Here is a 72089-nt window from a genome sequence, read left to right as displayed (position 1 = left end):
CATCTACGCTTGGCGGTACGTGGACCGGGTGCACGCTTCCAGCGAGGAGGAGTACCTGTTGGCGCCGGATCACCACACCGGTGAGATCGCGCTCGCCCGCCGGCAAGCCACCAATCAGCACCTCGCGAGTTGTGAGGCTGAGGAAGAGGTGTTGTGTCGGCGCGCTAGGAAACGGCCGCGCACCGGGGCACTCGTGGCGCGCCGCAAGCGCTCCTGCGAGCGCCGTGGCTTTTAGGAGGAGTATAATTTTTGTTTCGTAAGGCGATCTCATTAGTTTTGGGACGCAAATGATAAATCCCGAACGTTCAGGAATTTTTAGCGTCCTTATAAGTATGTAAAAGGGAAAGTTTGGAAACCTTGTTTATTCGTACGCATTTTGCAAGTACGTGCATATAGCATAAACTTTACTATATACTATCGCACTACACGTCTCTCTCGATATATGCTTGCAGACTGTGCTACTCCCTCCGTCCAGGTCAATAAGTCATCTTTGGTTGTGCACCGTGACCAAGAAGGAGGGAAGACTTATACACCTAGATGGAGGGAGTACTACTATTACTTATGTACGTGCAAATGCATGTTTTAACATTACGATGCGGTTTTTGTAAAAGTATAAAAACAGCACTAGTCAAGCTTGTGAAACGATTCAATGCAAAACAAATGCAAAAATGCTCATTTGATTGTTTACTTTTAGCTTCCTTCTCTATGGTTATTTCTCTGTCGTACTTTGTACGGAGTATCTCACTGGTTGGAAAGGCATGCAAATTCCCAAACCTCTTCCTACACCCTGTATCGAATTTTTTGCCTAACAAGTTGTGCCGTGCAATTGGAATTCCAACTTGAGTACTACTACTAGTAGGAGTACTAGGGCCAGTTCTTTTAGGCTTCTAGATTAGTAATCCCATAAGAGCAAGTACAATAGAGCTGAGTCAGCGGGCTATAAGAAATAAACTAGTATATTTCTGCTTAGTTGGAGGAAAGAGAAGAGGAGAGAGAAGGTAAGCGGGCTCTTCGTGAAGAGCCAGCTCTAGCACGTGCTCCTAGGCACTTTGTGAGAATGAGAAGTGGGCCACATAATAAAAAAGTAGTACACTCTTTTGATCTATTATTGTACATGTTGGCTATAAGATGGGCTGTAGATGACATGGCACTGGCTTATAGCCAGCAGCTGGCTATACTATTAACCATGCTCTAACTACTACCTCCGTCCTGGTTTATTGGTCCCCATTGTAATCTGTGTCAAATTTTGATCATAAATTTAACTAATGAAATGTTAGTGCATGTCACATGCACTACTCCATCCGTCTAGGTGACTAAGTCATCTTAGGCTGTGCACCGTGACCAAGGAGGAGGAGAAAACGAGAAACGTTAATGTTTATTTGCTAATTAATTGTATTGCATGCAATGAACTAACCACTGCATGTCGTGTTTGATATCTCAAGTCATTAAAAGCATGCACACTCTTTATCTCTTATTGGTTGATATGTCAAGAAACATGAAATGAGGTAGAAGTTAATGCACCGCGCCTAAGTGTTTTGGGATTATTTGGTTTTCGTAAGATGACTTACACACCTAGATGGAGGGATTACAATGGTGAGGAATAAACCAGTTAAATCTTTGGTCAAAATTTAGCACAAATTACAATGGTGAGGAATAAACCAGGACGGAGTAGTAGTTTAGAAGCCCAAATAAATGAGTGCGACGCCTTATTGTTACTCTCCACTGTGACTAGTCTTGTGGGAAAAGCTGGGGAAGCCGCCAAAAGAATTGGGCCTAGGAGTAGTAGCTAGGGATCGAGTGTGCGAGATGAACCGGAGAAAGTAAATGCAGAGAGATGAAATGCAAAAAAGACGGAGGGATGTGATGGTTGCTTGTCCGTTTATTTTACCAGGCCACTTATTACTGGGAGTGGTCGGGTTTTGTGATATGACGGCTTTACTGCCGCGCCACGAGCGGGGTGAGAGGTGAGACTCCCGTGCAGCGCCGCCCTCTACACTTGTACTACATCGGTCGTGGGTTATTAGTCCCCCATTGAATTTGACTGAAGATTTAACTGACAAAATGTTAGTGCATGTCACCAAAAACTATATCGTTGGATTCGTATTTGAACATAGTTTTGAATGATATAATTTTAGCTGACATGCATCAGCATTTATCGTACTATATATAATGTTAGTTAAATTTTTGGTCGTACTAATCTATAGTAGTAAGGTGCCCGTGCGTTGCACCGAAGAGTGAAATGCATTGATCGGGGAGTTGTTTATTTTGACAAAGGATGTGGGCGTCATCTCATGTGTAACGGGTATCGATAGGTTTCTTCGGATATTATTTCATCTCTAGAGCTCACAAACATCCGGGTGAAATAGATAAAAAGGTATCTTTTGCAAACAAAAGCGTTCAACTGTTCAACCTGCATCCAAAACTTGTGAAGAAATAACACTTATTGTGCTTTGCAAGAAATGATCTTTAAGAATTAGTTTTTGAGTATCGATTGTTATACATGTTGGCTACAGATGACATGGCACTTTCTTATAGTCAACAGTTGGCTATAGTATTAAGTAATATTAACCATGCCCTTATACACCTAGACGGGGGGATTAAATCAGGATGACTTGCAAGCGGGCAGAGGAGATGTAAGAAATGGTTCATCGTAAGTCTTTCACCAGTACTGTAGTAGAAATTCATACATGGAAGATTCTAGACTAAACCATAAACGGATACACTTTTATTCATGCGCGATACTCCAATAGAGCAAGATCATGCATGGAAGTCTCCACATGCTTAGACAGCGGATTACATTGAGCGAAGACTAATGATCAACATTTAACTTAATAATGCAGATGTCCAGGTGAACCTCCTTGGAGTCCCCGTGCACATTGTTGGGGGCCAAATAATACCATGCGTCTTCCATGTCCACATCGGCGGGAAGGTCCCAGCTCGGCAGAGTCCAAGTCAGCTTGACGTAGCCAGTGTCGCCGCCCACGTACCTCCGAGGGGTAGTAATAGTGAGCACGCACGCGTACATCAGCCTCGTGTCAGCGTCAGCGGCATCGCCCCTGACGCACACTACAGAGATGTGGCGGCGGCCTGCGCGGGCCTTGCCGGTGGCCACGATCAAGAGGAAGACGCTGTCGTCCTCCTCTGAGACTAGCAGGCGGCGCTGATCCTCCAGCGACTCCGGCACGGTGAACGGGTAGCACGTCTCGTACTTGATGTTCTTCGCCAAGGGCCAGTAGTGATTGCCGCACGCCTGCGTCAGGTGATGCACGATGTCCGCCGGCGAGCCCCAAAACGGCACCGGGCACTCATAGCAGTAGACGAAGGGCTCCTTGGAGGCATCAACCAGGCCGTCCATGAAACGGGAGTGGCTGTAGGGGACGTTCCGCCAGTTGAATACATGAGCAAGTTACTACGAGATTTTGTCCGAATAAGCACAAAATAAATCATGACGGCTATAACAGAGATTAAACTAATCATGCGGACTAGCATAGTAGATGAACAGATCGAATCTAGGACACAGACTAGAAACATGAATTCTACCACGATTTTGAACAGGAAGGACAGAAACACATACGGTGCAACGGGAGCAGCACCATTGGCGTTGAGGTTGTCGCCCATGTCGTTGAGGAAGACGTTGCCGAGGTCGGGGAAGAAGTCGTCATCGGTGAAGTCGTCGCTGCTAGCAGCCGCGAGAGTGCGCTCCCCAAATTTCAACAGCGCCCGCTGAATGGAGCGCAGGAGGGAGTGGCTATAGGGGATGTTGCAGCCGCCGAATGGAGCGCAGGAGTAGCCCACGAAGCAGTAGATGGTGCTCCTCCCTAGTCTCTATTCTTATCTCTATCTCTACTACTCTTCATTGTTTTTTTATAATATACTAGTTGTAGTTGTCAAATCGAATAGTACTGCGCCGTCAACTGCACGCCCGGCTGAATACGCCTCCTCGCCTCCATCAAACCCCTCCGTTAAACCCGCATGCAAACCGAGAAACCTACTCCGGCTCGCGGGAGGAAATTTGCTGGTTGCCGTTGGAGAATAATAGAGTCACGTCCAATTCATTTGAGTTAATTGCGTGTATGATTCTCCCTCTATAAAAAGTTAATTGCATCCTTAATCTTGTATTCTAAGTACTATGTGGGTTCCACTGTCAGTACAGTGTACATGACTTGCAGGCTGGCTACAGATTCGTACAGAAAGTTAAAAAGAAACAAATACATGACTTGCAGGATTGGAGTTAGCACCGATGGCGGTTCGTAGTCGTTCCATGCTCGGGCATTGAAGTTTGTAACTATTTTAGATTAGAACATACTACTCCTCCGGTGCTAGTAGTAGAGTAGAGTCCTACTCCACTACAAAAGGAAGTCTCTGGAACAATCTGGCATGGTGGCCGCTACCGGCGCCATCCATCCCCATGCCTCCGCCTAGTCCGACCACCAGTCACCACCACGCCCCACTCCTCCTCACCTCTATCATCTTTCTCGACATATCATTTTTTCGATGAAATGGTCGACATACTATTTTCTGGTAAAATTCTCAGGATATCATTAGTTTTAACACATGGGATTACTCCTGCCCACGATCAAGAGGAAGACACTGCCGTCCTCCTCCGAGACTAGCAGGCGGCGGTGATCCTCCAGCGACTCCGGCATGGTGAACGGGTAGCACGTCTCGTACTTGATGTTCTCCGCCAAAGGCCAGCAGTGACCGCTGCACGCATCCGTGAGGTGATGCACCATGTCCGCCGGCATGCCACAAAACGGCATCGGGCACTCATAGCAGTGGACGAAGGGCTCCTTGGAGGCATCAACCAGGCCGTCCATGAAACGGGAGTGGCTGTAGGGGACGTTGCGCCAGTTGAATATATGAGCAATTTACTACGAGATTTAATCCGAATAAGCACAAAATAAATCATGACGGCTATAACAGAGATGAAACTAATCATGTGGACTAGCATAGTAGTAGGATACAGAGTAGAAACATGAATTCTACCATGATTTCGAACAGGAAGGACAGAAACACATACGGTGCAACGGGAGCAGCACCGTTGGCGTTGAGGTTGTCGCCCCTGTCCAAACACCACATAGACACAGTCTTTGGGCACGGGTCGTAGTCGTTCCACGCTCGGGCATTGAAGTTTGTAACTATTTTAGATTAGAATATACTACTCCTCCGGTGCTAGTAGTAGAGCAGAGTCCTACTCTACTACTCTACTCAAGCAAGTTAGGGCATAGCACTGTAGGGAGTACCAGTACTGTGATCACTCAAGCAAGTTGTCTGGCATCGACATGACCCTACGCTGCTGGTATGTGTCTCGTAAGTCAAGCAGCGTGCTGTAGTCATCATCACCTGTCCACTTCCCGCAGCACATATTCGCTTCTCCATCTTTGTCCGCACATAATCTCGTCCAATCTTCCATCCCCGCTAACAATGGCAGAACTGAGCAGCGTCCGCCGAAAGAGTGGCTGGAATTCGCTCCCCACAGAGGTAATCAAGCTCATTGTTTCGCGTGTGGACAATCTCAGTACCATGACGCTCGCCGCGTGCTCGTCGGGGCTGTACCGTTTACTCAAAGCCCTCAGGCCGGAGCTTTTTAAGCCAGCTCCTTGCTTGCTGATGCCGCCTGATCTTCAGAAACCGCGTGTCACGCAGCATACCGATCGTAGGGTGGCGAGCATCAACCCCCTTGACTGCGATCCGATCCCCGTCAGCCTCAACTGCATTAACGGTATGTACTGGGTCGGCATGAACACGTCTTGGATGGTGCTCGTCGACGGTCGCGGCAGCTGGATGCTCTTGGAGGTCTACACCCGGCGATTGATCCCCCTTCCTTTGATTAACACTGCACTGCTTTGGCACCGTGGCCCAGAATACTCGGAATCTTACAGTAGCCAACATGATACCAAGTTTGATTTGCTCTAGGTTGTAATCTGCCAAGTGCCCACAAGACCTGCGAATTATAAAGACTTCAGGATAATTGCGTTCTTCAACCACGGTCTCGCCTATCTGACATGTCACTGCGGTAAGTGGATAAATCTGCACATCCATCGCAGGATCATACATCCTCCATGGTTCTCTGATGCCATTGAACACAAGGGCTTCATTTACGCTGTCGACTCCTTCTATGGCTGGACGTATTGCTGGCCTACTCCAGTCATCGCTATAAACGGCTGTTACAGCAGTATGTTACTTTCCTATGATATCATGATGGCTTGCTTATATTACTGTCAACATTTGCTGAAAAATATTCATGCTCATAACATGCTGTTCTTAAGATTGACTAAATCAAGAGCACTTATTTATTTGACTCCAACTTGATATGATGTTGTAGGCCGCCTGGTGTCCCTACCCTTCCTAATCCCAGAACCTTTCAAAGAAAAGCGGCATGGCAGTTGCAGGTGGTTCCTGGCTCGATCAGACGACGGCGAAAGATTGATGATCGTTCGCACGTACCGGACGTGTTGTTTCGCGGAATACAATCACAGTCACTGCAAGGTCTTTGAGCAGGATCCCAGCTTCTCTGGGCCTTCAGGAATTTTTGACTAGAGGCTGGTAAGTAGCCTTGGTACACGCTCTCTGTTTGTCGTACTGAATTATCTGATTAACCAAGAGATAACCGACGGCAAGGATCATGATGGCAGCGCGGTTTCGTTCATCAGGCAAAACTGTGTGTACACAGCGTACCATGCGTCTCTGCATGCACCATACCCTGATATGTGCCACCACGCTCTGCAGCCCAAAATAGGAGAGAGGGTCGCAAGTATCAGACATCGACCTGCTGGCTGGAGTTTCCCCCGTCAGGCACCCATCTGGTTGAAGCCGTCAGCCAATCTCCATAGCTTAATAAATAGTAACGTCTAACTGAGCCAGTTAGTTAGATGCGTACACTTGGTGTAGTAGGATCTTTATTTAGTTTGATGCATACACTTGTTCTTTTTTGGTAGCCCTTTTGTAATGATGGCTGATGTTTGGTTTGGAAGAGAGAGCTACGTCTTCACTCTTCTGGCCTGCTTACTGCTTCTGTTGCACCCCCAGCCCTGGTTGCTACTGCTGCTGTTTTCAATGTACAATCAGTAGTATATTTCGTCTGTTGGTTGAATAAATGTGTTGTTAGAACGGCAAACACAATGTTTTGGAAGTCGTTGCACAGTTCGATCCTTTAGTGCCCCGTACCGTACGTAGCGCATACTATTTTTCGTACGGAACACATTTTCCACTTGTTGATAACATGTAGCCCACTGATGAAGGCCCAATAGAGAAGCCCATAATTAACTGGAAGGGAGGCTCTCACATGAATCCGGACCAGGTACATGCTCATGGTCCCCTAAACATAAATAAGTAAGTAAATAAATAAATAAATAAAGTTAAATGCTCATGCACCAGTTCTTTGGGAAAATAGGTAGCCCAGTATTTCTTTTTGAAGAATACCCAAGCTAGGCCTATTTGTTTTCTCCGAATTACTGGGCTGCAAATCTTTCAAGACGAGGAGGGATGCATTCCGGCCTGTCTTAAGAGTATGGTCAATGTCTGTTAAAAGTAATATCAAAAGGGGTTGAAAATTCCAAAAAAATTATAGCAAATGGGATATAAGTTTCTTTTTTTTGTTTTTGTTCTTCACTGATATCTTATACGTATTTCATTGGATTTAACATGACATAGTACTAATTTATTTTTAAATTTGTTTTAGTATGGCTATTAATTTTTGGATTAAGAATATTTCGTTCCCCAGCAAAAATTTGCGAATTTTCAAAATTTCCCACATATTTAGTTAATTTTTTGACCCTGGTACTGACCAGAAAATGGCCAGGAATTCTAAAAATGGAAAACGGGCTGCAATAAATTCCATATGAATTAGAAAATGAGTAAAAATTATAAAAATAATAGCAAATGGGCTGTACACGCCACAGATTTTGAGGCTGACTTGTTTACGCAAGGCTTTGTCAGTGAACACACGATTCTAGCAGCAGTGACTGTTGGATGTCCATCCAACGACCGACGTGCTTCTTCAATCTCTGATCTTCCTGCTCCAGCCGCCTAAACTAGCGCCGGCGGGACTGCCTGCTCCCTCCTCTTGTGGCCCGCTATGATGCCGCGCAGGCTTCCCCGGCTCACCCAACTCCCTCCGCTGGCCTGGCCGCACGCAATCAACTGCCTCCTTATTATGCAAAAAAAAATGATTCCTCCCACTGACATCTGGGGCGCACCGGTTGGGAGGCTGACCTGTGGGCCTACTAAGTTGACGCGTACGCAGGGCTTGTCAACTTAGTCAGCAAACAATTCTAGCAGCAGTAACCGTTGGATTTGAATCGAACGGTCCTCCTGCTTCTTCAATCGCTGCTCTTCTTGCACCAGCCGCCCAAACCAGCGCCGGGGAGACCGCCTGCTCCTGCCTCCAGTGGCCGGCTGTGCTGCCGTTGAGGCCTCATCGCCCCCTACTACTCCCACCGCTAGCCAGGCTCTGCGGCGACGACAACCTCACACCGCAGCCGAACCAATGAACCCTCGTACTCCTCTCTGTGTGGGCATCCACTGCCGCGTCTTCCCCTACTCCGCGTCGTCCCCTTCCTAGGCCTCGCCGTCGTCCACCGCCTTGGTGCTCTCGGCGCGGCATGGTCAATGTGGTCAACGACATTCCATCGGAAGAGTACTGTACGTGGAGAGGCTGACAGCTGGGTCCACGGCCACAGCCCAGTTTTTTTGTGATTTGCCAAGTAAGTCGCTTTGTCAGGCCTGTTGGGCTGCAAATCTTTCAAGACGAGGAGAGCTTTCATTCGGCTGGCCGAGAAAATGGCCCATCAGTAATGAGAAATGGGATGTACATTTTAAAACACATCAAACCGGCAATTAGTTTCAATTTTTTTTCATTTCGAGATTTTAAATTATATTAATTTTTATGCGTGGAGAATTTGTTGGATTTTATATTGATATACATTTATTTTTAAAATCAGTTTGAATGTGAGTCGAAATTTCGGGATTAAAAACAGTTCGGACCGCACCGAAATATGCAAAATTTCGTATAATTTTTTAACCGTGGCCACAATATGGCCTATAATGCTAACAAAAAGAATATGGGCTCCAAAAAAACCTTAATAATTAGCAAATGGGCTGTAAATTATTAGAAATAATGGCAGATGGGCTGTATGTTGTCTTCCATAGATTTGAGGCTTTCCTAAAAAAAAGGTTGACGCACAAACACTGACTGTTGGATGTCCATCCAACGGCTGTCGTGCTTCTTCAATCTCTGCTCTTCTTGCTCCAGCCGCTCAAACAAGCGCCGACGGGACTGGCTGCTCCCTCCTCCCCGCGGCCGTCTCTGCTGCCGCGCAGGCCTCACCGCCCCACCATACTCCCATCGCTGGCCTACCCATCCCTCTACTCCCCCACACCTGCTGTTATTCTCCGGCGACGGCAGACGAACCAGTAAACCCTCGTACAGTCGTACTCCCCTCCGCGTGGGAAACAACTGCCGAGTCTTCCCTGCCTCCGTGTCGTTCCCTTCCTAGGCCTCGCCGTCGTCCACCGCCCTGGTGCTCTCGGCGCGGCCTGGTCAACGTGGTCAATGACCGACATGCATCTGAAGTGGACTGTACGTGGAGAGGCCGACAGCTGGGTCCACGGCCGCACGCAAGGAAATGCCTCCTTATTACGCGCAAAATAATGATTCCTCCACCTGACATCAGGGACCCACCGAAAGGGCCTCTGTATTTCGCGAAAAAAACGTTACCGCCGCTGACAGCTCGGACCCACCAGCTATATCTTCGCACGCAAGGAAGTGCCTCCTTATTACGCACAAAAAAAAATGAATACTCCCCCTGCTAGCTGGGACCCACCATGCTGGGAGGCTGACTTGTGGGCCTACTAAGTTGACTGGGACGGGGGCCTTTGTCAACTTTAGTCAATATGAACGATTCTAGCTCCAGTGACCGTATGATGTCCATCCAACGGCCGTAGTGCTTCTTCAACCTCTGGTCTTCTTGATCCAGCCGCCAAAGAAGCGCCGGTCGTGCCACATGCTCCTGCCTCCCGTGGCCGGCTGTGCTGCTGTGGAGGCCTCACCGCCCCTACTATTCCCACCGCTGGCCAAGCCCTGCGGCGACGTCAGCCTCACACCGCAGCCGAACCAGTGAACCCTCGTACTGCTCTCCGCGCGGGCTTCCACTGCTGCGTCTTCCCTGGCTCCCCATCGTCCCCTTCCTAGGCCTCGCCGTCGTCCACCGCCCTGGTGCTCTCGGCGCGGCGTGGTCAACGTGGTCAAGGAACGACTTCCATCGGACGTGGACTGTACGTGGAGAGGCTGACATCTGGGTCCACGGCCGCAGCAAGGAAGTGCCTCCTTATTACGCGGAAAATAATGATTCCTCCACCTGACAGCTGGGACCCACCGGACGGGCCACTGTATTTCGCGAAAAAAACGTCTCCCCCTGACTGCTGGGACCCACCAGCTACATCTTCGCACGCAAGGAAGTGCGTCCGGGCAAAAAAAACAATTCGCCCCCTGACTGCTGGGACCCACCAGCTACATCTTCGCAGGCAAGGAAGTGCCTGACAGTCGGGACCCACCTGGTCGAAGCGTACGTAGTGTTGTCATTCTGGTCGCGAACGTGTACATACATATATACTGGTGGATGTAGAGGCGCGCACGTGTCGTAGCAGAGGCGCGCACGTAGCATGTACACGTACGTACAACGGCCAGTGTGCAAGAAAGAAAATACGGCCACGTACGTACATACGGGCAGGGTCTCGAATGCCTACTCGCGCATATGTATGGCCCAGGCTCGTGTACATGGCTGGGTCGGAACGGAGAAACAGCGCCGTCGTCGTGTTCATGGGGAGCCAACCGGTTGGGTCGGAACGCAATGCGTCGTCGTGTTCATCAGGACGGCTTGGACGGAACAGCCGATGGAAACGAGGCCTGGCGTACCGTAGAACGAAGGAAATGACCTTGTGTTCGACCGGCCACGTTTGAAACGGGATCCTCTTCATCGGGAGGGGTCTGGCGTACCGCAAAACGGAGGAAACGGACCTCCTACGATCGAAATGGGGGTCCTGTTGATCGGGAGGGGTGTGGCGTACCGCAAAACGAAGGAAACGGACTTGTGTTGGAGTGCTACGGTCGAAACGGGGGTCCTGTTCATCGGGAGGGGTGTGGCGTACCGCAAAACGGGACTCCACGGGATACTGTTCATCTCCACCGTCGACCCCTCCTGCCTCCACGGGCTACTATTCATCCACCGTCGACCTCCTCCAGCCTCCACCTGCGACTGTTCATCCACGGGCTCCTGTTCATCCAGCCTCCACCACGCGCTACTCCACCAGCTACTGTTCAACCAGCCCTCTCCACGGGCTCCTGTTCAACCACCCCTCCACGGGCTACTGTTCATCCAGCCCTCCACCGTCTACTGTTCATCCTGCCCTCCACGGGGTCCTGTTCATCCAGCCCCAACCGGCTCGATCGATCGGGGTCCTGTTCATCCAGAGGCAACACCACGGGGTTCTGTTCATCCATCCCCACCGGGAACTGTTCATCCAAATCCCCCAGCAACGCTCACTGTTCATCCAGAGGAAGCATCGATCGGCTTCAGTTAGCAGCAGTAGCGAAGGAATCGCTCGATCGGGTTCAGTTAACAGCCATCGATCGATCGCTCGGGTTCAGTAACGCGTAGCCTGCAGTGCAATCGCTCGGGTTAAGTTAGAGCCCAACGCCTCGCTCGGGTTCAGTTAGAGCCAACGCCTCGCACACACGCACATACGTGTACAAGAGAAACGCGCATCGCTCGGCCCCCGACCTCCCACCGTAACCGGGAACTCCCCGAAATTTTCCTCGCCCTCGCTTCTACCACGGTTTTTTCCGTCATGGACGGCCCAAAGAATGTCATGCAGCTGCGTCTCCGGCCCGCCCAGGACAAAAAGCCCATTTTCTGTCATGATTTTTTGTCATACAAGTAGGATCCCACCACATCTATGATGATACCAGGTTTTGTCACAATTATCGTCATAGAAGTGTCATATGTATGACATAATTTTTTTTCGTTCGGCCCAAAATGTCAAGGATGTGTCTTTTTTGTAGTGAAAGTTTGGGTCCAAGTAAGCAAGAGGGTGAGAAAATTTTATTTTCCGGTTTGCTTGACGGATTTTTGATGTTGGCAGAGGATCTGAATCGGAGGAAAGAATGGTTACCTCTACGTCTTCAGCGTGACTGCCTACAGCGTTGTCCGGATAATAATCATTGTCAATGAGATGTATGAAAAATGAACCAAGAGAGTCAAGTTCTACCTCTGGTTCCGGATTACGCACATCGTCATTAGCTGGTAGATCGGAGGATGCAGTGGTCCTTCTCTTGGCAGGTTTCTTAACAACCTTGGTCTTTGGATGAACTGGCTTGACCGGTTTGTCTTGCGGCTTCGCCGGTTTGTCTTGTGATGGTTTCTTGTTCCAGAATGGATCATCACCCTGTCAGAAAAATAATTACACTTTCAAAAAATATTTGGACAGAAGCAAATTCAGAAACAAAGGATTGTATGATTCTTACAGCTGGTGGTTTGTTGAAGGTGCAGAAAGGGAGTAGTCCGGTTTGGGCACAGACGGCCTCCGGTTCGTTCAATATTTTCCTTACAGCCTCAGTGACTTCTTCGTCTATAAGTTGAATGTCAATGTGCCGCTGAGCATCCTTCAAACTCCCCGTGTACTCACACATCAAACCGGGGTGCCGGCTTAAGGGCAGAATGCTCCAGCTTATCCAGCAACGAGCAAGATCAACTCCTGTCAAACCGTTAGCCATGAAGGCTCTAAGCTTTGATAATTGGGGAGCATAGTTGGCCCGTTCTCTTGCTGTCAACCTCTGAGGAAAAGGATGTGTGCTGCTAAGGCATTCAGGGCGGTAACCCGACAAAGGATTTTCATCAGATGGAGATGTATCCATGCAGTAAAACCAAGTCTGGTTCCACTCTTTGGGGTGACTGTGGAGTTTGGGATGAGGGAAGGTGACTTCCTTCCTTTTCTGAACCGCCATTCCGCCCAGTTCCGTATTGGGTCCATCTGAGAACTCTGTGCGACGTTTAAGTGAAAGAAATCCCGAAACAGTTCGACTGAAGGTTCCTCTTGCAGATAAACCTCACAAAAGACTTCGAAGTGGCAGATGTTGGTTACAGAGTTAGGACCAATATCTTGAGGGTGCAGTTGAAAACTAGCCAGTACATCCCGGAATTTTTTTGAACCGGGAGGGCTAAAACCTCGTCCGAGATGATCAGCGAACACGACTACCTCTCCATCCTTGGGTGTAGGAGGATTTTCCGGGCCAGGGACCCTCCAGTGGATGACATCTTTCTTGGCTAAAGCGCCCGTTTTAACAAGGTTGTTTAACTGCTCCTCGGTTACTCAAGAGGGAGCCAAATTGCACTCATATACTTGCTTAGCCATGACAAAGGAAAATCTGAAACATGATTATTACTGGTTTAAGATTTACAGTGGACAACTATACAGCGGTATGAAGATACAAGCATATTGGTAAACCGGATTTGGTTATTCGTAAACCGGAGTCTGACAATGGAACGGTGTAATGCATTGACGGTTCAACAGGGGGCTAATGGTATCTACCGGGTCATCATTTTATCTGTGAAGTTAAACCAGCCAATCTGGTATTCAAAGTGTGTAAGTGAAGGAAGAAACAAGTTTCACATCTTGCCATGGTAATTTCAGATCTACCGCGCGTAGGAAAAACAAAATATATTCTGACCTAAATTCCAGTGTACTAAAAGTTCACCAAGTTGAGATGAGTTGGATATCAAAACAGGTGCTGAATAAACTACCGCGCGAGATCTATGTGGTTTAAACTACTACCGCGAGAGATCTATGTGGTTTTTGGATCTAATCCATGGATATAAATAAGGAAAAAGAAGGGCGGCGACAAACACTGATGAACGACAGAAACCCTAAGTGCAGATCTATGGTAAGAGAAAGGGGAGACTTACAGAGGCTGTTGAGCAGCGGCGACGCGCGGAGGAGCTCTGGTACGTTCAGGTCGATGCAGCGGCCACAGTTGGTTCAGCAGTCGAAGGTTGACGGCGGCGGCCGAGGTCGAAGGGTCGGGCGTCGCGAGGATGACGATGAAGCGAAGAGGCACGAGGGGGAAAATGGAAAGACCCCCTGGCCCTATTTATAAGGGAGATAAATGACAGACGCGAAAATCGAGGAGCCAAATTTTTGGATATGAAGCGATGCTGTCGCCTCAATTGTCGGAGGCTCGTTAATGACAGGTGACGTCACGGCAGTTTACCATGATCCTAGAAGATGATGTCACGGCGGTTACAAGATTGTGTGAAGATGTTGAAGAAGAAATTTTCTTAAGTATTGAGGATTGACATGAACCAGTTCAAATCAATCTGGGGCCTAATGTTGGGGATATTACGACTGGGCGTAAACCGGCCAGGAGTGGCCGGGTTAACCTCATAAGTAGTTCATCTGTATCTGAAGCCCATGAAGACAGACGGTGACGATTCATGAAGGCCCAGGGCCCAAAGCCGGTTTAAGGCCTGTAGACACAAACCGGCATTGATATGTAAACTTGTGTTATAAGATAGAAGTAGCAGAGACCGAGCCAAACACGATTATGAGCCGGCCTCGGAGTCTGTAAACTGACGGGCGTCAACCCATGTATATAAGGGGACGACCCGGCGGCGGTTCAGGATCAACAGACAACAACTCAAGACTCAGGCAAAGCGTATTCGCTCCCTGGTCATTGAAACCCCATCAATTCCATCACAACTAGACGTAGGCTTTTACCTTCATCGTAAGGGGCCGAACTAGTATAAAACTCTCTTGCGTCCCTTGTCCGCTTTAACCCCTTTAAGCTAACCCATAGCGATGGCTCCACGACTAAGTCCTTTCTCTAGGACATCTGCCGTGGCAAAACCACGACATCCCCGTGACAGAAGAGGCCACCCACCGGCCTGAACGGCTGGACCCGGACATGATTGGGGCTGGTGGTGATTGGAACCCGAGGGCTGGAACTCGAGGTGGCTGGGGTTGAGGAAGAAGCAAGCACAAAACAGAAAAGACAAGTCTGGCTCCCTATATAAAGGCCCAGAATATTGAGCGTCCCCTCCTGGGTCTCGAAACTTACCTGTCCTCAAAGAGTTGTACCCGGGGGACGGTTAGGTTACCCACGCCTACATTATTGAAAATCCCGTGAATAAGGGCATGATCCCTACTTTGGCAAGACGTGTCGATAAAACCGCGCCCCGATACGTGGGGTGAGGGGCTAGCCAACGGTTGGAAATAATAACCGAGCAGGCGTAATGCAATGTCATAAACAGTGGTCAGCGGATGGGACTCGTGAAATATTATATCCTCTACAATTGTGTATACAGGTCCGGATACAATCATCGCATCCGAAGACTATCTTGGAGTTCGGAAGAAAGGGAACCCGCCTTGCAATGCCGAAGACAATCTGCGTGCCGGACTCCTCGTCATTGAAGCCAGGTTCAGGGGCTACTGAGGGAGTCCTGGACTAAGGGGTCCTCGGGCGTCCGGCCTGTTATCCGTGGGCCGGACTGATGGGCTGTGAAGATATGAAGGCCGAAGACTATATTCGTGTCCGGATTGGACTCTCCTTGGCGTGGAAGGCAAGCTTGGCGATCAACTATGAAGATTCCTTCCTATGTAACCGACTCTATGTAAACCCTAGATCCCTCCGGTCTCTATATAAACCGGAGGGAGTAGTCCGGATAGACGAATACTCATTACCATATTCACATAGGCTAGACTTTTAGGGTTTAGCCATTACGATCTCGTGGTAGATCAACTCTTGTAATACTCATATTCATCAAGATCAATCAAGCAGGAAGTAGGGTATTACCTCCATAGAGAGGGCCCAAACCTGGGTAAACATCATGTCCCCCGTCTCCTGTTACCATCAATCCTAGACGCACAGTTCGGGACCCCCTACCCGAGATCCGCCGGTTTTGACACCGACAATAGCCCCAAGGGACGGCTCATCTTTTTGAGATGAGTCGGACCTTTCCAAATTCTCCATTTGGAAAAGATAACTTGCAGCCCCCAAGGGCCGACTCATTTTTATGAACTGAGTCGGGTCTTTTTATATACTTAAAGAAGAAAAATGACATGCATTAGACCCCAAGTGCGAAGCATATTGCTCGCAATCCGCTTGGGACTTTAACAATAACAAGATGAATTTGCTTGTCATAGCCCCCAAGTACCGGGTTATGCATTGTTACCGGCTTAGGATCAGTAAAATGGCATGAAAATAAATTATCTCCTTGTCTTGCAGGAAGCTCTGAGTACAGCCGAGTCAAATTTGACCGGATTGAGAAAAGAACTTGAATCTGAACAATCTCTGCGAGCCAAGGCTGAATCAAGCTTGCAATCTTCTCTGGAGGAGTTGGAGAAAATCAAAGTGGGCTTTGAAACAGAGAAGAAGTCCTTTGAAACTGAAAAAGCCACCCTGATCCGACATGCAGAAACTGCCAAAAGCCAATTGGCACCGGTTACTGAGGAGCTGGCCGGGTTGAAGCGCCGCATCTCAAATGACCCAAGCCATACTTGGTAAGCAAAACTTTAAGCTGTTTTTTTTGCCTATTCAAGATGTAGATAAGTAGTAACTTGCCTGGCAAGTCAGGCATATGCAATAACCCGCATGGCGGATCACACATTGCTACTTTTGCAGGTGATAGAACTCGCAACCTCCAAGACAATATAATGAACACTACTGCAGGATGCTGCTAACGCGACACTACGATCAGAGACCCTTTGACAAAACTGTGTGCGATGCATTAATCGCAAACGGTGATGTAAAAAAAACCATCAAAAAAGATGCAAAACGTTTGCGATGAAGGATACATCAAACACGGTTTAAATTTTAGTTGTGTGTGCAATGCAGGGCATACGGTTCAGTTCAATGAACTATTTGCGATGAGGCAGAACAAAAGAAACAGGTAGCCAGATGAAGGCGTGTGCGATATTGATACGTCCATTTTGCATTATGTTTTCTTACTGTTATTTATAATATTTTCATCCATAATAATGCTTTTTGGAGTAATTCTAATGCCTTTTCTCTCATAATTTGCAAGGTACACACCAAGAGGGAGAATTCCGGCAGCTGGAAATCTGGACCTAAAAAAGCTACATCAGGCCACCTATTCTGCACAACTCCAAACAAGCTGAAACTTCATGAAGATTTTTTATGGAATATTTAAGAAATACCTGACCAAATAACTACCAGAGGGGCCCCACCAGGTGGGCACAACCCACCTGGGCGCGCCAGGGAGCCCAAGCGCGCCCTGGTGGGTTGTGCCCTCCTCGGCCCACCTCCGGTGCCCATCTTCTGGTATATTGGTCATTTTGACCTAGAAAAAATAAGGAGAAGATGTAACGCCCCGAATCCGATGCGCCAGGTGTCTTCCAGTTTTTCGCCGTCATTGCCATGTCATTTGCTTGCGTGTTGCACTTTGCCATGTCATCATGCGCATTGCATCCTCATATTTTCAAAACTTGCATCCGGTCATTTTCCCCGTTGTTCGTTTTGCGTTCCGACACTCTCACACGCACCCGTTGCACCTCTCAGACCTCTTTTCGTGAGTGGCATAAAGATGTTCTCGAAATGGGATGAAACTTGGCGTGCAGTCTTTTTATAGTGTAGGTGGACCGCCTGTCAGTTTTCGTCGCTTTCGGAGTCTGTTTGATTGTCCAACCGCCATCCGTAGAGGCACCATTGCCGGTTTAATCGCCGGGCGTTTTCGGTCTCCGGAAACCGTTGCCGGGCTGCCTTCTCTTCTCTCCTCTCAGCCCAACCCACTCTCCACAACCCACCTAGGCCTGCCTAACCCCCCTCCCGATCGGATCCGTCAGATCGCGATCGAAGGGCTTCGAAACGGCCTCAAAACCCCTAACCCTAGCCCCCTTCCTTATATAAACACCTCCCCTTGCCAATTTCGGCCTTCTCCCACCTTCATCCTTGTTTTCTGCGCCCCCCAATCATCTGCGCTGCCGCCCACCTCCATTTCCGCACCTCCCAAGCCGCCGGCCGCCACTTGTCGCCACCAGGTTGGCTGCGCCGCCAGCCAGCCACCCTCCAGCCAGTGGCAAAGCACCACGTCGCCCCGCGCCTGAGCCCCTGGCTCCCCACTCCGCCACCAGCCCGCCAAGCCCAGATCAGGGCCCGCCGAGCCCGAGCAGCGGCCGCCGCTCCCGCAGGAGTTCCTCCCGTTCCCGAGCAACCCGCGCCGCCGATGTACGTCGCCTACGTCCACCGCCGGAGACGCACGCCGGCGCCGAAGCCAGCAGGCCAGTGCCGCCCTCGCCTTCCTCTCTCTTCCTCTCTCTCTCCCCCTCGCTAACCGCCCCGTCGGCCTCTTCCTTCGCAGGGAGCCGCCGCGGCCCATGTTGCTCCGCCCATCGCCGGTGGCCCCGCCGACGCCGGGAACGAGATCCTCGGGGCCGGATCCCCCGGATCCACCGCCCCCTCGGCCTCCTCCGACCTCGCCACTCCAGTCGGACCCCGCCGCCGCCGCCATGCCGACCTCGCCATGGATCGAGGACGATCAGCTCGTCCCGCTCGCCCGCGTTGACCCCTACGTGGGCCCCGTCCGGCCATCCGCGTCACGGTCCAGCACCGGCCCATCTCCACCGGCCCGCCTGGCCTCCTCTTCGCGTTCTGGGCCTCGGCCCATGGTGAGGACCCGCAAAAAACCCGCGCCCTGTGCATCGTTTAGTATCCATCGCCTGACTCTGTTTTTTTGCAGTAAGTCCCTACAAATCCATGTCATATATGCATGTTTGAGGTGCCATAAGGATGCGCATCTTGGTCCGGTTGAGATGTTCTTCATATGCAAATTCTTCATCTCAGAGTGCTCTTCATATTAGTGTACTGTTGCATGCTTGATTGAGTTCATCTGGATGCCCTAATCATCATTGCAAGAGTGCTAAGTGATGTTAACCGCTGGAAACTGTTATAACTTGCTGTTTTGTCATTTTCGTTGCATTTTGTGTGTGCATCCTTTGAGCATGATGTCTACATGTTTTAGGAGCATATTCATGCGATATTTACAGTGGTGCAATCCATGTACTTTTGTGTGCCTTGTGGTGAGTGAAATAAGCTTGTGAAGTAGGCTCCATGATGTTGCTGTTTTCAGACACTTGGTACTAGTCATTTTATGGATAATCTGGAGATGTTCACTAAGGATGTTTTGTTATACATGTTATGATGAATTGATCCATGCCTTGTTTTGCATTTATATCATGCCGTAGCTTGTTCTTATCATGCTACAAACTTGCTAAATAATGTTGCTGTCAGCCTGTTAACATTAAGTTTAGTTTTTGCCATGTGAATAACTAGTGATCCATGTACCCTATGGACTTGATCTTGCCATGCTCAGCTTCACATTTATTCCATATTACTGTTGGTTTGCTTCACATGCCATGAAATGCTCTTTAGTGAGTTGTACAAGCTCACCAACATGTCTACTTATCGTTGTTCCTGCCATGTGCTGTTATTTTCATCAAGTCTGAATCTATCATATCACTTGCCATGCTTGCTTGGATGATTCCGTCTTTTCTGTTGATCTTTGGAATAAGTTCAGTAAAGGAGTTTTGTTCTTTGTCTCTAGTACTAGCATGCCATGCTCATGTTTGCCATGTTAGCTTGATTTAACATGTTCTTTGATAGATCTAAACATTGCAACCTGATGTTATTTCTGCCATGTCTAGTGAATTTCTGCTAAGTCTATGAACTATTATTATTTGCAATCTTTCCATGTCCGTTTGAGCATGTTCTAGTGATTTCTGGAGATAGCTCAGTGTTCATATTTTGTTATGCTTTACCTGTACATCACGCCCATGCCAATTGTTTTCATGTTGGGGTGCTGTAGAATATTGTTTTGATGCTTGCAAGATGCCTAGTCGCTGTTTTGGACAGCTTGTCCTTTAAACTTGTTTTGTGTGTATGTGTTGAACCGTTGCTCCGTTTTGAGTGTGCTCTATATGAAACTTGTTTAGCTTTGCATGTAGTTTCATGTTACCTTGTTGCATCCATGTTTGGAGTGTGTTTGCTTGATATTTGAATGCATTTTGCCTTAATGCCATGCTTAACTTGTTTTGCTCATATCTTCTAGGCCATAGCTCCGAATTAAATGAACTTTATATGTAACTTGACTAGAATTTCGTGTAGATCATCTTGGTGCATCTTAAATTGCTGTTTAACAACTTGAACATAAGGTTTATTCAGATCTGGACCAATTTCGAAATTTGCATATGAGGACTTACCGGAATTGTTATATGTTGTTTCCGGCCTCATTTAAACTTGCTTTGATGTGTTGCTATTGTATGCATCATCTCTTGCCATGAGTAACTTCATGTAGCCTTGTCATGCATCATACTTGGTTGAGCATCATGTCTCTTTATGTGTTGTGTGTTTACCATGTTGTTTGCTTCTTTCCGGTTGTGCTTCTTCTCGATAGTTCCCGTTTCATTGCGATCGTGAGGATTCGTTCGACTACGCTTGGTTCGTCTTCGTGGCTTCATATTCTTCATGGACTCGTTCTTCTTCCTAGCGGGATTTCAGGCAAGATGACCGTCACCTTGGATCTCATTACTATCATTGCTATGCTAGTTGCCTCGATGCTATCGCTATGCCGCGTTACCTACCACTTGCTTATAAAGCCTCCCAAATTGCCATGAACCTCTAACCTTTGTCACCCTTCCTAGCAAACCGTTGTTTGGCTATGTTACCGCTTTTACTCAGCCCCTCTTATAGCGTTGCTAGTTGCAGGTAAAGATGAAGATTGCTCCATGTTGGATTATGTTTATGTTGGGATATCACAATATCTCTTATATTTAATTAATGCATCTATATACTTGGTAAAGGGTGGAAGGCTCGGCCTTATGCCTGGTGTTTTGTTCCACTCTTGCCGCCCTAGTTTCCGTCATACCGGTGTTATGTTCCTTGATTTTGTGTTCCTTACGCAGTTGGGAGTTATGGGAACCCCTTGACAGTTCGCTTTGAATAAGACTCCTCCAGTAAGGCCCAACCTTGGTTTTACATTTTCCTAACAACCTATTACCCTTCCCTTGGGTCGGCCGACCCGAGGGTCATCTTTATTTTAACCCCCCCCCCCGGCCAGTGCTTCTCTAAGTGTTGGTCCGAACCGGGCAGCCTGCGGGGCCACCTCGGGGCAACTTGAGGGCTGGTTTTACTCGTAGCTTGACCTATCCGGCGTGTCCTGAGAACAAGATACGTGCGACTCCTATCGGGATTGTCGACACATCGGGCGGGTTTGCTGGTCTTGTTTAACATTGTCGAAATGTCTTGTAACCGGGATTCCGAGACTGATCTGGTCTTCCCGGGAGAAGGAATATCCTTCGTAGACCGTGAGAGCTTGTGATGGGCTAAGTTGGGACACCCCTGCAGGGTTTGAACTTTCGAAAGCCGTGCCCACGGTTATGTGGTAGATGGGAATTTGTTAATATCCGGTTGTAGTAAACTTGAAGTAAACTCTTCTAAAATACACCAACCGCGTGCGTAACCGTGATTGTCCCTTTTCGGGGTTGTTCGAGAGGAGCACATGGTTTTCGGGTTATGTTTGACGTAAGTAGGAGTTCAGGATCGCTTCTTGATCATTACTAGTTGACGACCGCTTGTTAAGCTCCTCTTCTCGCTCTTGTTTCGTAAGTTAGCCACCATACTTTGCTTAGCCGCTGCTGCAACCTCACCACTTTACCCTTTCCTTACCCATTAAGCTTTGCTAGTCTTGATACCCATGGTAATGGGATTGCTGAGTCCTCGTGGCTCACAGATTACTACAACACTAGTTGCAGGTACAGGACATGCGATGATCATGACGCGAGAGCGATGTTTGCTCGTGTTGGAGTTCTTCTTCTTCGTTGATCTTGGGTTAGGTTCCGGGTCGGCAACCTGGGCTAGCAGGGTGGATGCCGTTTGAGTTTCTGTTTGTTTTTCATCCATAGTCGGATGTTGTTCTCATGTATGAGGTTGATGTATTCTTGGGGCGTTTGTGCCTTATGTATGTATCCCCAACTATTATGCAATGGTATGATGTAATGATATCCACCTTGCAAAAGCGTTTCAATATGCGGGTCTATACTTGGTGGGACCTTCGAGTTCCTCTCCGATAGGGTCGCATATTGGGCGTGACAGAAGACTTTCGGGATGGAGCGCCGCCGTCTTGAGGCGAAAATTGGGCAGGAGCACTTTTGCCCTTTGGCGGAGCGATTCTGCCGGGGGAACTTCCCTCTCGGAGGGGGAAATCATCGTCATCATCATCAACAACAACTCTCCCATCTTGGGGAGGGAAATCTCCATCAACATCTTCACCAGCACCATCTCATCTCTAACCCTAGTTCATCTCTTGTATTCAGTCTTGTTACCGGAACTATAGATTGGTGCTAGGGGGTGACTAGTAGTGTTGATTACATCTTGTAGTTGATTACTATATGGTTTATTTGGTGGAAGATTATATGTTCAGATCCATTATGCTTATTAATACCCCTCTGATCTTGAGAATGTTTATCACTTGTGAGTAGTTACTTTTGTTCTTGAGGTCACAGGAGAAATCATGTTGCAAGTAATCATGTGAACTTGATATGTGTTCGATATTTTGGTCCTAAGGGAATGCATTGTGGAGTAGTAAATAGATGGTGGGTTGCGAGAGTGACAGAAACTTAAACCCCAGTTTATGCACTATTCTGTAAGGGACCGATTGGATCCTAGAGTTTAATGCTATGGTTAGAATTTATTCTTAATACTTTTTTCGTAGTTGCGGATGCTTGCGGGAGGGTTAATCATAAGTAGGAGGTTTGTTCAAGTAAGAACAACATCTAAGCACCGGTTCACCCACATATCAAATTATCAAAGTAGCGAACACAAATCAAACCAACATGATGAAACTGACTAGATGAAATTCCCGTGTACCCTCAAGAACGCTTTGCTTATCATAAGAGACCGTTTTGGCCTGTCCTTTGCCTCAAAAGGATTGGGCTACCTTGATGCACTTTTGTTACTACTATCGTTACTTGCTCGTTACAAATTATCTTGCTATCGAACTACTACGCTACTTACAATTTCAGCACTTGTAGACATTACCTTACTGAAAACTACTTGTCATTTCCTTTTGCTCCTCGTTGGGTACGACACTCTTACTTATCGAAAAGAGCTACAATTGATCCCCTATACTTGTGGGTCATCAGATATACGGCATATAGTTCACTCAGATAAGCTGTTTGTGATGAGGCGGAACAACAGAAACGGGCAGCCATATGAAGGTGTATGCGATATACGACATACAGTTCACTCGGATGAACTGTTTGCGTTGAGTCAAGAGAACAGAAATGGTTCAACTTAACAAGATGTGTGTGGTACGCGACAAACAGGTATGTAATCGGAAATGTGTGAGAAGACCGATAACAACACAGAATATTCCTGTTAACAAGCCGTGTGTGTTGTGAGCAAACGATTGCTGGTATACAATTGTCAGTGATTGATGAAATCATCACCGACGGGTTCCATTGTTTAGTCCGTGTGCGATGTGATTTGCTCTATCTACAGAGCATCAACATATATACTTAAAAAGATAACATTGCATAACCAAATTAAGTTGCTTAGGATTACTCTGGTATCCTGATTGATTATTCTGCCGCTGATTACCTTGACCAGACTCCTGATAAAGTTTGAGCTGCCACCACCAAAGCCGGCTCCCTGGAAACCTCCAAAGCCTGACCCGCCTGGCGGCCCATTACCATTGACATGATGTTGAAATGACTGGTTCCTGTACTCCTGCATGATACTTTCAAGCATGACTAGACGGCTTGTTAGGATAACTGTGGTTTAGACATGACTCATTAAGGGCTTCCTCATAATTCTCAGGCTTTCCCCCATTATAAGGCTACTTTCCATTACGACGTTGATTTTTGAACCCTGCGTTAGTGTTAGCCACAAAATCTGACCTGCCATCAGGGTGTTTGCGCTTTCCACCATTGCCATGGTTATTGTGATTACCATTCTGCACCGAGGCATTGTGTTGTTGACCCTTGCCACCACCGTTTTTATTGCCCTTGTCAGATTTATCATCATCAGAATTGGGATCCTTCGTACCATGAGAGTCGGCATATCTGGTAAGTACGCCCATGAGATTGCCCATATCAGTGCACTTGCATTTAAGCCGCCTGAGCTTCCGCACAAGAGGCTGAAAATGACAATTCTTCTCCAAGATCAACAGAGCTTGAGCCGTCTGGATGCATTCTGAAGAATGTATGATGCTCGCAACCTGGCGAGCCCAATGATGGGCCGACTCATCCTCACGCTGCACACAATGCTACAAATCAACAATTGTCATCGGCTGCTTGCAAGTTCCTTGAAAATTCTTGATAAAGCGCTCCTTCAACTCCGCCCAAGTGTTGATAAAATTGGGGGCATGTTTTTCAACCATGTGCGAGCCGTCCCCTCCAACATCATAGTGAAATACTTGGCACATACTGCATCACTGACGTCCAACATATCCATGGCCAACTCATAGCTCTCAATCCAAGCCTCTGGAGGGAGGTCCGCCGTGTAGTTAGATACCTTGCGGGGACCCTTAAAGTCTTTAGGCATGCGCTCGTTACGTAAAGCCGACACTAGGCACGACACTCTGATAGTTCTGGCACTCGACCCGGCTCATATCGAAGTTGAAGGAGTAACCGGGGCGGCTGATAAGCCCCCTAGTTTCCTGCCTCTGCTTCACGACGTGCCCTTACATTGTCAACAATTGCTTGAGCATCAGTCTGTGGAAGATGGGCCGGGTTATCCTGGGGCGGGTTACGGCGTCGTTCTATGCTAGAAACCGCCGGCGAATCAGCATGCTGGCTGTAGCTTCGACTCGGCAGCGGGCTCGAATGTACACGATGCCGACTGTAAGAATAGTTAGCCTGCTGAGAAATCACCGTCTGTAAAAGTTCAATGGCGTTCCGGGTTTCAACTGCGTCCAGCGACTCGCCGGTAACGGGAATTGCGGTAAGCCGGGTTGCTGTTGCCACCATGTTGTCCACCGGGTTGGAGAAGTGTCCCGACGGTGTCAGAAAATGTAGCTGTTGCCACCATGTTGTCCCGATGGTGATGGGTGAACAGTAACTAGCTAGTAGCCAGGTATATATATACACAAGGCACGGTAGGGAGAAAATGTAGGATATCACTTCTCTTTTCTTTTTCATGGCCGTAGTGTAATCCTATGGCAGGAACATTTTTTAAATTTTTTGTTGGTGCCCTTTCTTGGGTTGTAGAAAGATTACAAGATGATAGTATGAATGTGTGCTTCTATTCTATTTCAATCCAGGGACAGAAATTTGCATTCAACATGCGAGTAGAACTTTGCTTAGTGAGAACACTAACTAATTGCGGTCCCTAAATATTTTTCTTTGCGAAAAAATTAGGTGACTAAGTCAAAGGGTATAAATGGACAGTCAAGGTAAATGTAGGATCGTATCCTATTTGATGGGACTAGATTCACGTCACACAAATCTACAATAATTTTAAAAATGTGTCCTTTTCTTTATCCGCGCCTTTGGAGTTTTCAAATACGTAATCATGTACAATTTTGATATATGTATAGGTTGCCTAAATTTTCATTTGAAGTCGGTCGAATATGTGGTCCGGCCCTTGGCCCGGACATCCGGCGCAGGAGGCTGCAACCACAACAGCACCCCAGCAACCGAAGAGCTACATGGCCCGGAGGCGGTGACCCTATCAATGTTGCAACCATGGCGACTGTGCCCTCATAGGGGATCTTTTTGCTGCATTTGTTTTGGTCCGTGCGCACTTATCTGTACTGGGTCATGGATGGGCTCGGAGGCCATCTTTTCATCCGTGTGCACTTTTTAGTGCTGGTTCACGGGTTGGGCTCAGTGGCCTCTTTTATTTATGCGCTTTGGCATTTTTCGCAGCTGACAGCCGTGCATTATCCCCGTGTTGGCAATGTAGTAGGCAGACTACGTCTAATAAACTGGTCACGTCCTAATTAAACTTCCGGTACGGTACTAATCTGCGCAGGGATGGATTTCACGACCCGCACCAGCCACGTGAAAAACTCGGTTGAGGCCCAATTGGGCCCTCGATCCCCTTCCATCGTTGTTCCACCCTGAAAAATTGGGTAGGCACCACGGCGTTCCGCTGACGCCGCCTTACACCACCGCGTCCGGCGGCTGCTGCAGCGCACCACCGCTTTCTGCCGCGGCCTCTCACCATTGCGTCGTCACGCGACACCCAGGTCGCCGCTGCACCCAAGCAGCTTGCCGCGGATGCCGTCTCCTACCAGCAGCTCCCCGCCCCCCTTGTACCTCCTGCTTGCCACCCTCGTCAGGGCCGGCTAAGGACACCAGCATGACGCCCTCGACCCCCTGGCTCTTTCTTTCCCCTTGCCCGTGACTATCCCGTCCTCCTCTGCTCTCTTCCCCGAACGCACCGGCAGCACGCCGCCGTGAACCACCGCGCCCACTGTCGTCGCATCGCGTCTTGAAGTTGTCTAAGAGCTCTGGCGAGCCACACTGCATCTCCTCACCGATGAACACGAGCCCGGGAGCACCGCAGCGAGCCTTTGAGCTCGTCACCGCTGCCTCTGTCCGCCGATCGCCGGCGTCGATTCGCCACCGTCAACGCTTCCCCGAGCTCGCCGACGACGCCATCGGATGCGCCGTGAGCCCCTCTCCGTTTTCCTCCTGTTCCCCTTCTCGCGCTCGAGCCCTAGCTAGCTATTCCGCCATGGACGAGATCTCGCTGCCACCGCCATGTAGCTCGCCATCGCTAACCATCCCTGCTGCTCAAACCGAGCGCGAAGCCGAACTTTTGAAGCTCCCAGGAGGACTCTAAGCCCATTAGCCAGCCTTCCAGCGCTTCGTAGCACTGGCACCATTGAAGCCATAGCGCGTCGCCGTCCTTGTTCCCAGCCATCCCTCGACCCACCACCGGGTCCAGTGGATGCGCGCGGGCATGGGCTTTCCCATAGTGCCTCCAGCACATCAAGCTGTCTCGATGGTGTAGACGGGATATACGATGGTTGTATTGATTGGGTGCTGGTGCACATATTAAAAAACAGTATAACACAGTTAGCTATGACTCTTCACAGTGTTTTCAGCCTCTCAGCCATCGGATCACCTTAACGTGAGATATAGATCAGCTCTGGATCGTCTCCAGGTCATTTCGCGGGCTGCTGCTCCGCAGAACGAGCGTCCATTTCTGTACGTAATCGGGCCGCCAAAGGCCCAGGTCCAGTCGAAATACTTCCACGGGCATGGGCCACAAGTCGTCCAGCGGCATTCTCCGACTGCTCATTTTCCGTTCCTTCCTCTGTGCCACTGCCCTTCCTTCTTCCGCGATGTGCCGCCACCATTCCCTGCCCCGTCGCAAGCTTCTGCTGTGTGTCTGCCTCCACATCGGTGCCCTCCACTCACCCTGTACTCTTCCTCCGCATGCCACTTTTTTTTGATATTTAATGGCGTGTCTTGCAGTGTTCGTACATGGCGGCTGCTGCGGCCGCTCACGACGTCGGCATCCATCGCCGGTTATCCTCCTCTTGCATCTGCCCTCAATGCCCTTGCCGTTGTACAGTGCGTCCCTCCCCATTAGGTAATTGAAGCTGAAACTGTTGTGTAATTATCCTGATAAAGGTCCAGTATCTACCTGTATGCCTCTATCTATTTTGTGAATCCCCCTGACACCGATCACTGAAAGACACATGGAGATGTAGAAATTAATCGGGTAGGCTGTTATGTGTGTTCATTTATTAGACTGGTATTGGCACTTTACTGTCTAAGAAAGCTAATTGAAACTAAGCTTGTTTAGGTTGCAAGATAATTACCGATTGAAATCACTTTCCTAGGCAATCCTTAATAGATGTACGACATTGATCAAACAAATGAGAAGCAAGCCAGCAACGACCCAATACTTGAGTAGAGATTTTGATATGCTTGATTGGGCATACGGTTCAGTTCAATGAGCTATTTGCGATGAGGCAGAACAAAAGAAACAGGTAGCCAGATGAAGGCGTGTGCGATATTGATATGTCCATTTTGCATTATGTTTTCTTACTGTTATTTATAATGTTTTCATCCATAATAATGCTTTTTGGAGTAATTCTAATGCCTTTTCTCTCATAATTTGCAAGGTACACACCAAGAGGGAGAATTCCGGCAGCTGGAAATCTGGACCTGAAAAAGCTACATCAGGCCACCTATTCTGCACAACTCCAAACAAGCTGAAACTTCACGAAGATTTTTGATGGAATATTTAAGAAATACTTGAGCAAATAACTACCAGAGGGGGCCCACCAGGTGGGCACAACCCACCTGGGCGCGCCAGGGAGCCCAGGCGCGCCAGGGAGCCCAGGCGCGCCCTGGTGGGTTGTGCCCTCCTCGGCCCACCTCCGGTGCCCATCTTCTGGTATATTGGTCATTTTGACCTAGAAAAATAAGGAGAAGACTTTCGGGATGGAGTGCCGCCGTCTCGAGGCAGAACTTAGGCACGAGCACTTTTGCCCTTCGGCAGAGCGATTCTGCCGGGGGAACTTCCCTCTCGGAGGGGGAAATCATTGTCATCATCATCACCAATAACTCTCCCATCTTGGGGAGGGCAATCTCCATCAACATCTTCACCAACATCGTCTCATCTCAAACCCTAGTTCATCTCTTGTATTCAATCTTGTTACCGGAACTATAGATTGGTGCTAGGGGGTGACTAGTAGTGTTGATTACATCTTGTAGTTGATTACTATATGGTTTATTTGGTGGAAGATTATATGTTCAGATCCATTATTCTTATTAATACCCCTCTGATCTTGAGAATGTTTATCACTTGTGAGTAGTTACTTTTGTTCTTGAGGTCACGGGAGAAATCATGTTAAAAGTAATCATGTGAACTTGATATGTGTTCGATATTTTGGTAGTATGTATGTTGTGATTCCCTTAGTGGTGTCATATGAACGTCGACTACATGACACTTCACCATATTTGGGCCTAAGGGAATGCATTGTGGAGTAGTAAATAGATGGTGGGTTGCGAGAGTGACAGAAACTTAAGCCCCAGTTTATGCACTATTCTGTAAGGGACCGATTGGATCCTAGGGTTTAATGCTATGGTTAGAATTTATTCTTAATACTTTTCTCATAGTTGCGGATGCTTGCGGGAGGGTTAATCATAAGTAGGAGGTTTGTTCAAGTAAGAACAACACCTAAGCACCGGTTCACCCACATATCAAATTATCAAAGTAGCGAACACAAATGAAATCAACATGATGAAAGTGACTAGATGAAATTCCCGTGTACCCTCAAGAACACTTTGCTTATCATAAGAGACCGTTTTGGCTTGTCCTTTGCCTCAAAAGGATTGGGCTGCCTTTCTGCACTTTTGTTACTACTATCGTTACTTGCTCGTTACAAATTATCTTGCTATCGAACTACTACGCTACTTAAAATTTCAGCACTTGCATACATTACCTTACTGAAAACTACTTGTCATTTCCTTCTGCTCCTCGTTGGGTACGACACTCTTACTTATCGAAAAGAGCTACAATTGATCCCCTATACTTGTGGGACATCAGATATACGGCATACAGTTCACTCAGATAAGCTGTTTGTGATGAGGCGGAACAACAGAAACGGGCAGCCATATGAAGGTGTGTGCGATATACGAGATACAGTTCACTCGGATGAACTGTTTGCGTTGAGTCAAGAGAACAGAAACGGTTCAACTTAACAAGATGTGTGTGATACGCGACAAACAGGTCTGTAATCGGAAATGTGTGAGAAGACTGATAACAACACAGACTATTCCTATTAACAAGCCGTGTGTGCTGTGAGCAAACGATTGCTGGTATACAATTGTCAGTGATTGTTGAAATCATCACCGACGGGTTCCATTGTTTAGTCCGTGTGCGATGTGATTTTCTCTATCTACAGAGCATCAACATAAATACTTAAAAAGACAGCATTGCATAACCAAATTAAGCTGCTTAGGATTACTCTTGTATCCTGATTGATTATTCTGCCACTGATTACCTTGACCAGACTGCTGATTAAGTTTGAGCTGCCACCACCAAAGCCGGCTCCCTGGAAACCTATAGAGCCTGACCCGCCTGGCGGCCCATTACCATTGCCATGATGTTGAAACGACTGGTTCCTGCACTCTTGCATGATACTTCCAAGCATGTCTAGACGGCTTGTTAGGATAACTGTGCTTGGACATGACCCATTAAGGGCTTCCTGTGACGCCCTCGACTCAATAGTACACTAATCATACACGCAAATGTATACGATCAAGATCAAGGACTCACGGGAAGATATCACAACACAACTCTAGACACAAATTAAAATAATACAAGCTTTATATTACAAGCCAGGGGCCTCGAGGGCTCGAATACATAAGCTCGAATACACAAGAGTCAGCGGAAGCTACAATATCTGACTACAGACATAAGTTAGACAAGTTTGCCTTAAGAAGGCCAGCACAAAAGCATCTACGATCGAAAAGGCAAGGCCTCCTGCCTGGGAGCCTCCTAACTACTCCTGGTCGTCGGCGGTCTCCATGTAGTAGTAGGCATCGACGGTGGCATCTGGCTCCTGGGCTCCGACATCTGGTTGCATCAACCGGAAAGAAGAAGAAAGGGGGAAAAGGGGAAGCAAAGCAACCGTGAGTACTCATCCAAAATACTCGCAAGCAAGGATCTACACTACATATGCATCGGTATCAATGAAATGGGCTGTATATGTGGACTGAACTGCAGAATGCCAGAAGAGAAGGGGAAAGCCTAGCCTATCGAAGACTAGCATCTTCTGGAAACCACCATCTTGCAGCAACAGGAGGGAGTAGAGTAGCATAAAGTAAAGTAGTAGAAGTGTTATCAACCTCAGCCAGAGATCCTTTCTCGACTCCCTGCGAGAAAGCAATCCCAGAGCCATACTATCCATTTATCACCTCATATCCAAGTCTCATCTCAAGTATCCAGTTCTAGTTGTATCGATCGGGATACAACTCCAAGTGTCCGTTACCGTAGGACAGGCTATCGATAGATGTTTTCTTCCCTGCAGGGGTGCACCAGCTTACCCACCACGCTCGATTAACTCCGGCCGGACACACTTTCCTGGTTCATGCCCGGCCTCGGCCAAACAATACGCCGCAACCCGACCTAGGCTTAATAGAGAGGTCAGCACGCCGTACTAAACCTATGCCCCCAGGGGTCATGGGCCATCTCCCCGGGAACCCTGCATGTTGCGTACTCGGCCGGTGAGCAAACCTAGCTTCCTCCTTTAAAAAGGCAGGTGCTTACCAGTCCAACCCGGAGCGCGCCGCTCAGTCGCTGACGTCTATTAAGCTTCGGCTGATGCATACGACGCAGAACGCCCATACTATGCCCACGTGATGGTTAGTGCTATCAGGCCAAAGGCCCCTCGGATCAAATATCCAAATCATAGTGGATTAGGAGCACGCTATAACAAGCAGAGACTCACGAAAGATGTGACCCCGTTGCCCCGTCTCGAGGACTTGCGACAAGGGGTAGGAATGCCCGGCCACGCCTCGTAATTATCTCGCGGGCACCCTCTAGGTCAACCCGTCTCCACATCACTCGCGGGTACCCCTCAGGGTCGACCCGCCTTTCCATGTAACGGTGGTAAAGTCCAAGTATCCGTGTGTCCAAACATCACGGGGAAAACCCGAGGAATCACCCCCGGTGAATTCCACTCGATGTAATCATCAAGGTGAACGTAAGAGGAACCACCCCCGAGGTTCACACTTGAGGGGTTGCACGATAGAGTCGTATCGGAACTGGTTAAGGCGGAATCACCCTCGATGACCACGACCGAATAACTACACTACAGGGTTAACATCAGAAGTGCTGTAGAGGTCTCACCCTCGGCACTCGATAGGAACCCAGTAGTGTCGAGCAACTAAGGGTAAAGTGATGTGCGGTGCCGGGGCCTGGTCTTCGATCCCGTTGATCGGGTCTTCGATGATGAAGCAGGGGCAACAAGGACAAGGTGGGGGGTCACTGATGGATCACTAACCAACCTATACTAAGCAGTTTAGGATAAGCAGGTAGGTAACAATAAGCAGGTTACAAAAGCAGGCTCAATTACAGTAGCAAAATCTAATGCAAGCATGAGAGAATGGAATGGGCGATATCGGGATGATCAAAAGGGGGGCTTGCCTGCTTGCTCTGGCAAGGAGGGGTCGTCGTCGACGTAGTCGATCACAGGGGCATCATCGTTCTCGGGGTCTACCGGAGAGGAGAGGGGGAAGAAAACAGTAAATATAAGCAAACAGATGCAATACTAAGCATGACATGACGAAAAGCATAACTAGGGTTGACCTAACGAAGTGCTGCACGATATAGGTGAAGGGGGAATTCAACCGGGAATGTTTTCCCGGTTCCGGACCTGTGTTAGATAGATGACCGGAGGGGGAATGTTCCATGTTCAGCATGCTAGGGGCATGTGACAGATGAACGGATCACGTATTTGGATTCATTGGATTTTTCTGAGCAACTTTCATGTAGAAAACATTTTCATCCGAGTTACAGTTTAGTTCCTATGAATTATGAAAGTTTTAAACAATTTCTGAAATTATTATAATTCGAAAAAAAACATATTACTTTTGTCACCTAGTACTACTCTAGTTAGAGTCTATTACACGTGGGGCCAGAGGGGTGCTGACTCAGCAGTCAACAGTCAAAGTGTTGACTGTTGACTAGTCAAAACTGGGCAGTGGGGCCCAAGTGTCATAAGGACAATTTTATCAAAGTTTTATTAATTTTAATAGTTAGAGGGGGGTCCACCAGTCAGAGTCACATTTTAATAAAAACTAATCTAACAGTTTTAGATAGCCAGGGGGTTGGTGCAAAGGGGGATTATTGGGGGGGTTAGCCCCTAATTAGAACAAGGGGGCGGGGGCATTGGGCAGTGGCTGAGCCGGCCACGGCTGGGCTCCCCCTGGCCGGCACGCACGGCACAGGAGGCGCCTGGCGGCCTCAGCGCCTAGCAAAGGGGGCGGCAGAGCAGTGCGAGGCCCCGGCCAGCAGCGGCCCCGGCGGAAGCGGCTCGGCGACCGGCGAGTGGAGGCAGGCGCGGCGGCGACGGGGTGCGGGGCGGCGAGCACCAATGAGGTGCTAGGCGCGTAGGCAGGCGCAGGTTGCGGGTGCGGTCCGAGCGCGGGACAGGAGGTGCGGCCTCGGCGCGACGGGACGGCTGCAGGGGCGCGGCGGCGGTAGCAGCAACGCAGCAGTGTGCGCCGAGCAGCGCGGGCCGGTGAAGGCGCCTGCAGCGGGCAGAGGCGCTACGGTGAGCGAGCAGGTCGACGGAGCTGCAGCAGGCCGCTGAAGTGGAGCGGGAGGGGGCGCAGGTCGACGCGGCGCGCACGGACCAGCAGCGACGGGCGCCGGAGCAGGAGGCTGCGGCTGTGCGGGGTAGGGGAGGAACTAGCAGCAGCGGCAGTAGAAATTAGATCAGCAGCAACACATACATAGGGGCTCGGGCTCTGGCCATGGCGACTATAGATGAGCACGGGAGCGGCGGCAAATGGCACAAATCGAAGGGGTAAAGCGAGGGAATCAATAGAGAGGCTCACCCCGGTGCTTGTGGAGGAGGTCGGGGGCGTCCCGGAGCAACGGCAATCGGCGATGGACGTCGACGACCGTGGGAGAAGATGAGGACGATGGCGAGGCTGCGGGGCGTCCCGGCATGGGTTCTTCGGTGTAGTCGAAGGAGACGACCGCAGAGAGGCTCCTGGACCTGCTAGCCGGCGACGAGGAGGCCGGTGGTTGCGGGATCGACAAGGTTGCGGCGATGGAAGCGCTCCTCATCGAACAGAGGAAGAGATCGAGTGAGAGGGAGAGCGAGCGAGGGAGAGCGGAAAGTGGGCGCTAGGGTTCGCCAGGGAGACGACGACGTTCTTATCCACCAGGAGGACCGCGGGATACCCGACACGACGACGGCAGCAGCCATGGTGGGGGTGGATGCATGGCACGCCATGGCCCCTGTCTCCTCTCTGTACAGAGGAACAGAGGAAGGGGCAAAAGGCCGTGGTGGGCTGGGCCATGTGCACTGTGCACTTAGGCCCAGACCACGGTAGATGTTTAGGGCCTTTTTCCTTTTTCTTTTCTGTTTTCTTTTCACAGAAGAATTTTGCAGATAAATGAGCTGCCAAATGTATTTTCTAAAATGTGAAACTTGGTCACACAGATATAATGCCTTATCCAGCACTGCCACAAAAAGTTTGGGGCCATCAGGTGTTGTCCAAGCATTTTTAGAAAATGAAAAGGACATCTTAAATAATGATGGACCAGATAATAAATTCCCAGGGGCAATTTGGGAGTTCCAAAAATGTTGGTTTCAACATGACAAATATCTAGGGATTATTTGCCATAGGATGAACTATTTTATTTGCATGACAGAAGAAGCAAATATTTGACATGCAATTTAAATTTGAATTTGAAGCAGATTTTGGAGAAGAGGCATTTTGGCATGATGATCATGATGACATGACCTTCATTAGGGGGAGATTACTGTGGTGCGATGCTGGGGATGTTACAAATCTCCTCCACTACATGAAATCTCGTCCCGAGATTTAAGTGGGGAAGTAAAGAGTAACTTCGGGTGAACTGACCTTATAGGGTTAATTGTCTGGTGAACAATTCAGGGAAAGTGACAGAAGTATCTCTCGAGTTGAAACTTAAGAAAACATCGAGAGCAAAATATGAAGGTACAATAAGAAGTTCCAAGCGAATGGACAAATGATCGATACCTGAACAGAGTGTGAGAAGGGTTTCAAAGCATCGGAAATAGATCATCTCTCGGAGGGTGGCTCGTGATATCACACAAAGCGAAGAGCATGAGATACTTCGGAATCAAGGATATATAGGAGAGTCAGGTTCTGATCCCGTGGAGCTATGGAGGGGTGTTGATCAAAAGTAGGGAGAACGGTGGCAACTTACCGGTCACGACAACAAGGTATGTCAGAGGATAGCCTGTCAGTTATGTCGGCGGCAACATTGATACCAAGGGCGAGGGACGAAGAGAACCATTTTCCTGCTCGTTGAACAAGGCGGACCAATAGGTAAGGTTCTCGTCCATCGGTGGTTACCAGAATGTCATCAACATTAGTACCAGGGTCGTACTGACCGAATTGTACCTCGAGGGGTTTTCATAAGCAGGGAATTATTTTTCTGCTTATATCATCCAGATCATAAGAAAGGTTAAACAAACCAATGGAAAGAAAAATGATTAATTGATTATTCAAATTATTCAATGGGAAGGAAAAGGTGTTTACACACAAAAATTGGGAGTATATCCTTCCCAGGGAAAAAGCGGAGCAAGAAATACATGATAGGGCAACAAGTTCAAAAGCATTTAGATAAAGGGCGAAGGAAGAATCATGATATTACCCATACAACGATGTTTGGATAATTGATCAAGGGACATGTAGCATTGCGTTTCCACTGTTCTCAATGATATTCGGAATACCATAGTCATGCTCCGAGGTAGCATTAACATGGTGTTCCAAGTAGGGGTTGGAGTTGAAGATCACAAGAAATACGCAAAGAACAATTGCAGGAATAGCAAGGAGTCCAAGGTATAACCAAGACATGATCAAACATGTGTTGGAAAGAAGGCAAGGGGGTAGTCGATGATAACTCAAATCATCGTAGGTCAAGGATGGTATTTCTCACCATGAATTCAATTGTCATTTCAATAGAAGTCAAAATGTTGATGCTGATCACGACGCATTTGTCGAGAGGCTCTATGAAGATGCCATCGAGTAGCAACGACATCAAGCAAAAGGAAAGATGAAGCAAAGGCTATTGGAACCATGGATACGACACAAGCTCGGATTCAAGCTTGTTGTTCAAGGCGAAAAATGATAAGATAAGGAAGAACGATGTAAGCTTAGCTCGTTGTCGGAAATTGTGCTCCGGGAAGAAGGACCAGGTAGCACAGTTAAATTTTTTAGTACGATAATGATATAGCCGATCAGGATAGGAATGATGTGATGGAGTATCATTCCAATGAGAATTCACAAGAGGTGGTGCAATGACACAATATCCTTGAGATAATAGGGGGCAATACTCGAGGTAGATCAAAATAGAGGTTGGACGGATGAAATGATCTGCAGTAGACAAGTATTTTAACTTGTCCGGGAAATGGAATCAAGGAGAAAATATGGTCGGAACCACGATTGCAAAGAATCAATTTAAAGATGCAAGAGGAGCTTACACCAAGGGAACATTTGATTATAAGAGAAGCTTCCATGATAAGATCTACATCGTGTCACTGGGCATGAACACAAAGTTCAAGGTCGACTCCCACTTCTTCAATGCATAACCTCTCATTTACTTCTCGCTTTTGATGAAGTTGTAGTGTAGAAATTTTTATCCGGCGTAACACCAGTAGAGTATGACCCATAGAAATTTCCGGGTTCACACAAATTAGGGAAAGCATTAGTTCAACCCGTCAGGGCATCTTAGGAACATTTGCAAAACTTCAGAGGTAATTAACTCAAGCTCGGAAGCAGAGCATGGTTGACAAAGCAGAGAATACAATTTACCAAAGGCAATATGTATCAGGGGAAGAGCGCACAAAATTTTGAATATGAAGGAAACTGCTGGATAATAATCCAACAAAGGATTCAGCGGTCCTTAATGGATCTGATGTGAGTATCAGTACTCAATCAGAAGAAGGAAGGAATGCAAAGGCATTGGATTATAGAAACATCTGAATAATTCGATGCTTGAGTACAAAGGAGTTTATGATTTCAAGTCGAAGGATCAGAAGCAGAGGCTCTGATCAAAAGATGAATAAGTTGAAAAGAACTAAAGGTGCACCCGATCAAATCTTGATTGGGCAAGAACCAGCTCATAACCGGAGCGATGTCGAAGCCGAAAAGGAAATTCCAAGGATTAATTGATGATTGCGAGTATTCGCTCACACGTTGAATCCATAGGAACAGAATGACAACCACAAAGAATAAAGAATATTGCTAGACATATGGAATTAATCCTAATGCAAGCAGGCAAGGAGAATCAAGAGCAATAGGCTGCAGAGGATTTTCGGAAGATCACTTAATATTTCCAAGTATTTTGGAAAGCATATGAACAACTGGGGATGAACGGGTGCAGCGAATTATCCATAGTGCAAAAAGAAGCCGCAAAGCAGAAGGCACAAAGGATTCTCGAAAAAAATAGAGAGTACATCTTGTAATAATAGGAGCAACTGGGTATGAAGGTACAAGCGGCAAGGATGTTATTCATGGGGATTATATGTGGTCAGGAACTGCAAGGCAGTGGGCACAGGGTCTCGAGAAACATCGAGGAGTATCTGCAGAATCTTCTGGCGAAGCAAGCGATCATCGGTAATGTCGGGGCTCTCCGGGAGGAAGTGGGTACGAGAACCTAATGTCAGAGTTAGTAAAATGTTTAACCCGAATAGAAGAGAGATCAGTATCCCAGAGTATAGATGAGGAGTAAAAGATCCTAATACCACCCAATGGCGACGTGGGCCCGTAAGAGACACAACCAATGTTAGTAAAAGTTTTTCAGTGACTAGACTCAACTTCGGCCAAGGAGTTGGAAAGGGGGCTACCTAATGGCAGTCGGCTCTGATACCAACTTGTGACGCCCTCGACTCAATAGTACACTAATCATACACGCAAATGTATACGATCAAGATCAAGGACTCACGGGAAGATATCACAACACAACTCTAGACACAAATTAAAATAATACAAGCTTTATATTATAAGCCAGGGGCCTCGAGGGCTCGAATACATAAGCTTGAATACACAAGAGTCAGCGGAAGCAACAATATCTGAGTACAGACATAAGTTAGACAAGTTTGCCTTAAGAAGGCCAGCACAAAAGCATCTACGATCGAAAAGGCAAGGCCTCCTGCCTGGGAGCCTCCTAACTACTCCTGGTCGTCGGCGGTCTCCATGTAGTAGTAGGCATCGACGGTGGCATCTGGCTCCTGGGCTCCGACATCTGGTTGCATCAATCGGAAAGAAGAAGAAAGGGGGAAAAGGGGAAGCAAAGCAACCGTGAGTACTCATCCAAAGTACTCGCAAGCAAGGATCTACACTACATATGCATCGATATCAATGAAATGGGCTGTATATGTGGACTGAACTGCAGAATGCCAGAAGAGAAGGGGAAAGCCTAGCCTATCGAAGACTAGCATCTTCTGGAAACCACCATCTTGCAGCAATAGGAGGGAGTAGAGTAGCATAAAGTAAAGTAGTAGAAGTGTTATCAACCTCAGCCAGAGATCCTTTCTCGACTCCCTGCGAGAAAGCAATCCCAGAGCCATACTATCCATTTATCACCTCATATCCAAGTCTCATCTCAAGTATCCAGTTCTAGTTGTATCGATCGGGATACAACTCCAAGTGTCCGTTATCGTAGGACAGGCTATCGATATATGTTTTCTTCCCTGCAGGGGTGCACCAACTTACCCACCACGCTCGATTAACTCCGGCCGGACACACTTTCCTGGGTCATGCCCGGCCTCGGCCAAACAATACGCCGCAACCCGACCTAGGCTTAATAGAGAGGTCAGCACGCCGGACTAAACCTATGCCCCCAGGGGTCATGGGCCATCTCCCCGGGAACTCCTGCATGTTGCGTACGCGGCCGGTGAGCAGACCTAGCTACCTCCTTTAAAAAGGCAGGTGCTTACCAGTCCAACCCGGCGCGCGCCGCTCAGTCGCTGACGTGTATTAAGCTTCGGCTGATGCATACGACGCAGAACGCCCGTACTATGCCCACGTGATGGTTAGTGCTATCAGGCCAGAGGCCCCTCGGATCAAATATCCAAATCGTAGTGGATTAGGAGCACGTGGTAACAAGCAGAGACTCACGAAAGATGTGACCCCGTTGCCCCGTCTCGAGGACTTGCGGCAAGGGCTAGGAATGCCCGGCCACGCCTCGTAATTATCTCGCGGGCACCCTCTAGGTCAACCCGTCTCCATATCACTCGCGGGTACCCCTCAGGGTCGACCCGCCTTGCCAAGTAACGGTGGTAAAGTCCAAGTATCCGTGTGTCCAAACATCAAGGGAAAACCCGAGGAATCACCCCCGGTGAATTCACTCGATGTAATCATCAAGGTGAACATAAGAGGAACCACCCCCGAGGTTCACACTTGAGGGGTTGCATGACAGAGTCGTATCGGAAGTGGTTAAGGCGGAATCACCCTCGATGACCACGACCGAATAACTACACTACAGGGTTAACATCAGAAGTGTTGTAGAGGTCTCACCCTCGGCACTCGATAAGAACCCAGTAGTGTCGAGCAACTAAGGGGAAAGTGATGTGTGGTGCCGGGGCCTGGTCTTCGTTCCCGTTGATCGGGTCTTCGATGATGAAGCAGGGGCAACAAGGACAAGGTGGGGGGTCACTGATGGATCACTAACCAACCTATACTAAGCAGTTTAGGATAAGCAGGTAGGTAACAATAAGCAGGTTACAAAAGCAGGCTCAATTACAGTAGCAAAATCTAATGCAAGCATGAGAGAATGGAATGGGCGATATCGGGATGATCAAAAGGGGGGCTTGCCTGCTTGCTCTGGCAAGGAGGGGTCGTTGTCGACGTAGTCGATCACAGGGGCATCATCGGTCTCGGGGTCTACCGGAGAGGAGAGGGGGAAGAAAACAGTAAATATAAGCAAACAGATGCAATACTAAGCATGACATGACGAAAAGCATAACTAGGGTCGACATAACGAAGTGCTGCACGATATAGGTGAAGGGGGAATTCAACCAGGAATGTTTTTCCGGTTCCGGACCTGTGTTAGATAGATGACCAAAGGGGGAATGTTCCATGTTCAGCATGCTAGGGGCATGTGACAGATGAACGGATCATGTATTCGGATTCATTGGATTTTTCTGAGCAACTTTCATGTAGAAAACATTTTCATCCGAGTTACGGTTTAGTTCCTATGAATTATGAAAGTTTTAAACAATTTCTGAAATTATTATAATTCGAAAAAAAACATATTACTTTTGTCACCTAGTACTACTCTAGTTAGAGTCTATTACACGTGGGGCCAGAGGGGTGCTGACTCAGCAGTCAACAGTCAAAGTGTTGACTGTTGACTAGTCAAAACTGGGCAGTGGGGCCCAAGTGTCATAAGGACAATTTTATCAGAGTTTTATTAATTTTAATAGTTAGGGGGGGTCCACCAGTCAGAGTCACATTTTAATAAAAACTAATCTAACAGTTTTAGATAGCCAGGGGGTTAGTGCAAAGGGGGATTAGTGGGGGGGGGGGGGGTTTAGCCCCTAATTAGAACAGGGGGGCATTGGGCAGTGGCTGAGCCGGCCACGGCTGGGCTCCCCCTGGCCGGCACGCACGGCACAGGAGGCACCTGGCGGCCTCAGCGCCCAGCAAAGGGGGCGGCAGAGCAGGGCGAGGTCCCGGCCAGCAGCGGCCCCGGCGAAAGCGGCTCGTCGTCTGGTGAGTGGAGGCAGGCGCGGCGGCGACGGGGTGCGGGGCGGCGAGCACCAACGAGGCGCGAGGCGCGTAGGCGGGCGCAGGTTTCGGGTGCGGGGTGAGCGCGGGACAGGAGGTGCGGCCTGGGCGAGACGGGACGGCTGCAGGGGCGTGGCGGCGGCGGCAGCTATGCAGCAATGTGCGCCGAGCAACGCGGGCCGGCGAAGGCGCCTGCGGCGGGCAGAGGCGCTGCCTTGAGCGAGAAGGTCGACGGAGCTGCAGCAGGTGGCTGAAGTGGAGCGGGAGGGCGGCGCAGGTCGACGCGGCGCGCACGGACCAGCAGCGACGGGCGCCGGAGCGGGAGGCTGCGGCTGTGCGGGGTAGGGAAGGAACTAGCAGCAGCGGCAGTAGAAATTAGATCAGCAGCAACACATACATAGGGGCTCGGGCTCTGGCCATGGCGACTACAGACGAGCATGGGAGCGGCGGCAAACGGCACAAATTGAAGGGGTAAAGCGAGGGAATCGCTAGAGAGGCTCACCCTGGTGCTTGTGGATGAGGTTGGGGAGGTCGGGGGCGGCCCGGAGCAGGGGCAATCGGCGATGGACGTCGACGACCGTGGGAGAAGATGAGGACGATGGCGAGGCTGCGGGGCGTCCCGTCACGGGTTCTTTGGTGTAGTCGAAGGAGACGACCGCGGAGAGGCTCCTGGACCTGCTAGCCGGCGACGAGGAGGCCGGTGGTCGCGGGTTCGACAAGGTGCCGGCGATGGAAGCGCTCCTCATCGAACAGAGGAAGAGATCGAGTGAGAGGGAGAGCGAGCGAGGGAGAGGGGAAAGTGGAGGCTAGGGTTCGCCAGGGAGCCGACGACGTTCTTATCCACCAGGAGGACCGCGGGATGCTTGACACGACGACGGCAGCAGCCATGGTGGGGGTGGATGCATGCCACGCCATGGCCCCTGTCTCCTCTCTGTACAGAGGAACAGAGGAAGGGGAAAAAGGCCGTGGTGGGCTGGGCGATGTGCACTGTGCACTTAGGCCCAGACCACGGTAGATGTTTAGGGCCTTTTTCCTTTTTCTTTTCTGTTTTCTTTTTACAAAAGAATTTTGCAGATAAATGAGCTGCCAAATGTATTTTCTAAAATGTGAAACTTGGTCACACAGATATAATGCCTTATCCAGCACTGCCACAAAAAGTTTGGGGCCATCAGGAGTTGTCCAAGCATTTTTAGAAAATGAAAAGGACATCTTAAATAATGATGGACCAGATAATAAATTCCCAGGGGCAATTTGGGAGTTCCAAAAATGTTGGTTTCAACATGACAAATATCTAGGGATTATTTGCCATAGGATGAACTATTTTATTTGCATGACAGAAGAAGCAAATATTTGACATGCAATTTAAATTTGAATTTGAAGCAGATTTTGGACAAGAGGCATTTTGGCATGATGACATGACCTTCATTAAGGGGAGATTACCGTGGTGCGATGCTGTGGATGTTACACTTCCTCATAATTCTTAGGCTTTCCCCCATTATAAGACCACTTTCCATTACGACGCTGATTTTTGAACCCTGTGTTAGTGTTAGCCACAAAATCTGACCCGCCATCAGGGTGTTTGCGCTTTCCACCATTGCCATGGTTATTGTGATTACCATTCTGCACCGAGGCATTGTGTTGTTGACCCTTGCCACCACCGTTTTTCTTGCCCTTGTCAGATTTATCATCATCAGAATTGGGATCCTTCGTACCATGTTTGCCACCGGGTTGGAGAAGTGTCCCGACGGTGTCAGAAAATACGGGGGTGGTGTCCGACCAAGGCGAGGGTCGGGGGCCGACTCTTCTTGTCGGATCGGCTCTAGCAGGAGCGGCTGCGCCGCTACTCTGCTCCCAGGTACATCAGAGGTTAATTGGGGTATAACCGGCTCTCCCGGAGTACTTGGGTCTGCCCCTGGCGAGTTCAACAAACGTGCGGGCTCATAACTCGGGGGTAAAACGGTTCCGGTACCTCCGTTGATGAACTGCATTAGAAGCGTTCTGCTAAAGACTTAGACGCCAAGCCTTCGTCTTTAGAGGTTCCGCCTCTGCATTAATCTGAGCCTGCAACTCGGCTGTTCGGGCGCTTTCAGCGTTGATATCCTCCTGGGCCTTGGTCATATGCTCCCGAAGCTTTGCAATCTCCGCATTGTGCTCTGCCTGTTTTTCCGCAGTGACCTCCGTCACCAGCAGGGTTGTCAGGGTGGTCATCAGCTCAGACAGAACTTGAGCCGGAGGCCTGGCTGAGCCGGATGTTGAAGGGTCAGTCATTGTCGTAGCTCCAGCCGTCACAGTGTTGAGAGCCGGCGCGGTCCCCGCCATGAAGATGGCAGCTCGGCACGGCGGCTCATAGGGGTCCGAAATAATATTGCCATCGGAACAGCCCCCAAGCCGACCGTCATGAAGCTGGTAGATTGAATCAGTCTCCCCGGTTGAGGACTCACCATCAGAATAGACGTGAGTCTCTCCTCCAGATACAGAGTTTTCTGCAAGTTCCACACGCTGAAGGTGACCCGGTACCCATACTCGATTGAGTCGGCCTCGGGGAACCAGCCGGCCGGCGTCGTCGATCTACAACTTGCCGCGGCGACTCTTCATCATCCTGCCGACGGCATATCCCTCGATCCCTGGGAAAGAGCCCTTCAAGAACTCGAAACCAGCGTGCGCTCGCCCCACGGTGGGCGCCAACTGTCGTGGTTTTGTCACGGTAGATGTCCTAGTGTGAGGACTTAGTCGTGAGGCCATCACAACCGGGTGGTTAGCTTGTCGGGGTTGATCGGAATGGAGAGACACGGGTTACCCAGGTTCGGCCCCTCACGATCGAGGTAATAGCCTACTTCCTGCTTGTTTGCTTATTACTTGAGGATCAATTACAAGGGAGCGGATTCGCTTGACCTAGCTATTGATCGGTTGTAACTTAACTTTTCCTGCCTCCGGGTCTCGCCTTTGTATATAGGTCGAGGCACAAGGCTTACAAGAGTCCGGGTCGTATCACGACCCGTGACTTAACCTGTCTCTACTTGTCTTGTTTCCTAAGTAAGGAGACTCCTGGCGACTTGTACTTCGAGGCTATCGAGCCACCGTCTTCGGATGCTGAGCCCTAAGCCGGCCCACTCCGTGAGCCGCCCTATTGGTCTGGCTCTTGGGCGCATCAGCTCGTCTTAAAGTCTTGTTCTACAGCTGCCACTGGATGACCCGGCCCAATAAGGCGGGTCATATTGCGGGGTTATATCCCCAACAGAAGTGGTGAAATATCTATCTAGTGTAGATCTAGCAATGCTATGGTAGTCGAAGTGTCCATATTTTGTGAACTTGCTATGTCAAGTTGTAATGATGAACTTGCTATGCTCGATCGTATGCTATGTGTTGAATTTATCTACGTTGTGTTGATCTACGTTGCATGAGATTGTATGGTTTTGGGGGATTGGATATAAGAGGGATGGCTACGATGTGAACAAATGAGCTATGTCCGGTTGAAGATGCTCTAAGAGAAGAGTAGGAACTTGATTGCAGGACTGAGCTTCTTTTGATCTCCTTGTGGTTTTGGCAGCGTCAGAGTGCTTTCCTGTGGAGAATATCTGTTGGAAATATGCCCTAGAGGCAATAATAAAATGGTTATTATTATATTTCCTTGTTCATGATAATTGTCTGTTGTTCATGCTATAATTGTATTAACCGGAAACCGTAATACATGTGTGAATACATAGACTGTAATATGTCCCTAGTAAGCCTCTAGTTGACTAGCTCGTTGATCAATAGATGGTTGTGGTTTCCTGACCATGGACATTGGATGTCATTGATAACGGGATCACATCATTAGGAGAATGATGTGATGGACAAGACCCAATCCTAAGCATAGCACAAGATCGTGTAGTTTGTTTTGCTAGAGCTTTTCTAATGTCAAGTATCGTTTCCTTAGACCATGAGATTGTGCAACCCCCGGATACCGTAGGAATGCTTTGGGTGTATCAAACGTCACAAGGTAACTGGGTGACTATAAAGGTGCACTACATGTATCTCTGAAAGTGTCTGTTTGGTTGGCACAAATCGAGACTGGGATTTGTCACTCCGTATGACGGAGAGTTATCTCTGGGCCCACTCGGTAATGCATCATCATATTGAGCTCAATGTGACTAAGGAGTTAGCCATGGGATCATGCATTACGGAACGAGTAAAGAGACTTGCCGGTAACGAGATTGAACAAGGTATTGGGATACCGATGATCGAATCTCAGGCAAGTAACATACCGATAGACAAAGGGAATTGAATACGGGATTGATTGAATCCCGACATCATGGTTCATCCGATGAGATCATCGTGGAACATGTGGGAGCCAACATGGGTATCCAGATCCCGCTGTTGGTTATTGGCCGGAGAGATGTCTCGGTCATGTCTGCATGGTTCCCGAACCCGTAGGGTCTACACACTTAAGGTTCGGTGACGCTAGAGTTGTTATGGGAAATTGTATGTGGTTACCGAAGGTTGTTCGGAGTCTCGAATGAGATCTCGGACGTGACGAGGAACTCCGGAATGGTCCGGAGGTGAAGATCGATATATTGGACGAAGGGTATTGGAGTCCGGGATTGTTCCGGGGGTACCGGGTGATGACCAGCGTGTCCGAAAGGGGTTTCGGAAGCCCCGGCAAGCGTTTGGGGGCCTTATGGGCCAAGGGGAGGGGGCACATCAGCCCACTAAGGGGCTAAGCGCCCCTCCCACCCCATCTCACGTAACCTGGAGAGGTGGGGGCGCCTCCCCTAGGGCAGCCACCCCTCCCGGCTTGGGGGGCAAGTTTCCTAGGGGTGGGGGCGCCCAAACCCATCTAGGGTTTCCCCTTGGCCGCCGCCCCTCCCCTTAGATGGGATCTAAGGGGGCCGGCCCGCTTCCCCCTTCACCCTATAAATAGAGGGGAGGTGGGAGGGCAGCAGCGCCCTTCCCAAGGCGCAGCCCTCCCGCTCTCCAACACCTCCTCTTCCTTCGTAGAGCTTGGCGAAGCCCTGCCGGAGAACCACGAGCTCCATCGTCACCACGCCGTCGTGCTGCCGGAGTTCTCCCTCAACTTCTCCTCTCCCCTTGCTGGATCAAGAAGGAGGAGACATCCCCGGGCTGTACGCGTGTTGAACGTGGAGGCGCCGTCCGTTCGGCGCTAGATCGGATCTTTCGCGATTTGAATCGCCGCGAGTACGACTCTATCAACCGTGTTCTTGTAACGCTTCTGTTTAGCGATCTTCAAGGGTATGAAGATGCACTCTCTCTCTCTCGTTGCTAGCATCTCCTACATTGATTTTGGTGACACGTAGGAAAATTTTGAATTATTACTACGTTCCCCAACAATATCCTCTCACCCAAAGTGAAGGGAAATGGCAAGAAGGAAAGTCTGGATGAAGGAAGAAAGAGTAGAATGGCTATACTTCGACACTTTTAGTTGACGGAGGTATAGGTGCTCAACAAGTGCTAGCCGCTAGGTGAAGTCGAACGCATATGACCTTAGAACCGGGGTCATCGTTCAGCAAGGTGCATACTGACCGTTCGCGGTCCTCGAGGGGGTCAAATGCACTGCTGCACTCTTCAGCACACATTGATTGACCGACATTTGTTTTTTTTTTCAAATCCAAATCAAGGAAGGAACAGTTCAGAAGCTCACCTATAAACTGCATGGATACGAAAATACTAGTGCACCATAGTGCATCACGCAGCCTTGGCGGTAGTCGACGACAAGTTTGACCTACCATCGTTCTCTTCGTTTGACAGAATCAGCTCATCATCCTTCACAGCCTCCGCACCTACCGCGCCACTGGATGAGACATCGACCCGACTTCTCTCCGTTTGTCCCTTCGATCCCAACTTGGCGCCACGCCCAGTTCAATCCTCCTTCCGGCGCCAAGCAAATCACCACGTTTTATTACTAGATAAACAATCCGACATGGCACACACTGTGGAGACCGGAGACCAGCGATGAGTGGCTGCATGCAACCTGAGCCTGCAGGTTGCAACCACCTAGCTGCGTGGAAACTTCGCGGCATGGCGAGCGGAGTCGTGCGGTGCGACTGAGAACAAACTCGATGCGCACGCATGAGCAGTTGTTGGTGAGAGAGATTTGATTATTATTATTAGCCACTGGATCCTGTCCAAGTCCAAGTTGATCCTGCTTGCTATATAAGCTCCGTCTCGCAGCAGAAACACAGCAGCGGCAGCAGACAGACAGAGCAGCAGCCACAGCCTGAGGCGAGCCAAGAAAAAGCTCACAGCTTAAACTGAAAGCTAGCTACTAGCTAGGATTAGCTCAAACTTCCGCTTCCGCCAGACACAGAGCTCGTCGGCGGCATGGACGCCATGGAGAGAGGCGAGCGCGCGACGCTCCTGCCCGAGGTAACGATTAGCTCCCTGCCACCATCCTCCTCTTCCTCCTCCTGTGCTGCCCCCTGTTCGTTCTGGAAGGAGGATCAGTACAATGAAAACATTTTCCGAGAGTACAATGAAAACTGAAATGCAAAATCCAGAACCACGCTTCAGCATCCGTCAACACAAGAAGAGCATTTGTGCACCTCCATTAGACCGAGTCTAACTTACAAGAACACAGAGAAGAAAAAGGACCAAATGGTTTTTAATACGTGGTTAATACCGCATGCATATCCTAATCACACAACCGCATCCACATCACAGCCTTCCTGCAGCATCATATCCAGAACTCGTCATACAGATGCATTTTGTTAAGAAAAATACAGATTCTGTTCTGGTTGCTAACAATTCCTGCGATCTATCTCTGTTGCAGAGTCATGGGCCAAAGGTTCAAGAGGATGACAGTTTGCAGGTGCCACTCCTCAAGCATAAGAAGCGGGGCGGCAGCAAGGCACCAGCAGTAATTCTATGTAAGCAAAGCTACATGTTCATCTAACTGTTTTAACAGTTACCAAAAATGTGGATTAAATGGAGATGAGCTAGTGGTTTAACTTAAGTTTCGCCATTGCTGGTGCAGTGTTCGAATGCCTGGAGAGCACGGCGTTCAACGGCATCTCGACAAACCTGGTGGTGTACCTGGAGACCGTCCTCCACGGCACCAACCTCGCCAGCGCCTCCAACGTCGCCACCTGGTTCGGCACCAGCTACCTCACCCCGGTCTTCGGCGCCATCATCGCCGACTCCTTCTGGGGCAACTACAACACCATCCTCGTCTCCCTCGTCGTCTACCTCCTAGGCATGATGCTCGTCACCTTCTCCGCGTTCGTGCCCACCACCACGGCGGCGCTGTGCGCGGCGGGCGCGTCGTGCGCCGGCACCGCCGGCACGTGGGGGCTGAGCTCGCAGACCGTGGCTTTCGTGGGGCTCTACCTCGTGGCGATCGGGTGCGGCGGGGTGCGCTCGTCGCTGCTGCCGTTCGGAGCGGAGCAGTTCGACGACGACAGCGCGGCGGACCGGGAGGGCAAGGCGTCCTTCTTCAGCTGGTTCTACCTCTGCGTGAGCTTCGGCCCCATCATCTCCGGCGTGTTCCTCGTCTGGATCCAGCAGAACATCAGCTGGGGCCTCGGCTTCGGCATCGCCACCGCCTGCATCGGGCTCGCCTTCGCCGCCTTCGTGCTCGCCACGCCCATGTACAAGCGCCGCATGCCCGCCGGCACACCGCTCAAGAGCCTCTGCCAGGTCATTGCCGCCGCGTGCAAGAAAATCAGTGTCAAGGTGCCCGCCGAAGCCGGACACCTCTACGAGGTTAGCGACAAGATCGACTCGCCCCAGCCCAGGATCGCGCACACCAGCGACTTCAAGTTCCTCGACAAGGCGGCCATCGTCACGGAGTCGGACATGGAGGAGAGGCCGGAAGCAGCGACCTCCTGGAAGCTGTGCACCGTGACTCAGGTGGAGGAGCTCAAGATCCTCCTCCGCCTGCTGCCCGTGTGGATCACCAGCGTCATCGTGTCATCGGCCTTCTCGCAGATGAACACCACGTTCGTGCAGCAGGGCAGCGCCATGGAAATGACCATCCTGTCGGTGTCGGTGCCCGCAGCGTCGCTAGCCTCCTTCGAGGTGATCTGCGTCATGACATGGGTGCTCCTCTACAACAAGGTGATCGTGCCGGCATTGAGGAGCTTCTCCTCGAGCGGTGACGGCGAGCCGTCGCAGCTGCAGCGGATGGGTGCCGGGAGGCTCCTCATGGCGCTCACCATGGCGGTGGCAGCGCTCGTGGAAATGAAGCGGCTCGACAGCGCGGCGCGTGGGGAAGAGATCAGCATCTCGTGGCAGCTGCCCCAGTACTTCTTCCTTGCCGGCGGGGAGGTGTTCTGCTACATCGCGCAGCTGGAGTTCTTCTTTGACGAGGCGCCGGACACCATGAAGAGCATGTGCACGTCGCTGGCTCTGCTCACCATCGCGCTGGGGAGCTACATGAGCTCCTTCATCTACGCCATCGTGGAGGCCTTCACGGCGACGGGAGACAGCCCCGGGTGGATCTCCGACGACCTCAACAAGGGCCATCTCGACTACTTCTTCTGGGCCATGGCTGCAATGTGCACGCTCAACTTCGTCGTGTATAGCGGCATCGTCAAGAACTACAGGCTCAAGACGGTCATCTCGTGATCGATCGCGCAAGGCTTCAAGATTCCATTACATTCTACATACATTAAACAGGAAAGAGTAATTAGGAGTAGCCAGGTACTTTCTTTTTTTGAGAAACTTGTAGCCAGGTCCCAGGTACATATATACACAAGACACGGTAGGAAGAAAAATGTAGGATATTACTTCTTTTCTTTTCATGGCCGTAGTGTAATCCTATGGCAGGAACATTTCTTTTGAATTTATGTTGGCGCCCTTTCTTGGATTGTAGAAATATTACAAGATGACAGTATGAATGTGTGCTTCTCTTGTATTTCAATCCAGGGACAGAAATTTGCATTTAACATGCGCGTAGAACTTTGCTTAGTGAGAACACTAATTAATTCAGGTGCCTAAATATTTTTCTTTGTGAAAAATTTAGGTGACTAAATCAAAGGATATAAATGGATAGTCATGGTAAAGGTAGGATCTTATCCTATTTGATGGGACTGGATTCACGTCACACAAATCTATAATATTTTAAAAATTGTGTCCTTTTCTATATCCGTACTTTTGGAGTTTTCAAATACGTAATCATGTACAATTTTGATATATGTATAAGTTCCCTAAATTTTCATTTGAAGTCGGTTGAATATGTGGCCGTTTTTATTTTTATTTATGATATTTGTACTAATTTGTTTAGCGTGGATTGAAAATTAAAGGATTCTTTATTTATTTTCAACCGCTGGAAGACTACAGCGGCCGGACATCCGGCGCCAGGAGGCTGCAGCCACAGCAGCAGCCCAGCAACCGAAGAGCTACAGGGCCCGAAGGCGGTGATCCTATTGATGTTGCAACCATGGCGACTGTGCACTGGAATTGGATGGCGTTAGAGTCGCATTCATGGTATCCATGCGATGGAACCTATTGGTGGCCGTGCTGCAATTCCGGCGGCCAGGGCCACGACGGCGGGGGTAGACAATACCTTTGAGGTGTGGAAGTGGCGAGCCGGGGAGGGTGTCCGATGCTCTACATGTGGTGAGGATGTGGATTTGAGTGCAAGGGAAGAAGAGAACGCGGTGACCGGTCCAAATTTGGATCGGCCGACCGGCGCCTAGTAGTTGCCATAAAAAAAGAAATTTGAACAAAAAGCCCGGTGCTAATGTTTAGCACGTGCCAACCTAAGGGTGCAACTGCGCTATTTATTTTCTTACGACACAAGTGCTCATATGCACCGGAAACGTCTCCTCCCACCGAGGCCTCTTTAATTTGTGCGCTTTGACGTCTTTTGCAGCTGATTAACAGCCGTGCATTATCCCCGTGTTGGCGATGCAATAGGTAGAGTCCATCTAATAACCCCGCAAATAAAAAGAGTCCATCTAATAAACTGGTCACGTCCTAATTAAACTTCTGGTACGGTACTAATCTGCGCAGCGATGGATCTGACGTCCCGCACCGGCCACCCTGAAAAACTCGGTTGAGGCCCAACTGGGCCCTCGACCTAGCTCTCTCTTTCCCCTCGCTCGTGACTATCCCGTCCTCCTCTACTCTCTTCCCCGAACGCACCCGCAGCACGCCGCCGTGAACCACCGCGCCCACCGTCGTCGCCTCGCCTCACGAAGTTGTCTAAGAGCTCCGGCGAGCCACGCTGCATCTCCTCACCGATGAACACGAGCCCGGGAGCACCGCAGCGAGCCTTTGAGCTCGTCACCGCCGCCTCTGTTCGCCGATCGCCGGCGTCGATTCGCCACCGTCAACGCTTCCCCGAGCTCGACGACGGCGCCATCGGATGCGCCGTGAGCCCCTCTACGTTTTCCTCCTGTTCTCCTTCTCGCACTCGAGCCCTAGCTAGCTATTCCGCCATGGCCGAGATCTCGCTGCCGCCGCCGCGTAGCTCGCCATCGCTAGCCATCCCTGCTGCTCAAACCGAGCGCGAAGCCGAACTCTTGAAGCTCCCAGGAGGCCTATGAGCCCCTTAGCCAGCCTTCCAGCGCTTCGTAGCACTGACGCCGTTGAAGCCATAGCACGTCACCGCACGAGGTCGTCGCCGTCCTTGTTCCCAGCTATCACTCGACCCACCACCGGGTCCAGTGGATGCGCGCGGGCATGGGCTTTCCCCTAGTGCCTCCAGCACATCCAGCCGTCTCAGTGGTACTCCGCTGCGCGGGATGGTCGCCGGCGGCTAACCCCGGCCGGCTGACGTGCCCCTGTTTAATTAGTCGCTAACAACTCCGTTAACTAGCCACTGAGGCGCTGACTAGTGGGACCCCATCTAATTAGGTTAGTTAAACTCTCTGTTTAGGGTTAGTTTAATTCCCATCTGCAAATCAGTTCTCTCATTAGCTTTGACTGCTTCAAGCAAGCTACAAAATCAAAAGAAAATTTCCTTTTACTTCCAACTGAGCTGCTGATGGCCGTTACCTACTTTTGTGATCGTCCTCACGATTAACTTGACGCGAACGGGGGCATAGGTGTGCCTTTTATAAGGGCGTTGAAACTGTTGGATGGAACATCTTCAGATTGACGAAGTTATCACAGAGCTAGTCTCCCAGAAACAAAGGAAGATTGTAAACAGAAGCAGGTAGGAGCAGGACCCCTCCCCGCGCCCCTCCCCACGCCGGCTGCCACTCCGCACCGGCGCCCACCCCCTCCTCCCGCCGGCGACCTCTCCGGTCCCGGCGACCCCTTCCCGGCGGATCTCCCCCCTTTGCTTCCCATGGCTTCTGGATTTCGTAGCCCCCCGTCGGTCTCGTCGGCGTTCCCGCGGGAGCGTCCTATCGTCTCGGGGTTGGGGCTGTCGGAGTCGCCTGGCTTGGCGCGCTCCTCTTCGGCTGCTGGTAGTCAGGCTGTTGGCCCCGCGCCGGCGCAAGCGGAGGTCTGGCGCCGGCCGGGCCCCTCCCGCAAGGCCATGTGGCGGCGTCATCGTGCTCTCAGGAGGCAGTTCGGGGCTGGTGTTGGGCCCGGCCGCGATGCGTCGCCGTCCTCCTCAGAGCGGCGCCAAATCCCGCCGGACTTGTACGGCCTATGCTTCAGGTGTTTCGAGGACGGTCACCGGCGTCAAGACTGCACTAACGAGCCTTTGTGCATCCGCTGCGGCCACGCTGGGCATGTCTCCTCTCAGTGCCTGGAGCCGCGCAGTCCCATCTCTGCGGAGGAGTTGCGCTGTGCGGTGATTGCCAAGGTCGCTCGCAGGTCGGAGGCACCCGGACAGGCACCGGCCATTCGGCGGAGGTTGTCGGAGCCTAGGCAGAGCGCGCCGGTGGCGCCGCTCTTGCCAGTTGCGCCCAACCTCCACCCTGTGCTGCCGGGAGCGGCCTTGCTGGTGGTACTGTCCGACATCTGTGTGCTGCCGCGCTCGGAGGGGTTGGACGACCTCGAGCGCCGGTTACAGCTGGCGGTGGTGATGTACGTTGGCGGGGCAAGGCCGGCCGTGTCCTGCGACGACGCAGCGGTCGCGATTTCGGCACAGTTGGGGATCCCAAGGTTTCGTTTTTCTGTCCACAAGTTCCACCCGGAAGATTTCTTGGTCGTGTTCGCGGCGCATGAGTTCAGGAACAGGGCACTGGCTCTCCCAGCAATTGAGCATCTCGGAGTCAAGTTCTTCATCAAGCCATGGCTCAGGCAGGCGCAGGCGGCATCGAGGCTAATGCGGGTGCAGGTGGATGTCATGATCGAGGATGTCCCGTCCCATGCGTGGGCTCAAGAGACGGCGGCAGAGCTACTTGGGAGTGCATGCTTGATCGATAGCCTGGCACCGGAGACGGCCAGCAGGGAGGACTTGTCGCTGTTCAAGTTGAGGGCTTGGTGTGTGGATCCTGAGGAGGTGCCGGTGTTTCGGAGGCTGTGGGTGCCAGAGCAGCCGGAGGTGGTCTCTGACCTGGCGGCGAGGCGAGCTTCGTTCCGCCAGCTCTTGGAGTATCCGGTGTTCATTCACGTCGGCAGGTTGAGGGATTTCTCGCCGCCGGAGATGTGGAGATGTGCATCAGGATCTGACGGCAGGAGTGGGCAGAGTGGTTTGCCGGACAGCTCGAACGGTTCGTTCCAAGGAGGTGATTGGGTGGTCCAGCCATGGGCACGCGGCGTTCGCGATGAGCGTGGTGCCGGCCGGCGGTACAACAACGACGGTGGTGGCGGGACGCACGTCAGATCATACCGGGTGGCGCTGGAAGGAAGGGTGGGGCCCTCTGCTTGGAGGCTTCCACCAATCGGACCGGGTTCGTTGACGGTCAAGCCTGCTGCGGTGTTGCAGAGTCACGGGACTGTGGTGGGACAGGGTCTTTCAAATGAGCCAATCCAAATGAGGGAAGTGCTGCCCACAGTGGTGGAGACAGCTGGAGAGTTGGCATTGGCGGCACAGACCAGCCCTGCTAGGGAACGACCAGTGGAGCAGGCGCAGGTGACGACATGCTTGGGATCCGAAGTGGTCAGGCAGGAGGATGCTAGGACCGAGGCTGTGGTGGAGCCTTTGGTGGTGGCCAACGAGAGGGCCGCAGATGTGGACAAGGACGTGGGGGCTAATCCCAGACCGATCGGGGTGGGGCCTCTGCAACCCGATCAGACCATGCCAATCGATGCGGAGGTGGGAGTGGGGGCCGATCCAAAGCAGACCGTGGTGGAGCCACAGTTGGACCAGGCGGTTTCTTTTGCCGCGGAGGATCCGGTGCGGCTTGTCGGGCCAGGTGCTGCAGAAGATTCGTCCAGGGGCGGGCAGGGACCGGTGCAGGAAATCCCAGCATCCGAAGATGCCCCGGCGCTGCTTTTGGAAGGATGGGCCCCAGTTTCGGAGTTGATTGGCGACGCTGCTCGGGAGCTGCACCTATCTCATCTCGGGCCAGGATCCACCCCGGAGCTCGCGCAGGGGGACCAGGTCTCTCTGGCAGCCAGGGATGCATGTGATGGGACTACGTCGGAGGGCCATGCAGATAACGTTTTTTTGCATGGTGGAGAGCTAGTTGTGCATGAGGATGCCCGGGATGTGCACGCCATGGAGGATAGCCTGTCTGCCAAGGAGAGGGCAGCACTTGGCAACATCAAATCCTTTTGCGCCAGGCTTCTGAAGAAACTAGCTCCTCCACTCCTGAAGGAGATAGAAAGCGTATAAGGGGTGCGTGCTGGCCAGGACCCGTTTACACCTAGGCGAAACACCCGGTCGGTTTGCGCAACGGGCGCTAGGAAGAGCAACGTGACAGCGGCGGAGTCGGTGCTTCTTAAAGCGCTGGGCATTACTAGCGATGATCTAGCGGTCTCTGAAGACGCGCTAGGTCAGCTAAGGGCGGTGTTTGACTCGTCGGTCCAAGAGAAGCAGTTGAGGGCGATTGCGGCTATATTCGGGAAGATTATGCCAAGCAACTTGGCTTGTGATATGGAGAGTACGACGCTACTGTCAATCTAGACAGCGCGAGCCGTGGCACGGGGAGACCCCACTATCCCTATGTCGCACGCCACGATGGAGGTTGTATGTTGGAACGTTAGGGGGCTCAACAACCCTGCTAAGAAAAAAGCGCTTAGGGAGTTCGTTGACACGGTGCGTGTCGCGATTATATGTATCCTGGAGTCAAAACTCGAGAGAGTTGACCAATTTACTATCCTGCAATGCTTATCTCCCTGCGTCGGACACGAGAGGTGGAATCATTATTGGGTTGGATTCATCCAGGGTGATGATTTCCAACACGGTTCTTGATACTAACTTCATCACTGGTTATGTGTCGCGTATGGAGGGGCCTGCGTAGTGGTTATCGGTGGTCTATGGGCCGCAGGAGGATGAGCAGAAAATAAATTTTCTTGAGGAGCTTTCGGAGAGAAGAATCATCTGCCCGGGTCCATGGCTGGTGATTGGAGATTTCAACATGATTTTGAACGCAGCGGACAAGAGCAACAACCGGCTGGATCGCAGGATGATAGGCAAATTCAAGTGGTTTGTGGATGACAATGGCATCAAGGAGCTTTTCTTGCATGGGCGGATATTTACTTGGAGCAACGAGCTAGAGGTGCCCACTCTTACAAAAATTGATAGGGCTTTAGTTTCGGTGGATTGGGAGTTAGATCACCCTGATTGCTTGTTGCAAGCCCTTTCTACCTCGACCTCAGACCACTGCCCGCTATATCTATCGCTGGAGGAGCACATACAGCCAAGGAAGCGATTCAGATTTGAGCTTTTCTGGGTCAAGCTCGATGGATTTTTGGACGCGGTGAAGGAAGCTTGGGCATGTGATGAGGCGATCTCTGATCCTTTCCATAGATTGGATATACTGCTGCGTAACATGACGAAGTATCTCACTGCATGGGGTCAACGGAAGGTGGGCAATATCAAACTGCAAATTGCATGCGCAAACTTGGTTATTCTGCGATTAGACTGCGCACAGGAGATTAGGCTTCTTATGGAGGGGGAGAGATGGCTACGGCTACTCTGAAGCATTTGGTGCTGGGGCTTGCTTCCTTGGAGAGAACCATAGCAAGGCAACGATCGCGCATCAAATGGCTCCAAGAAGGGGATGCGAGCTCTAAACTGTTTCATCTGATCGCGAATGGAAGAAAAGGCAAAAATTTCATACCTGCAATACAGAAAGATGGCGTGATGATAACTGGTCAGAAAGGGAAAGAGGAGGCATTCTTCGATGCGTTCTCGGCAATCATGGGGAGAGATTCGGCGCGCGAGCACACAGTGGATTTGGAGTACCTGATCATTGCTGCCCTGGATCTCTCCGAGCAGGACTTGATCTTGCAGGAGGAGGAGGTATGGAAGGTTATCAAAGAAATGCCTTCGGATAGGGCGCCGGGGCCAGATGGATTCATCGGGATCTTTTTCCAAAAGGCATGGAACGTGGTCAAGGGAGATGTCATGGCCGCATTGCACAAATTATTCCTGGACAACGATCGCGGTTTCGGAAGATTAAATCAAGCCCTAATCTCGCTCATTCTGAAAGCGCCAGATGCTTGCTCTGTCAAGGATTTCCGCCCCATCTGTTTGGTTCCCAGCATCCCAAAGATTGCATCCAAACTTCTCGCAACTAGACTGTGCCGACGTATGCCTGAGCTTGTCAATGTCAACCAATCAGATTTCATAAAGGGCCCTAGCATCCATGATAACTTCCTCCTGGTCAGACAAATGGCGAGACGGTTGCATAAGAGGAAGGCAAAAGGGGTAATGTTGAAACTTGACATATCGAAGGCGTTTGATTCTCTTTCCTGGTCGTTCCTCTTTGAAGTATTGCGGGCAAAGGGGTTTTCGGACAGGTGCCTCTGCTCTGTCGTAACCCTACTGTCTACTGCCAGCTCCCGGATCATGGTCAATGGTTGTGCTGGAGAAACATTTTGGCATGCTTGTGGTCTAAGGCAGGGCGAACCCCTCTCACCTCTGCTGTTCATTATTTCCATGGATGTACTGACGACGATCATCGTCAGGGCACATGACTCACAGATTCTGGGTAAGTTAAATGGGTGTGGACCACTGCAGCGATTGTCACTTTATGCAGATGATGTGGTATTATTCATCAAGCCAACCTTTGCAGACTTGTCCTTTGTTGTTGAGGCATTGAGGATTTTTGGAGAAGCATCTGGTCTTAAAGTGAATTTCACCAAGTCATCTGCCATACTCATAAGGAGCAATGATGAGGACGAGGCCCTGGTTCGGAGCATGGTACCATGGCGGATTGCCAAGTTTCCGTGCAAATACTTGTGTTTGCAGCTTAGCATCAAACAACTGTCCCGGTCTGACTGGCTGCCTATAGTCAACGCGGCATTGAAGATATTACCGGGATGGCAGAGAGGTATGGTGACACGTCCTGGCAGGCTGATACTTGTGAACCAGGTCATGCGCGCGAGACCCACACACCACTTGATCGTGGTGGTGGCGCCAAAGTGGGCTTTGGAAAAGGTGGACAAAGGATGCCGAGCATTTTTCTGGGTGGCTCCGATCACATCCACGGAGGGAAGTGTGCGGTTGCGTGGCAAAGGGTGTGCAGGCCGAAATAGCTGGGAGGCTTGGGAGTGATTGATCTCCATAGACACGGTATTGCCCTCAGGATGAGGTGGGAGTGGCTGAAGAGATCTGATGACACCAGACCGTGGCAGGGCCTCAACTCTCTCGTGGACAAGGAATTAAGCTCGGCATTCTCGAGTCTGGTCCACTGGCAGGTAGGAGATGGCACTAAGGCTCTCTTCTGGAAGGATAGATGGGTGAGGGGATCAACTGTGAAGGAACTGGCACCCATGCTAGTGGCCAAGGTCAAAACACAGATTATCAACAGACGGTTGGTCAAGGATGGTTTGACTCTACAGGCCTGGATGAACGACATAGGTGGAGAGCTGGACACGGAGGGGCTCGCCCAGTTCATCAGGCTTTGCGAGGCCCTCATGAACTTTGAGCTACACCTAGGAGAGGAGGATCGAATGATCTGGAGGTGGAACACCGCTGGCACTTATACGGCTGCTTCGGCATACGCGATGATGTGTGAAGGAGGCTTAAGATTCAAGCTTGCGGCCGCGATTTGGAAGAGCGGGGCTCCTCTCTCCTGCAAGCTTTTCATGTGGCTGGCCGTCCAATACAGGATTTGGACTTCGGACAAACGAGTGCGGCACGGATTGCAGGGCACGATATCACCATGCTTTTTGTGCGAGCAGGAGGAGGACACAGTGGACCATATCCTCATACATTGCGTCTATGCCAGGCAGGTGTGGTTTCAATGCTTCACCAAGGTTGAGATCCCATTGGAGTTGTCGCCTAATGGACATGAAAGGGTGGAGGACTGGTGGGTAGCTTCGAGGAAGAGGGTGCCCAAGGCACAGCGGAAGGACTTCGATTCCTTTGTCATGCTGGTTTGTTGGAGTTTATGGAAGCAGAGGTGTAAGTGCATCTAGTGCCACCCCTAGTTGGTTTTGGAGTATTGACGACAAACTTGGTTGAGGGACTAATGTGTTTGTGAGAATTGCAGGATAACACAGGTAGTAGTCCCTCATTGATTCGGTTTACCTACCAGAGATGACCCCCCAAAATGTGTGAAGACAATGAAGACAATGGTGGTCTGTGAAGATATTCACAACGAAGACTATGACTTGAGAAGACATCGCATGAAGACTATGGAGTGCGAAGACATAGTTGTTTCGTAGTTTCCTTTTCTTCTTTGTTGAGTCATAGGAACCACCGCACTGTTAAGTCGGGTCCAAGTGAACAAAGTCAGAGTGACTGATGTGATGCTCAAGCAAATCCTATGTCTTCGAGCGAAGATAATGAGAGCAAATCTTATCCAGAGTTGGATGAGTCAGCTTTACTTGTAGCCCAAGTCAAGCTGCCGCGTGTGTTTGAAATCTGACTGTTGGACACGTGCCAGTTCCTTAGTGACCCAAGGTCATTTCGGACAAATCAGGTCGGGTTGCCTCCTAGCTATAAATAGCCCACCCCCTACACCATAAATTGGTGGCTGCTCAGAGTTAGTGCACGGTTTTTGTCGTTTGTGAGCAACCCACCTCTGAAGCATTTGAGAGAGAGATCCTTGCGAGGACAAAGTCCAAACACCCAGAGCCAAAGAGTGTTAGGCATCACTGAAGTCTTTCTGTCCGCGTGATCTGAAGACTTATTACACTTGAGGACTGTGTATCCTCCAGCCGGTTAGGCGTCGCATTCTGAGCATCCAAGAGTCATTGTGGATTGCTGGTGAACGAAGTCTGTGAAGGTTCGGAAGTCTACCTTGAAGACTTACCAGAGTGATTGGGCGAGGACTAAGTGTCCTTAGCTCAAGGGGAATAAGGTGAAGACGCGGTCTTCTGAGTTAAATCTCAGCCTCCCTAACCAGACGTACAGTTGTCACAGCAACTGGAACTGGTCCAACAAATCTTTGTCCTCACCAAGCAACTGGTTCTATCTCTTACCTCTCATTACTTACTGTTTATCTTCGTGAAGTCATTGCCTGCTTGCTTGATCTGATTGACTTCACTGTGTGACGACTATTGTTGTTTGACTTCATACTATCTTCCATTCTGATCCATACTACCTAGCTGCTGATAGTCTTCGTGCTTTCACTTCATTGCTTACTTGACTATGGCTTGTCTAGTGTAGTCTACCTTCCGCTGCATATCCATAGGTTCATTTCTATCGTTTGTCTTCAAAGCCCTAGTGTTTTGAAGACTTTCATAAAAATCGCCTATTCACCCCCCTCTAGTCGATAACTAGCACTTTCAATTGGTATCAGAGCGAGGTGCTCCCTTATTCTGTGTGATTCGGTTTAACCACCTGGAGTTTTAGCTATGTCGACTACAGGGATAATCAAAGTCTCCGCTGCGTGCCCTGTCTTCGATGGCACTGATTACCCCTACTGGAAGAATAAGATGCGTATGCATCTTGAAGCCATTGATGTCGACCTCTGGTATGTCGTCAAGAACGGCGTTCCCAAGGTCGGTGAAGGTGTCACTGCTGCTGATGTCAAGAGGTTCATTAAACTAGACTCGACTGCCAAGAACATCATCTGTGGTCATCTGACCAAAGGATAGTATGGTCGTGTGAGTGCTCTAGAAACTGTGAAGCTAGTCTGGGACTGGCTCTCCAAGGTCAACGAAGGCGTCTCAACCAAGAGAGACTCAAGGATCAGTGTTCTTCGCAACCTCTTCAACCACTTCAAGAGAAATGACAATGAGAATGTCCAGTTCACATTTGACCGCCTCACTGATATCACGAATGAGCTTCACGCACTCGGCGCCACTGAGATCACCAAGCATGAAATCGTCAAGACACTCTTGAGATCACTTGACAGCTCATTTGACACCCTGGCCCTGATGATTCAAGAACGCCCTGATTTCAAGACTCTCGATCCATCTAACATACTTGAGAGGCTCAACACACATGAGTTCCAGCTATCTGAGAAAAGAGATATCTATGGTCCCAACTATGGCCAATGTCGCGCTTTGAAGGCAAAGGTTGTTTCCTCATCTGAAGAAGAATCTGACTGCAGTTCTAGGGATCCTGAAGACATTGGAAAGGAGCTTGCTATGCTTGTGAAGAAGTTCCAGAAGTTCTCTAAGAAGAAAGGCTTTAGAAAGTCTTCAAGATCTAGCTCAAGAAATGATGAAGCTTCTGCTCATGATTACAAGAAGAGAACATGCCACAAGTGCAAGAAACCTGGTCACTACACATCTGAGTGTCCGCAATGGGACAATGAGAACAAAAAGAAGAAGAAGAGCAAGGAATATGATTCTGATGACAAGAAGAAGAAGAAGAAATCCTCAAAGTCTTCTTCCAAGTCTTTGTCAAAGTCTTCTTCCAAGTCTTTGTCAAAGTCTTCATCACACAAGAAGAGCTCATCAAGCAAGGCTCGTGCATTTGTTGGAAGGGAAATGATTCAGAGGAGGAGTCTGCTTCTGAGGAGGCGGAGGTGGAGTCTGAGGAGGAGTCCGATTCAGGCGTGGCAAGCCTGGCTCTAGCTTCAGCATATGTCGCCAAGTCCATCTTCAACACTGAAGACAATGGCCTCGTCACCAACACTGATGCCAAGGATGAGGATGACTCTGCTACCACCTACTGCTTCATGGCACGCGGTGCCAAGGTAAACTCGCACGATGCTTACTTCCAAACATCAAGTGAAGATGACTCTGAATGTGAATCTAAACCTAGCTACAAAACACTTGCTAAAATTGCAACTGAACAACAGAAAGCTATGGAACATATTCAAAAATTGCTAGACAAAAGCGATGACCTGTTGGACGCGGAAATGACCCGAACTCAGTCCTTAATTGAAGACATTAAAAATCTTCATGTTAAGTACGAGGAACTTGAAAGTCGTCATGAAACGCTCTCGACAACTCATGAAAAGCTTTCCTACGATTATCTTCAAAGGAAGCAAGAACTTGAGAATTGAGAGCGGCTCATGAAGATCTTCAAAAGGAGAACGAGTCACTTCGCGCTCAACAGATCAGTCCCGCTCAGGAAGGATTTGAACCACCTTGTTTAAAATGCCTTGAGCGTGATAACGCTACCTCTGTTGCTGAATGTTCTACTGCTGCTGCTGTTGCAATATCTTCAACTGCTGATGTGGTAACTAACCCCTCTTCTGAGGATACCACTACTATTGCTGATGAGAATGCCAGGTTGAAGACATTACTTGAGACAGGAATGTACAAAAGTCTCAAAGGGCATCAGACACTATGCGATGTCCTCAAAAAGCTGATTTTGAACCGAAACCCTAGGAAAGAGGGTGTTGGGTTCGAGAGGAACATGAACGTTGATGGTTCTTACTGGAAGCCTGAGCAGTACCCCAAAACCACATGGGTTGCTGCAAAGGGACCTTCAGTGGATCCATCTACCTTATCTGGCTTCACCTGTGCTAACCCGATTATCATTGATGAATCCTTTGATGCAAACTATAAAGTGTTTAAGAATCAGAATGGTGAAGTGTTTGCCAGGTATATTGGTACTAACTGCAGGAATAGGCCACCTATGAAGAAGATCTGGGTGCCCAAAAGTTGTCTTGAGAATCTTCCTGTGAATGTCATCATGACACCACCTGGGAAGAAGACAAACCCCAGACCAATGGCTTCATATGGTCCAAAGGCTTCATATAGACAGAGGACTCAACAGAGTCACCCTAACGCCAATGTTTTGCAGGGAAATCATACTCAGACCTATGAATATGAGCGTGTTTCCTCAAACCGCTATGTTGATAAAACTAAGAACTTTTCTGCTTATTCATATGAGTATTATTCACCTCCTGCAAGGCTATTTGCTAGGGCTCCAAAGCCGAAGTTCTCAGATGTTGCACTTAGACTCATTGCTTCGAAGCCACCCCTGAAAATGTGGGTGGTTAAGAAAACTTAACTCTCTTTTGCAGGGAAAGGTCTCTAGCCGGAAATCAAAGGCGTCTGATGCTTATGCTAGGGACCTAAAACATCTTGTGGGACGCAAGATAAAATGTCCAAATGGTCTTATTATGTATTTCGTTCCTGATTTCCTTGATGATCACCCTATCTATCCTAACCAAGATTTAAACTTTCATAATCCACTCGTTCGTCAAATGTTTATGCTTCACAATACCCTTGGTGAAGCCTATCCCCCTAACTGCACTGTAGGGTATGACACCAAAGGCTTCAGAATGGATTATGGGCAGTGGATGCACTAACCACATGACTAGTGATCGAAGTCTTCTAATGGATTCAACACTACGTCCATCTGACAAGAGTCACATCACATTTGCTGACACTGGTAAAAGCAAGGTATTGGGTCTAGGTAGAGTTGCAATCTCAAAGGATCAGCACATGGATAAAGTGATGCTCACTGAATCCCTTGGTTTCAACTTAATGTCTGTCTCAATGCTTTGTGACTTAAACATGATTGTGATATTTGGAAAATATCGTTGCCTTGTGCTAATGGAATCTGACAAATCTCTAGTCTTTGAAGGGTATCGAAAAGATGATCTGTACATGGTAGATTTCTCAGCAGGACCACAATTGGCCGTATGTCTTGTAGCAAAAGCTTCAGAGTGCTGGCTCTGGCATCGGAGGCTAGGGCATGCTGGCATGAGGAACTTGTACACACTCGCCAAGAAGAAACACGTCATTGGCATCGAGGGCGTCAAGTTCAAGAATGATCATCTGTGTGGTGCCTGTGAAGCTGGAAAGATGACTAGGGCCAAGCATCCCTCGAAGACAATCATGACGACATCATGTCCCTTTGAGCTGCTTCACATGGACCTATTTGGCCCTACTCACTACTCTACTCTTACTACCACTGCTTGCCTATATGGTTTCGTCATTGTTGATGATTACTCAAGATATACATGGGTGCATATAATTCTCTACAAGAATGAAGTGCATGATGTCTTCAGATGATTCGCCAATCATGCCATGACGAACTATGGCATCAAGATCAAGCACATCAGAAGTGACAACGACACAGAATTCAAGAACACCGGCCTCGACACTTACCTTGATACATTGGGCATCACTCATGATTTTTTAGCTCCATACACACCTCAGCAGAATGGCATCATGGAGCGCAAGAACAGTGTTGGAGATATGCCCTAGAGGCAATCATGTATGATGATATTTTCTATGTGTTTATGAATAAAGATAGTCCTTGGACATTATCAATTATGTGTATCAGCAAGTACGTGACTTGTTTGTGGAACTATGCATTGTATGATGACTGTCCTAAAAGGTCCCTAGTCGAAAGGGCTCTGTGGACGCGCAGCCGACTAGACTAGCATATGACACGGTTCGATGGCTCGGTCTCACTAGCCATGGAGCATTGGATGCTAACCGGATAATATGGACTTGGAAAGGTATGGTCGGATTCGACGTAGTCGGATCCGAGTCGAGATAAGGTCCGAGTCGGACAGACCCAACTATGAGCCGCAGCGATATGTCATCTGTGAGTCTCTAGTGCAACATACGTTCTATGTCCTAAGACCTGAGCTGACACATGTACTCGGGATGGTGACAGACCTGCTTTGGGCCGATCAAACGCTACTTCGTGACTGGGTAGTTACAAAGGTAGGTTTCGGGCTTGTCCAGACCCATGCTGCGAGACGTGGTCGAGCAAGATGGGATTTGCCCCCCCGATCAGGAGAGATATACTCTGGGCCCCTCGTGTAATCCGACCAGGATAAGCATGGCCATGCGACAAGGATTATGAGATAATCCGGATAGTGGTCTGATATGTCTCCGTCGTATCTACTTTTCCAAACACTTTTTCCCTTGTTTTGAACTCTAACTTGCATGATTTGAATGGAACTAACCTGGACTGACGCTGTTTTCAGCAGACTTTCCATGGTGTTATTTATGTGCAGAAACAAAAGTTCTCGGAATGACCTGAAACTCCACGGAATGTATTTTTGGAAAATATAAAAAATACTGGAACAAGAATCCACGTTAGGGGGCCCACACCCTGTCCACGAGGGTGGGGGCGCGCCTCCCCCCTGGGCGCGCCCCCTGCCTCGTGGGCCCCCTGACGCTCCACCGACCTCAACTCCAACTCCATATATTCGTGTTTGGGGAGAAAAAAAATCAGAGAGAAGGATTCATTGCGTTTTACGATACGAAGCCGCCGCCAAGCCCTAAACTCTCTCGGGAGGGCTGATCTGGAGTCCGTTCGGGGCTCCGGAGAGAGGGGTTCGTCGTCGTCGTCATCAACCATCCTCCATCACCAATTTCATGATGCTCACCGCCGTGCGTGAGTAATTCCATCGTAGGCTTGCTGGACGGTGATGGGTTGGATGAGATCTATCATGTAATCAAGTTAGTTTTGTTAGGGTTTGATCCCTAGTATCCATTATGTTCTGAGATTGATGTTGCTATGACTTTGCTATGCTTAATGCTTGTCACTAGGGCCCGAGTGCCATGATTTCAGATCTGAACCTATTATGTTTTCATGAATATATGTGAGTTCTTGATCCTATCTTGCAAGTCTATAGTCACCTACTATGTGTTATGATCCGGTAACCCCAAAGTGATAATAATCGGGACCACTCCCGGTGATGACCATAGTTTGAGGAGTTCATGTATTCACTATGTGTTAATGCTTTGTTCCGGTACTCTATTAAAAGGAGGCCTTAATATCCCTTAGTTTCCAATAGGACCCCGCTGCCACGGGAGGGTAGGACAAAAGATGTCATGCAAGTTCTTTTCCATAAGCACGTATGACTATATTCGGAATACATGCCAACATTACATTGATGAATTGGAGCTAGTTCTGTGTCACCCTATGTTATGACTGTTACATGATGAACCGCATCCGACATAATTATCCATCACCGATCCAATGCCTACGAACTTTTCACATATTGTTCTTCGCTTATTTACTTTTCCGTTGCTATTGTTACAATCACTACAAAAACCCAAAAATATTACTTTTGCTACCGTTACCACTACTACCATACTATTTTGCTACTAAACACTTTGCTATAGATATTAAGTTTCCAGGTGTGGTTGAATTGACAACTCAGCTGCTAATACTTGAGAATATTCTTTGGCTCCCCTTGTGTCGAATCAATAAATTTGGGTTGAATACTCTACCCTCGAAAGCTATTGCGATCCCCTACACTTGTGGGTTATCAAGACTAATTTCTGGCGCCGTTGCCGGGGAGCATAGCTCTATTCTTTGAGTCACTTGGGATTTATATCTGCTGGTCACTATGAGGAACTTGAAAGACGAGAAAACTAAAATTTATCCCTCAACTACGAGGGGAGGTAAGGAACTGCCATCTAGCTCCGCACTTGATTCTCCTTCTGTTTTGAGTAAGCTTGCGACACCTAAACCTGCTACTGCTATTAATTCTGATATGTCGCATGTTATTGATGATGCCACTTCTGCTATGCATGATACTTATGATGAAACCACTTCTATGCTTGATACTACTGTGCCACTTGGTGAATTTCTTGATGAACAACTTGCTAGGGCTAGAGAGAATGAAATTATTGAAACTGATAATATTGATGAAAGTAATGATGAAGGCTCTACCCCTAATAGATATGAATTACATGTTGTGCCTAAGGGTTATGTTCTGGATGAAGAATCTGCTAGAGCTATTCTTGCTTGCAATGATAGAAGTGATCTTAAGAAGTTATTAGCTAAATGGAAGCAGCAATCTCTTAATGCTAAAATGAAACCCTACCCTGCTTGTGCTACTTCACCTATCTGTGTTACTGATAAGGATTATGAATTCTCGGTTGATCCTGATATAATTCCTTTAGTTGAATCTGATCCTTTCTATGGCTATGAATCTGAAACTGTTGTGGCACATCTTACTAAATTAAATGATATAGCCACCCTATTCACTAATGATGAGAGAACTCGCTACTTTTATATCCTTAAAATATTTCCGTTCTCATTAAAGGGTGATGCTAAGATATGGTTTAATTCTCTTGAGCCTGGTTGTGTGCGTAGTCCCCAGGATATGATTTATTACTTCTCTGCTAAGTATTTCCCTGCTCATAAGAAACAAGCTGCTTTAAGGGAAATATATAATTTTGTGCAAATTGAAGAAGAGACTCTCCCACAAGCTTGGGGAGGCTTCTCCAATTACTTAATGCTTTGCCTGATCATCCCCTCAAGAAAAATGAAATACTTGATATCTTTTATAATGGACTAATCGATGCTTCCAGAGATTACCTGGATAGTTGTGCTGGTTCTGTTTTCAGGGAAAGAACACCGGATGAAGCTGAAATTCTATTGAATAATATGTTGACTAATGAAAATAATTGGACACTTCCTGAGTCAACTCCTGAGCCAATTCCTAAACCTACTCCGAAGAAGAGGGGCATTCTATTTCTCAGTCCTGAAGATATGCAAGAGGCAAAGAAATATATGAAAGAAAAAGGTATTAAAGCTGAAGATGTTAAGAATTTACCTCGTATTGAAGAAATACATGGTCTTAATTTACCGCCTGTTGAAGAAACATATGATCTTAATCCATTACCTATTGAAGAAACTCATGGTCTTGATAACCCGACACAGGTAGTAAAGGTAAATTCTCTCTATAGATATGATAAAGCTGAAATTCCTCCTACTAAGATTGCTAGTCAATGCTTAGATGAGTTTGATAATTTTATGGTTAAGCAAGAGGATTTCAATGCTTATTTTGGTAGACAATTGAAACGCCATGCTTATATGATTGAACACTTGAGTGATTATATGTCTAGAGTTAAAGGTGAACTTAAACTCATTAGTAAACATGCTTCTATGGTTACCACTCAAGTAGAACAAGTACTTAAAGCTCAAAATGATTTGCTCAATGAATTAAATAGTAAGAATAATGATTATGCTGTTAGAGTGGCTACTAGAACTGGTAAAATGACTCAGGAACCTTTGTATCCTGAAGGCCATCCTAAGAGAATTGAGCAAGATTCTCAGAGAAATAATATAGATGCACCTAATCCTTCTGAGAAAAAGAAAAATAAAAATGACAGGACTTTGCATGCTTCTAGTGAACCTGTTATAGACAAACCTGAGAATCCTAATGATATTACTATCTCTAATGCTGAAACACAATCTGGTAATGAACATGAACCCAGTGATAATATTAATGATGATGTTCATGATGATGCTCAACCTAGCAATGATAATGATGTAGAAATTGAACCTGCTGTTGATCTTGATAACCCACAATCAAAGAATCAACGTTATGACAAGAAAGACTTTGTTGCTAGGAAACACGGTAAAGAAAGAGAACCATGGGTTCAAAAACCCATGCCTTTCCCTCCTAAATCATCCAAGAAAAAGGATGATGAGGATTTTGAGCGGTTTGCTGAAATGATTAGACCTATCTTCTTGCGTATGCGACTAACTGATATGCTCAAAACGAATCCTTATGCTAAGTATATGAAGGATATTATCACTAATAAGAGAAAGATACCGGAAGCCGAAATTTCCACCATGCTTGCTAATTATACATTTAAGGGTGGAATACCTAAGAAACTAGGAGATCCAGGAGTACCAACTATACCATGCTCCATTAAAAGAAACTATGTTAAAACTGCTTTATGTGATCTTGGAGCCGGTGTTAGTGTTATGCCTCTCTCTTTATATCGTAGAATTGATTTAAATAAGTTGACACCTACTGAAATATCTTTGCAAATGGCTGATAAATCAACTGCTATACCTGTCGGTATTTGTGAGGATGTTCCTGTTATGGTTGCAAACATTACTATTTTAACGGACTTTGTTATTCTTGATATTCCCAAGGACGATAGTATGTCTATTATTCTTGGAAGACCCTTTTTAAATACTGCAGGTGATGTTATTGATTGCAACAAAGGCAATGTCACTTTTCATGTTAATGGTAATGATCATACGGTACACTTTCCGAGGAAACAACCTCAAGTCCACAGTATCAATTCTATTGGAAAAATTCCAACTATTATTATTGGAGGTTTGAATTTCCCCTTCCTACTGTCAAGAAGAAATATGATATTCTTATTGTTGGGGATGTGCATATCCTCGTTGAGGTAACATAGTGTTATTCGAAATTTCTCCGGTTCCATGCTACTCGGAATGAGTTTGTTAACAAGACTTGATCAACCTTGTTAGTGGATTCCTTTTGATGAGCATGAAATGGATGAAGTTAGAAAGCACAACCTTCTGTACTCTCTCTCTACTTTCTGTTATTTAGTTGAAATAAAGTAAAAATAGTATTTTTCTGTCAGTTTTCTGAATTATCCGTGCAATATAAAAATACCCCGAAAATAAAAGTTCTCCAAATGCCCCGAAAATGAAATATGATTTTTTTCTAGAATATTTGAGAATATCTGGCACTAAGAACACAGCAGGGGGAGCTGGCACCTGGCCACGAGGGTCCAGGGCGCGCCCACCCCCCTGGGGTGCGCCCCCTACCTCGTGGGCCCATGGTGGATCCCCTCCACTTATTCCTGCACCCATACACTTCTTCCTCCCAAAAAAATCACCATCCAGCTCAAGCACGAGTTCTAGCTCATCTTGCTGCGATTTTCGATCTCCTTGCTCAAAGCACATCTCACAAAACTACTTGGGGGGATTGTTCCTTGGTATGTGACTCCTCCAATGGTCCAATTAGTTTTTGTTCTAGTGCTTTATTCATTGCATATTTTTGCTGCTTAGGTGACCAGGTTCTTGAGCTTGCATGTCAAATTTTTATATGGTTCCAAGTAGTTCTAATGCATGATATAGGCTCTAGGCACTTGTAGGAGTAGTTGCTATCAATTTTGTTGAGCTTGGTTAACTTTTATTTGTAGTCACTAAAAATTTCAGAAATTTTCAGAAAATAATGAAGAGGTTTTTGAGGGGCTCATCGAGCCGAAGCTCGAAGGAGAAACAAAGTGAAGAAGCATAGAGGCCCAAATATAATCTGCCCCGCACCGCGGAGGTTCGGCCGTGTGAATGGCCTTGTGATGATTTCTTGAGAACAGCCGAGATTTATGATGATTTCTACGAGTTGGCTGGGAATGCAAGCCTCATCGACTTCCTCCGTGACCAACGCGAACAGTATCTCTTACTCACCAATACTTTTGTGCAAAACTTCTACTATTATCCTAAGGAATCACCTCCTTCAGTAGAGTTTCATTTATATGATGTGGTTAAGAAGATGTCACTATATGAATTTTGCAAGGTTTGCAAAATACCCTTTGAGGGTAGTTTAGATGAACCACATCGTAAAGATGTGGACGGGTTTATTGACACTATTACTGTGGGGGAAACTAGGAAGGTTTCCGATGCAAGAATCACTAGCATACATTTTCCTGTTTTACGCTACTTTACCATATTTGCTAGTCGTTGCTTAATTGGTCGCGGAAACTGTGGAAACCTTAGTGTTCCTGATATTATCATTTTGTTCCATGGTTTATTCTCCGATAACACTGTTAGTATGGGCGGTATTATTGCCAAACGGTTAAGTCTGAATCATACAAAGGGCCCCATCTTTGGAGGTGTCTATGCTTCGCGCCTTGCTGCATATTATAACATACCTATTAGGCATTATGAAAAAGAAGAAAAATTGCTGCCCACTGTTTATTTAGATTATAAGAGTATGGTAGCGCACAATTTTATTGTTAAGAATAGGGAAGGGGCGCTTAAATACAAATTGTTCTTTGATAAACATCACCCTGAGACTATTACCTTGCCTGCTCCTTCCTTGTTTGATTTATCTGCAGGTCTGTATCTCGTTCCGCTGGCGGCCATTCACGCCTACCGGAACCCTACATCAGCCACGGAGCCGGAACCACAATTTGAACCTCCACGACAGTCTAATTACCAGTGGGATCCGGAGATGATTGCCAACCAGTGGCAATCAGAGTCTTCTTCATCTCAGTACAACCCCAACTATAACTTTGGATATCCACCAGGACATCCGTGGCAATAAACCAACTTAGGCCAAAAGCCTAAGCTTGGGGGAGTATGTATTTCTCACCGACATTACATTCATGTTCACACACTCATTTTAGTTGTCGGTGCTCATACTTTTTCATTGTAATATCCATGCTAGTTTATTTTCTTTTTCCTGCTTTCCTCTTGTGTGTTTGAAAAACCTTAAGAAAAACAAAAAAAATTAGTAGTAGCTTTTAGCTAGTTTACTTTCCATGCTAGTGGTACTAATTAAAAGAAAAAAAACCCAAAAAGATTTCACGTTCTTCTTTTTGCTTGTTGGGAGCTTTCCCGTGTAAATAGTTTTATTTGTTTTCTTTTCTTTGGGGGTCGATAGGAGAAGACCATAATTAAATTGTTGAAGTGGCTCTTATATGCATTATTGTTGATTTAACCAAGAGCCCATATTGCCTTGTTTTCTCCTGCTTATTGAATGCTCGCAGATTCCAGCTTAGTCCAATTAACGTGCACTCTTATCATTTTACACACCGTTCGGTCGTGCAAGTGAAAGGCAATAATGACGATATATGATGAATTGATTGAGAAGGGAGAAGCTGGTATGAACTCGACCTCTCTTGTTTTTGTAAATATGATTAGTTCATCGTTCCTGATTCAGCCTATTATGAATAAACATGTTTGCAATGACAATTAGAGATTATAGTTACTTATGCCATGCTTAATTAGCTATGAGTTATAATGGTTTACCTTGCGTGCCAACATGCTATTAAAATGGTTGTGATGTGGTATAGTGGGGTGGTATCCTCCTTTGAATGATTTAAGTGACTAGACTTGGCACATGTTCACGCATGCAGTTGAAACAAAATCAACATAGCCTTCACGATATTTATGTTCATGGTGGATTATATCCTACTCATGCTTGCACTCAATGTTTATTAATTTTAATGCATGTTCATGACTGTTGTCGCTCTCTAGTTGGTCGCTTCCCAGTCTTTTGCTAGCCTTCACTTGTACTAAGCGGGAATACTGCTTGTGCATCCAATCCCTTAAACCCCAAAGTTATTCCATATGAGTCCACCATACCTTCCTATATGCAGTATTTACCTGCCGTTCCAAGTAAATTTGTATGTGCCAAACTCTAAACCTTCAAATAAAATTCTGTTTTGTATGCTCGAATAGCTCATGTATCATCTAGGGCTGTCTGTATCTTCCATGCTAGGTGGGTTATTCTCAAGAGGAGTGGACTCCGCTCCTCATTCACGAGAACATGGCTGGTCACCGGGATGCCCAGTCCCATGCTTTATGCAAACTAAATCAAAATAATTGCAAACAAAACCCCCCCAGGGCTGTTGCTAGTTGGAGGCACTCGTTGTTTCGAGCAAGCCATGGATTGATGCTTGTTGGTGGAGGGGAGTATAAACTTTACCATTCTGTTTGGGAACCGCCTATAATGTGTGTAGCATGGAAGATATCACCATCTCTTGGTTGTTATGTTGACAATGAAAGTATGCCGCTCAAAATATTATTTATCTCTATTTCAAAATCGAGCTCTGGCACCTCTACAAATCCCTGCTTCCCTCTGCGAAGGGCATATCTATTTACTTTTATGTTGAGTCATCACCCTCTTATTAAAAAGCACCAGTTAGAGAGCACTGCTGTCATTTGCATCCATTACTATTAATTCATATTGGGTATGACTGGATCTCTTTAACCATGAATTATAATGTCTAGTCAGTCCTTGATCTTTAAAGGTGCTCTGCATTTATGTTTTGCGGTCTCAGAAAGGGCTAGCGAGATACCATCCTGTTATATCATATTATGATTGTTTTGAGAAAGTGTTGTCATCCGAGATTTATTATTATCGCTCGCTAGTTGATTATGCCATTGATATGAGTAAACATGAGACCTAGGTGTTATTGTGAATATGGTTAGTCATAATCTTTGCTGAAAACTTGAATGCTGGCTTTACATATTTGCAACAACAAGAGCAAACAGAGTTTGTAAATTTTTTTCTTTATCACTTTCAGTTTATCAACTGAATTGCTTGAGGACAAGCAAATGTTTAAGCTTGGGGGAGTTGATACGTCTCCGTCGTATCTACTTTTCCAAATACTTTTGCCCTTGTTTTGGACTCTAACTTGCATGATTTGAATGGAACTAACCCGGACTGACGTTGTTTTCAGCAGACTTTCCATGGTGTTATTTATGTCAAGAAACAAAAGTTCTCAGAATGACCTGAAACTCCACGGAACGTCTTTTTGGAAAATATAAAAAATACTGGAAGAAGAATCCACGTCAGGGGGCCCAC

The 72089-nt window shown here is 48.4% G+C and overlaps 2 protein-coding genes across 2 annotated transcripts; both read left to right on the top strand.

The window, feature by feature from the left end:
- Positions 1–46677: 46677 nt before the first annotated feature.
- LOC109731942 (protein NRT1/ PTR FAMILY 8.3) lies at positions 46678–49306 on the top strand. Its single transcript, XM_020291120.4, has 3 exons — positions 46678–46857; positions 47261–47357; positions 47465–49306. The coding sequence occupies exons 1-3, from the start codon at positions 46813–46815 to the stop codon at positions 49054–49056; spliced, it is 1734 nt and encodes a 577-aa protein (XP_020146709.1). The 5' UTR covers positions 46678–46812; the 3' UTR covers positions 49057–49306.
- Positions 49307–51523: 2217 nt separating this feature from the next.
- LOC109731953 (uncharacterized) lies at positions 51524–54608 on the top strand. The gene has a single exon (XM_020291132.4). The coding sequence runs from the start codon at positions 51728–51730 to the stop codon at positions 54110–54112; it is 2385 nt and encodes a 794-aa protein (XP_020146721.1). The 5' UTR covers positions 51524–51727; the 3' UTR covers positions 54113–54608.
- Positions 54609–72089: the final 17481 nt, after the last annotated feature.

The sequence above is a fragment of the Aegilops tauschii genome, chromosome 6, assembly GCF_002575655.3.
Source record: "Aegilops tauschii subsp. strangulata cultivar AL8/78 chromosome 6, Aet v6.0, whole genome shotgun sequence".
NCBI lineage: Eukaryota > Viridiplantae > Streptophyta > Magnoliopsida > Poales > Poaceae > Aegilops > Aegilops tauschii.
The sequence above is the reverse complement of the archived record's forward strand: the minus strand, read 5'-3'. Positions and strand labels throughout refer to the sequence as shown.

Excerpts from the sequence above, each read along its gene's own strand:
- LOC109731942 (XM_020291120.4), top strand. The coding sequence starts at position 46,813 with ATGGACGCCATGGAGAGAGGCGAGCGCGCGACGCTCCTGCCCGAG. Across the intron at positions 46,858-47,260 it reads GCGCGACGCTCCTGCCCGAG|AGTCATGGGCCAAAGGTTCA; the intron begins GTAACGATTAGC and ends TCTCTGTTGCAG. Across the intron at positions 47,358-47,464 it reads GGCACCAGCAGTAATTCTAT|TGTTCGAATGCCTGGAGAGC; the intron begins GTAAGCAAAGCT and ends TTGCTGGTGCAG.
- LOC109731953 (XM_020291132.4), top strand. The coding sequence starts at position 51,728 with ATGGCTTCTGGATTTCGTAGCCCCCCGTCGGTCTCGTCGGCGTTCCCG.